The sequence below is a fragment of the Dreissena polymorpha genome, chromosome 16 (genome assembly GCF_020536995.1).
Source record: "Dreissena polymorpha isolate Duluth1 chromosome 16, UMN_Dpol_1.0, whole genome shotgun sequence".
Classification (NCBI taxonomy): Eukaryota; Metazoa; Mollusca; class Bivalvia; order Myida; family Dreissenidae; genus Dreissena; species Dreissena polymorpha.
Window position 1 is genome coordinate 40,631,363 of NC_068370.1, and position 63,748 is coordinate 40,695,110.

The 63,748-nt window shown below is 37.1% G+C and overlaps 4 protein-coding genes and 1 long non-coding RNA gene across 6 annotated transcripts; 2 read left to right on the forward strand and 3 right to left on the reverse strand.

Moving 5' to 3' along the window:
* The first annotated feature begins 1,888 nt into the window (after positions 1-1,888).
* LOC127861475 (uncharacterized) lies at positions 1,889-5,990 on the forward strand. Its single transcript, XR_008040237.1, has 2 exons — positions 1,889-2,318; positions 3,145-5,990. It is a non-coding gene; the product is annotated as an uncharacterized LOC127861475 (long non-coding RNA).
* A 1,297-nt stretch (positions 5,991-7,287) lies between these two features.
* On the reverse strand, positions 7,288-15,602 carry LOC127861473 (2-(3-amino-3-carboxypropyl)histidine synthase subunit 2-like). Its single transcript, XM_052399973.1, has 7 exons — positions 15,317-15,602; positions 14,808-14,962; positions 13,709-13,827; positions 11,836-12,056; positions 10,514-11,158; positions 8,621-8,797; positions 7,288-7,733 (listed from the first exon to the last, which is right to left on the reverse strand). The coding sequence occupies exons 2-7, from the start codon at positions 14,958-14,960 to the stop codon at positions 7,606-7,608; spliced, it is 1,443 nt and encodes a 480-aa protein (XP_052255933.1). The 5' UTR covers positions 14,961-14,962; positions 15,317-15,602; the 3' UTR covers positions 7,288-7,605.
* LOC127861471 (dnaJ homolog subfamily C member 21-like) lies at positions 15,449-39,521 on the forward strand. Of its 2 annotated transcripts, XM_052399971.1 has the most exons (17): positions 15,449-15,602; positions 17,229-17,353; positions 17,707-17,835; positions 22,492-22,586; positions 22,878-23,000; positions 23,957-24,130; positions 26,524-26,574; positions 28,731-28,810; positions 29,594-29,709; positions 30,127-30,205; positions 31,475-31,645; positions 33,254-33,305; positions 35,044-35,126; positions 36,090-36,159; positions 38,148-38,459; positions 38,840-38,882; positions 39,280-39,521. In XM_052399971.1, exons 2-16 carry the CDS (start codon positions 17,242-17,244, stop codon positions 38,876-38,878), a joined length of 1,686 nt encoding a protein of 561 aa, XP_052255931.1. In that variant the 5' UTR covers positions 15,449-15,602; positions 17,229-17,241; the 3' UTR covers positions 38,879-38,882; positions 39,280-39,521. The 2 variants fall into 2 exon arrangements, with proteins under 2 accessions (XP_052255931.1, XP_052255930.1); XM_052399970.1 differs by lacking the exon at positions 38,840-38,882.
* A 672-nt stretch (positions 39,522-40,193) lies between these two features.
* On the reverse strand, positions 40,194-42,043 carry LOC127861472 (lysosomal acid glucosylceramidase-like). The gene has a single exon (XM_052399972.1). It carries the CDS (start codon positions 41,937-41,939, stop codon positions 40,323-40,325), a length of 1,617 nt encoding a protein of 538 aa, XP_052255932.1. The 5' UTR covers positions 41,940-42,043; the 3' UTR covers positions 40,194-40,322.
* A 255-nt stretch (positions 42,044-42,298) lies between these two features.
* LOC127861474 (phosphatidylinositol 3-kinase regulatory subunit gamma-like) lies at positions 42,299-53,168 on the reverse strand. Its single transcript, XM_052399974.1, has 8 exons — positions 53,013-53,168; positions 50,262-50,419; positions 48,354-48,528; positions 47,768-47,893; positions 47,443-47,558; positions 46,439-46,615; positions 45,081-45,299; positions 42,299-44,547 (listed from the first exon to the last, which is right to left on the reverse strand). Exons 1-8 carry the CDS (start codon positions 53,016-53,018, stop codon positions 44,355-44,357), a joined length of 1,170 nt encoding a protein of 389 aa, XP_052255934.1. The 5' UTR covers positions 53,019-53,168; the 3' UTR covers positions 42,299-44,354.
* Positions 53,169-63,748: the final 10,580 nt, after the last annotated feature.

Sequence of the window (63,748 nt, forward strand, 5' to 3'; positions counted from 1 at the left end):
TTAAAGAGTGGATATCGAACCCATCGCGACAACGTGCCTTGTATGTACGGGCGATATGTGAGCCGAGATGTCCACAACGTTTCGCTGTATTTATTAGTCCCATGACAAATATTGATATAGCACATGTTACGGCACTGTGTCTGTACGTGTGTGGAAATTTATCTGAACGTAAGTACTGTCATAAACATCGTCGAGACGGCATTGTACAGCTATTGAATAAGCGACTGAGGTATACTTGGATATATCTTTGTATAACGTATATCACTTGAGGCTTCTAAAAAGTAAAAAAGTTGGTCTAATAATTTTAATAACAGACGATAGTGCAAACTTTACTATGATGAATTATTCAAAATATAAGCTCAAATTTCTGCATAAAACTCTTGTTTCGTTTAAAGTAATTGTATTACATGTTTTATTTTCTGTACCTTTCACGTTTCCTTTAAAACTTGCGCGAACAGAATCAGATATTTTTGTAGCAGGTTACAAATATTAATAATATTAAGTTTAAACTACATATATTCGTACATATGTATTTTTTTAATATAAGACCCAGAGTAAATGAAAATTCATAAGAATATTTCATTTGCGCCTTCTACCGCCACAATTGTTTTTAAATCATCCACGGGCACCTGTCAGTCACCCAAGGGAGCGTTACGGGCTTTCTGGAGCATTTTTTGGCTTCCTTCTGTATAAAAACTTCACTGGAGTTCATATATTTCCAAAATATCAAATGACGCCATGTTTATAAATGTTTATGGTATACATCACCCAAAAAGCGAGTATTGACTGGAAACTACGGAATCCGGATAATGTCATCTAAAATCTCGCCCTCTTTCATCAAGGACGACACCCGAAACTATACACGATATTTTGCGCGACAGTCGCGGCGACGCACGATATTTTGCGCGACAGTCGCGGCGACGAACGATATTTTGCGCGATACACGAAGCTACGAGCGAGAATGTTCCACGAAATATCGCCCTTGTGTAGGTAGCCCACAAGGCGATATATCGTGTTAAATATCGCGTGTCGCTTCGTGTATCGCGCAAAATATCGTGCGTCGCCGCGACTCGCGACTGTCGCGCAAAATATCGTGTATCGCTTCGTGTGTCGTGTTCAAAGGGCGACGCACGACAGTCGACAGGCGATATTATTACAGCGATATTTGAACAGTACAAATATCGCGTGTCGCTTCGTGTTTCGCGCAAAGTATCGAGTATCGCTGCATGTGTCGTGCGTCGCGGTTGGAAATAAAACCGCGATACACGAGATTCGGATAATATGGGCGATATTTGAATAATAAAATAATGTGTATCGCTTCGTGTGTCGCGCAAAATATCGTGCGTCGCTTTGTATTTCGTGCGTCGCCCTTTGAACGCGAGACACGACACACGAAGCGATACACGAAATTTTGCGCGACAGTCGCGGCGACGCACAATATTTTGCGCGACAGTCGCGGCGACGCACGATATTTTGCGCGATACACGAAGCGACACGCGATATTTAACACGATATATCGCCTTTTGGTCTACCTACAGAAGGGCGATATTTCGTGGTACATTCTCGCGCGTCGCTTCGTGTATCGCGCAAAAATATCGTGCGTCGCCGCGACTGTCGCGCAAAATATCGTGCGTCGCCGCGACTGTCCGGCAAAATATCGTGTTTCGCTTCGTGTGTCGTGTGTCGCCCTTGATGAAAGAATGGCGAGATTATAGATGGCTTCATCCGGATTCCGTAGAAAACACCTGCTAAAACCGACTTAAGTAAAATAATAGTGTCTTGGTTTATGACAACAGTCCTCGATCTTTGAATGGCGGTTTACAAAACTATGTTACGATCTCTGCTGCACTGTCGTCACGACTAACCCAAATTTGTTGAGAGATTATCATGTACAATCATGTCCAAAATATGCCACCTTCAGGCAGCTGGGTTGGACATAATACATTGTGCAACCACAACAAACTACCTCTCTGATTTAAGTTAAATGTTGAAGCTGTCAAGTTCAAAAATGTTTTCCACAGATATAACACGTTGAATTTAAGTGTATGATAATACATGTGGTCTCTTTGAAACAGACAGATTTAATTTCGTGATCATTTATACTTCATTCAGACGTTGCTACCCGCTTATCTTTGTCCATTCCGGCGTCCTACATTAGAACTTCCGGTTTTCACGTGATGTTTGTAAACTTTGAGGGCCTATCTGTGACTCATGTACTGTGTTGAAATACTAAGTGCACGTTTAAGTATGCGGTTGATTTTATAATGGATATATTTTCGTAAGGTTGCCAACGTTGGCGCTTTAGACCTTTATAAATTGTAAGTACCGTTTTGTACTGCTACAATCCTTATTCATACATGTAATCATGTTTTAAAGGGGCCTTTTCACAGATTTGGGCATGTTTTGAAGTTTGTCATTAAATGCTTTATATTGATAAATGTAACATTAAATTTTAAAAGCTCCAGTACAAAATCAAAAATAAAATTAAAAAAGGGTAAAAAAAGTAACCCGCAGCAGGGCTCGAACAAGTGACCCCCGGAATCCTAAAGTAAAAACGCATAAGTCAACTGAGCTATCCTGCCAAGCATACTTAAAATGCGTACTTTTTACCTTATATAAGCAATCTTCGTAGTTTCACAAATTTAAACGACAACAGCAGAACTCACCAAATTATTCAATCGTTTTGCGTTGCAACGCTTTATACTTTTTAGGTTTTTAAATCGTCAAAAGATGCATATAATGGCTATATTAGACCATGGCAAATGTTCAGTAATACTGTTTCCTCACAAATATCATAACTAAACCGAAAATTTGCGAATCTGAAACATTTTTTTTTCAATTTTGTCAATTTACCGAACCGTGAAAAGATCCCTTTAATTCAAACATCCCTGTACATGTATATCGAATAAACGTCGCAATGTTCTATATTAATGCTCACAAGTTATGCAAGTTTGAATATATGTCATGTACAAAAATATAGATTTATGCATAATGGGTATGAACAAATGTAAAGTATATAAACACATTTATTTTGACAAATACGTAAAAAAGCTGTACTATAGTTTAAATATTTATTTCAAAGCAATATATTGTTTATGTACATGTATATGTTACATAAATGTATATACATTGCAATTATTTCAGATCTTTACCAACGTTAGTAAAATGGGAGAAGATGGAAGTGGTTCGCCATTGCTTCTGTTGATAATGGCGGTGGTCGCCCACCTGGCTCTTATTGCTATTGTTGTGTACTACGCGTGTTGTAGGAACGGGTGCACGTGCAAAATAACTATTCAAGACCATGCAGAGTCGTCGACGTCACCGGTTGTATCACTTTCAGACGGAGACAATTTGGTGGAAAGAGGACCCGTATCAAACTGGTGGCAGACGACGCTGTTAACTCGCGTGCGCGCGCATCTAACGCGCTCTCGGAATTCAACGGTAGATTCAGACGACGCGGAATCTCATCTGCCGCCGCCGTATGGTGACGTAATGACATTTTCGGCGTTAGTGGATGGCCATGACAACGACGGTGCGGACTTACCGAGCTACAACGAGTGTATAGAACGTGAGGTGAGATGGCAACGTAACCCACACACGGGAACATACGAACGCGAAAAGCCGCCAAAATACGAGGAGGTCGTTAATCATTGACGTCGCATACGTCAGAAGCAGTGCGCAATAATTCTTAATTAAACTAAATTGGGAATAAATACTTGATTGCAAAGATCTATTTATATCATAAATAAACGAATGTTCTATGTTTACCCCGATTCCGTTTGACGAGGTGTGAAACAACATCATTGAAATGATATCATCAGATTACAGATATATACTTGTAGGTAGGCCTACACATTCATCAATGTTGTAAGACACAATATAAAGTCTACGCATGCTACGTATTGCAATTGCTAAGAGATATTGTCACACTGTGCTATTGTATACAAGAACGTCTTTCATATTTGAGCCTTGTTCTGAGAAAAATGGGCTTAATACATGTGCGTAAAGTGTCATCCCAGATTAGCCTAATCAGGGACGACACTTTCCGCCTAAAGTTGATTTTCGGTAAGGAGGGACTACCTTGAAACTAAAAATACCATAAAAGCGGAAAGTGTCGTCCCTGATTAGCCTGTGCGGACTGCACAAGCTAATCTGGGACCACAATTTGCGCACATGCATTAAGCCCAGTTTTCTCAGAACACGACTCATTTAATCAAAAGTTGGTACACTTGATATTGCTTTACATGTAAACATCACCCCCAGGACACCTTAATAGATGTCTCGATGTCCGTCAACTAGAGAAGAACTAAATTGTGGTGTCTACGCAAATCACAATAGCACAATAATGGTAACAAGTTTTATTCAGTGTTGTGTGTATTTATTACAACACGAGGCAATAGAACTACTTAGTCAGTGCATACTAGGGAAAGGGACTCTGGTCATATGGTTTTCTATTGTTGTTACTGATTATTATCAACTAGCCCATGATACATGCATGCTGGAATTAGAGGACCGGTAATATTACCCGCTTATTAATAACCGCATACTGTTAAGCTACCACGTTGATTGTGTTTGTATTGTTATACATATGATATAGTTTAGAATTGATTCGTTCTGCTATGGCATCCGATACAGTTTGTTTTATTTGCAATGTTATACTGTTTATCAAATTTTGACAGTAACAGAGCATTGCCATAGGTGAAGCAAAGACCTATAAAATACATGTATTCTATAGGTCTTTGGGTCAAGTTAGATTGAGGCGGAAACAAACTACGCCTTCCCCACTCCACGAAAAATGTGTTGTTTTTGTCTAAGTTCAATTTTTTCAATATATGTGAATAAGGCTTACTTATAGCCAAAGTCCAATAAAATGTATTCTATAGATCTTTGCCAAGGCACATTTTTTATTTGATGAATTTGTTGAGTCAAATTTTGTAATTTTATTAAGAATGTTTTGTGTAGTTTGTCACTGTGGCTAAATTGCTCCTTTAAAATTATCTGCCGGCATTTATATCTAAAAAACAATTAGAGATACAGGGTAAGTGCAGAGTACAAGCGACATTGCTCTGCCTTCCATATTGTTAGAGTTATTTCCCTTTGTTGATATTTTTTAATTTTTATTTTTAAAATTTTAATTTTGCCCAGGGCATATCTTGAAAACTATGAGTCAACAACATGAAATTTCATAAGTGGATTGATGTCATCAAAGGGTAGTGCAATAGACAAGAACCATAACTCCTGCTTTTATGATTGCACATGCACAGTTATTGCCCTTTGTTAATTTGTATACTTGCATGTTCATCAATTTTGCAAATTATATGAGGTACCAACATTAAACTTAATAGGCAGGAAGCTTGCTTTAAGTGAAATTGTAGTACACAAGAATTGAAAAACGATATCCTTTACTTCCATGATTGCACAGTTGCACATCTACCTTATGTCTTTCAGGCACTACAGTGACAGTTCTAGTTTTCATTGGATGTATAATTGGTCATGCTTGTTTGTGTAACAGTTGTTCAAACACAGACGTTTAGCTGGAATGCCGTTAAGTTTTGATTGTACAGAGACTAATATTTTCATTGAATCGGTACTTTAAAAATTAAATGAACGCATTAAATTCACACAGTGTCCTGTAAATGCTAGAGAGCTATAGCATTTGATGGTTGGAATCAAATCACTTTTGTAACATTCTGAAAAGTAACATTCTGAAAACAATATTGTTAATTGTTGTCTCATGCCAATATACAATATCCACATGTCCTTTGAATACCAAGTAATACACTGTGATATACCAAATATGCTAATATGTGTTTGTGGTAGACTGCCGTTTGAGACATGACATTATCTTTTGCATTGGTGCATCAATCTCATATTATTGTTATCTGTAATTTGATGTAAATTTAAAATGCCTATTATAGTTTTGGTTATTCAGTTCATAAAATGTAGAACACATAGATACAAAGATCTAGATAAAACAGCCAAAAAGTTAAGTAGTGTTGTCATTTATATCAGTTGTTTCTAATGTGCAATAAGTCACATAGAAAAAAGATACAGTTCTTATATCAGCATAAGTATTCCATTGAACAGAAAGGAACACAAAAGATTGTGAGTTTAACAAAAGAGTTTATAACATGTGACATTTTTAACGTAATTCTGTACTATGCATGGTCTACTGCTAACAGGTGAGCCGTGTTCTGAGAAAACTGGGCATAATGCATGTGCGTAGTGTTGTCCCAGATTAGCCTGTGCAGTACGCACAGGCTATTCAGGGACGACACTTTCCACCGAAAATGGATTTTTTATATGAGGATACTTCATTTAAACAAAAAATGTCATAAAAGCAGAAATTGTCACCCCTGATTAGCCTGTGCGGATTGTACAGGCTACTTTGGGTGGACACTTAACGCACATGCATTATGCCCAATTTTCTCCGAACACGAGTCAAGTAATGATTGCGTTATTTGAGCCCCATTCTTGGAACGCTTGACTTAATGCATGTGTGTAAAGTCCATTCCCAGATAGGCTTGGACAGGCTGATCATTCTGTTGAGATTGAGAATCTACTGAGACGATTTAACAAATCTTTTACAATTGTAAAAGGCAACCTTTACTCAAAGGTAATGGGAATAAATGGGCACTTATTAAACAAAAATAAGTATTAACATTGTAAAGGTGAGTTAGTTATACCATTCAACTGAATTCAATGTAACCATTTATTAATTTCAACATTTTGATAATTGTCATGCGTTTTAAGCTGTTCTGTTATCTCAAGTAGAAATTAAAGTATATACAGCTTGTAACTGAAGATTATTGCTATTGAAAATGAATTCAAGAATGCACTTATCAACGAATCATTAATTGTGTAAATCTGCCATCAGTTGCTATTCAGTATTTGAATAATTAGCTTTCCCAATCAAGTAACCCTCATTATGGTGTAACTCTTGTTCAAATAAGGGTCTTCTTTCATTGTCTCTTTTCTTTCGAAAATGACACATGGTTGGCTTATATAGGCATATAGCAGCATCTTCTGATTATTCAAAATATTCAAGACAAGTTTAAATTTGTCGAAAAGAACAGCAGACATGAATCAGATGTACTTAAACTCCAATCTGCGTTGCAATTGGAGATTAAAGATTCATTATAAGAATACAATAATCATTTGCCCCAAGGAAAACATAATGGTAATCTTTTTTTCTGATACTTCACCTACAAGGGCTTTCTAAAAGTTTATTCTAGTTAACTATGAATGTACTAGGTTACATCTTCAAAGAAAAGTTGGAAACAAATATCACTGAATATAGATTTAATTGTATGCACGAGCATAATAATAATATAATAATATAAGTATCATTATAGAAGAATTCTCTAAGAGCACTTTGTCACTATCGACAGTAGCCTGTTGACTGAACGAAATCTGTCCTTGAATAATGACTTCTAATGATTTGTCTTCAATGTAGTCAAACAATACGCCAGGTATTGATGCATATTGGAGAGGTTAGTTTGCAGAATGACAGCAACATGCCAACAACCTTGAGGCAGCCACTCCAGGTACTGTCACCAGAGAACCAACTACACTCCTACTGGGATGATCTCATATGGCAGTAGCCTAGGGGTTGCCGGGCTCTGTTTGGTAACCCATAGCGATGCCCTTCTGACCTTCAACAGCCCTAGTGACCGGGGTTTCTCCAAGCTTCTGCTCAAGACCTTTCCAGGATCGCATACTCAAATATTCACCTGCAACAATCATTAAGTTTGTATTTTTTTCAAACAAGCTGTATTTTTCAGCCTTTCTGCTTATTATGATTGTATGATTAACCACACCATTAATTATTATTTACCATAAAACAACATGTTTGAAATTTTAAGGATAGGGTCATACAATTCAATTAAGGATAACATGCAGAAGTCTGTTAACTTTCAACAGAAGGAAATCACAACACTAAAAGTTAAATATCCTTGTAAATTTAAACAAATAATTTTATGAAAGTCATGGGTGCTAAATATACTAACTTTCTCCAATGAAGACAGTAAAATAATGGGGAATATTACTGGTAAGTAAGTGCAAGTGTGAAGTTAATAATGTAAACCCCAAAAACAGATGAGCACAGAGCTTTCCCCTGTGCTCAATCTTTATCCAATTGTAATACTCTTTATCCTATAACAATTTGTTTGCAAATCATGAGAAACATCGTGAAAATATTGTTTAAAATCCCTTAAAAAAACTACTCTTATCTCAATTGAGCATAGTTTTTGTGTGTGTAAACAATTACATATGATGTCACATTAAAATTACAATAAGAATCAACTAAACATGCAATTTACACTTCAATTTCGCTGTAGTAATAAGATAAAATGAGTCTGGTTTTTGGAAAACTGGGCTTAATGCGGACTTATCAGGGACAACACTTTCCATTTTTATGCGATATTTTATTTAAATGCGCTCTCTTCAAAATGAAAATCCAGTGAAAGTGGAAAGTGTTGTCCCTGATTAGCCTGTGCTTACTGCACAGACTAATCTGGGATGACACTTAACGCACATTCATTAACTTTATGCACATGCATTAAGCCCTGTTTTCCAAGATCAAGGCTCACATGTATATGAAAGTCTCTTTGATTCTGACCTGCTGATTGAGCCTGTGTGGCCACAGTGAGGGTGTCATCTCTCACCATGAGGGCCGACCCCGTCTCCATTGCAACATCCCCAGCGACCCCTGACCTCCTAATCCTTCCTGTTACCAAGGAGACGTCTGTCTCTTCCCCTGTGACTTTGTCGGGAACCGGCATGTGGTGACTTCCACCTGCAGAGTGGTGTACATTAATTAGCAACTTCTGGGAAAACTGGGCTTATAGAGTACGCGTAAAGTGTCATCCCAGAGTAGCCTGTACATAGCCTGCACAGGCTAAGCAGGGACAACACTTTCCAATTTCACTGGATTTTCATTTTGAAGAGAGCGCACTTTCAGCTGTTATTGCATTTTTTTAAAGGAAGTCTCTTCTTAGCTAAAACATAGTTTAAGTGGAAAGTGTCATCCCTGTAGACTGCACAGGCTAATATTGGACAACACTTTCACCACATGGATTCAGCCCAATTTCAAAGAATAAGGCTCCAATTGTTTTCTTTCTCAATAACCTGATAAACGTAAATTAATTTCAATGTCACAGCATATATGACATAGTTGTAGAAGTATATTGCAAGTGGATCTCACCCAATATCAACAAAAAGTGAAGACATAAGAATTCAAATATAAACAAACTGACAAAGTGAAACTTCAGCTTCACCAGCAGGACAGAAATATTGTTATATACACTGCAACGCCGATATATCGCGGTTGGTGGGCTCCAAAGATCGCAAGCGCGATATATCCGGCGCGTGATATAACTCGAGAAATGTCTAACTTAATTGTATTTCTGTTAATTTGTCAGGTTTCCCCAATGTTTTCATTTTATATACAGCCCTGCTACATTTTTGTATAGTAATAATTGCAAACCAATTCTACAATAAACATTTTCATAACTACATATGTACATATGTATAATATATATGTGTCTTGTTCTGAGAAAATTGGGCTTAATGCATGTGCGTAAAGTGTCGTCCCAGATAAGCCTGTGCAGTCCGCACAGGCTAATCAGGGACGACACTTTCCGCTTAAACTAGATTTTCGGTAAAAAGGGACTTCCTTTAACCCTTTCCCACTCAGAGGCAAAGCAAAAATGGCTTTGTGTAAACAGCATATAACCAGAACAGGCTGCGAGTAACTCGCAGTCTGTTCAGGTTTTATGCTGTTTGCTGATCATCAGTATCTAAGGGTTGGAAATGAAGCCTTTAAAACTTGAATATAGTAAGAAAGGTCTTCAATTAAATTGAACTTTCTGGGGAACTACAAATGCGTCAAAATACATATCAAAGTGGTAAAGGGTTAAACGGAAAATACCATTTAAGCGGAAAGTGTCGTCCCTGATTAGCCTGTGCGGACTGCACAGGCTAATCTGGGACGAAACTGTACGCACATGCATTATGACCAGCTTTCACAGAACAAGACACATATACATATGTGTGTGTTCCTTGAATAATGGTAAAAATACAACGGCAAAACAATATCACAAGAAACAAATATACTAAAAAAGACACATTAGTACATGATAAACAAACCAAAATGAATACAAATGTTGTCAATGCCTTGCAAAGGTAAATGCAAAGCAAACAGTATCGTTTTGATAAGAAAATATATTAGCCTCACTCTCCAAAAAAGGGGCTTAAGGCATCTGCGTAAAGAGTCATCCCAGATAAGCCTTTGCAGTCCTGACAAGCTTATCAGGGAAGACACTTTCCGCCTTTATGGTATTTTTCCCTCAAAGGAAGTCTCTTCTAAGCAAAGATCAAGTTCATGTGGGAAGCGTCTTCCCTGATTAGCCCGATTAGCAACTGCACAGGTTTATCTGGGTGACACTTGACACACATGCATTAAGCCGCATTTTCCCAGAGACCCAGAGCGAGGCTCATATGTCAACATTACCTTCAAGAAGCTGGCCAAATGCTGTAGGGTACTCGCCAGTCCACTCTCTGCCTGGAATACAGGCCAACTCCATCTCATATGGGGTAACAACTGGCTTGTAGAAGTCCGATGAGTCCAGAAGCGAATTCTCGGCACAGGCAATCAGCACAAAAACATCTACCTCCATAAAATTAGCCAGTTTTGCCACATTTATTTTCCCAACAATAAACACATAACTTTTCTTTCCTGCATTTTTAATCAGCAGCTTCAACCTGTTTAAGATGTCAAGATAATTTGCAACGCCCAATGTTCCAACTAAAATTCCTACTATATTAGCATCTTTAGCTTTTTCGATCATGAAATATCTCTTCATCAACATTTTATTTACATTTACACTTTCCTTTCGTCCAGTTCTAGTGATAGGATTATAGGAGAAAAACGTACTTGACTGGAAATTGTACATCAAATTAGTCAAAGTAAGGCTTTCTGACCCAATATAAAGAAAGGAATACGACTCTAGCTGCTTGTCTTGGGGAATCTTTATCACTCGACTACATTTCTGAATGATTTGTGAGCCTTTGTCATCCGGCTGGAGTTTATCCTTGTCAATCGCCAGCACAGACAAGCTAATTCCAGTATATTGAGGCAGTTTCTTTACAATGTCATCTGAAAAACACACACAACTTTATTGATTTCAAGAAAAGTCTTGCATGTTTATATAAGCTGTGCTCCGGGAAAATAGGGCTGAAAGTAATTGAGTAAAGTGTTGTAATAGATTAGCCTATGCAGTCCGTTCAGAGTTTACAGTGACGAAACTTTCCGCCTACACTGGACTTTCACTAAGAAGAGACTTCCTTTAAACGAAAAATTCCATAAAAGTTTACACTTTTCTCAAACGCATTAAGCCCAGTTTTCCCAGAACAAGGTTCTTTCCAGAAACAATCAAACCTCAGGACACAGCTCTAGTAATAAAATACAGACTTTTTATAAGACTACAACCCTTTGAAATTGATGGCAGGAACTTCAAATGACCATGATGAAATTGTGTTTACAAATTATTGCAAAATACAAACTGAATGTAACACTAAATAGAATTACACGTAGTCATAAACATTGACACTTCAATATCAAAATCACACTGACATTGATCACTGAACAGGGCATACATGAATAATAAGAATGTTCATTTGACACTTCAATATCAAAATTACTATAAGACATTCATCAATAAACAGGGAGTACATGAATAATAAGAATGTTCATGTTAGTTTATCCATCAAACTGTCATTCTGTGACTTCTTAAGCCCCATTTTCCCAGAATGCAGCCCACTAAGGCTACATACCACAAGCATACTGGAAGACAGAGTCGTACACGAGGATCACGTTCGCGTCTGCAGACGGGAACAGCACTGTGACCTTGTCTGCAAGGTCATCCAGGTCGAGGGGGAGGCGACCGAACACAAACTGCGTGGCTATCCGGGCAGGTACACTGAGGCAGGAGCGTCCGTAGTGCACAAGGCAGTCTGCATTGTAGTGTTGGGCCGCAACTTCATCCACACAGCAACTGGGGAGAGACATTAGACCAGTATCAGGTTTTTAGCTAAACTCAGATGATATTTGAGTTTCGACTCAGCTGAATATTGAGAATGTAATTTACACAAAAAATTTGCTTATCTCAGCCACAGGCACTAGGCATTAGCTTCCATCCCCCCTCCCCCCCTCCAGCTGCTAAACCTCTCCCAACGAAATACTTAAGAAATTGTCCATTTTTTTATAACAATATAAAAACAAAACAAATAGTTAACAAGAGATGTGTTTGTCAGAAACACAATGCCCCCTACTGCGCCACTTTGAAGCCATATATTTGACCTTTGACCTTGAAGGATGACCTTGACCTTTCACCACTCAAAATGTGCAGCTCCATGAAATACACATGCATGCCAAATATCAAGTTGCTATCTTCAATATTGCAAAAGTTATGGGCAATGTTAAAGTTTTCGGACGGACGGACAGACAGACTGACGGACCGGGGGGCATACAAAAAATTATACATATTATACATCAATTTTAAACTGATTTGTTAAACCTTGGCATTAAACAACTCAGAAGACTTCATGCTAAAGGAATAAATCAATGACTGTTTGCACAAGTCTAACATACAGCAGTCATCTAACAGCAAACTTGCAATAACATTTCAAAGAATTGATCAGGCTACCACGAAAATACATAGAAACAAGAGATGTGTTCGTCAGAAACACAATGCCCCCTATTACGCCGCTTTGATTTTTTTTTTAAATTGTTTTTTTTTACCTTTGACCTTGAAGGATGACCTTGACCTTAAACTTCCACCACTCAAAATGTGCAGCTTCATGAGAACGCCGCTTTGAAGGATGACCTTGACCTTGAATTTCACCCACTCAAAATGTGCAGCTTCATGAGAATGCCGCTTTGAAATTTTTTTATTTTGTTTTTTTACCTTTGACCTTGAAGGATGACCTTGACCTTGAACTTCCACCACTCAAAATGTTCAGCTTCATGAGATACACATGCATCCCAAATATCAAGTTGCTGTCTTCAATATTGAAAAAGTTATGGCCAATGTTAAAGTTTTCGGACGGTCAGACACCATATATTTGACATTTGACCTTGAAGGATGACCTTGACCTTCACCTTTCACCACTCAAAATGTTCAGCTCCATGAGATACACATGCATGCCAAATATCAAATTGCTATCTTCAATAGTGAAAAAGTTATGGCCAATGTTAAAGTTTTTGGACGGACGGACAGCCAGACTGACTGACATACTGACTGACGGACAGTTCAACTGCTATATGCCATCCTACCGGGGGCATAAAAAAAGCATAATCAGGTGTGACAGTTAATTACACATCTCACACAATTCTGAATTAAACAAAGTTAACACTTATTAACATAAATATCCCTCAAAATTCAATCTGTTGCATGAAACAGCTTTTAAACTATTCTACAGAATGTTTTCTATTTTAATTCGGAATCAAAGATGTGAAAGCCCCACCTCTGTTATTAACCAATTAGAGCACAAATTTGTTTATAACTATTGTCGCGTCAAATACCTATGGTGCACCGAAAATGAAAACAGTGTATACCTGGTAATAGGCCTTTTGATAACCCCATTAACCCTGACACCAACATAAAAGAACATTCAACAACATACAACAACATTCAACTCGAACCACCTTCCATATGAAGTATCCCCCAGAATGAAGACCCTAGCGTCTTCAGGCACCAGTCTCTCTAACTGCTTGGTAACAGACACAGCATCTCCCATCAATTCATCTGGGAACTGTAAGGCAACCTACAACATATTGCAATATGGTGTTCTAATAGTTATATGTAAATGTATCATGACACCAATTGTGGTTAGAGAAATTGATATTGAACCTTCCGAGTTTAACAATTAAAAAATTGCTACATTGTACCAAATCTCAATTTATTGCTGGAAAAATGTATATCCATTCAATAACCTAAAGCTACATATGTAAATGATAAAAGCTACCATCATTTTCCTTTTAAACGCACAATACAAAACATATCTGGGAGCCTTTATTTAAATCCCTCTTAATTGTAAAATATGGGCAAACATACAGAGAGGTATTAATTTGGCTCAATTGGTTGTTGTTGGTTCAGGTACTACTCAAAAGTATCCCTGGTACATTTCAACATACTTCAATGTATCCGGGGTATGGAAAATACGCTAACATGCAACCCTGCATACTCCAAGGTACTTTGTAGTACATTTTCTGTACCCCGATACTTTGTAGTAATCTTAAGAGAACCCAGGGCTCTTGTAAGTAGAACCTGAGCAGAGTCCGACAATGACCAATCAGGTGTTAATTTGATAAAATCAAAATTTAAATAATACACACACTTTTATTTGCTTGACGAAATTGTCAAAACACAGCATTAGGTTTGACCTTGTCAAGTACTGCTTCATTATAATCCAATTAAGATAAACAAGAAATATCTTTTAAAAAGCTATATGGCCTTGATTGTGGTTGGTGTCGGTGAAAGGTAGAGTTATATCAATAAGATCAAAGAATGCCCTTTTTTTTAAAGTTCTTAGCTGCATCACACGCAAAGCAATTATGGGGTGTTGCGCCAAATGTATTTGGCTTATTTTGCATTATTACATATTGTTGATCATATATCTATAGATACAGCACAGAAATAGAAGAATGGAAATGATATGAAAACATATAAGTCAACCGGCCACATGCTAATCATTCATACATATTAGAGATATTTAAATGTGTCTTAATAGCAAACAACACAAACCCTTTTGAAACCATTTTCCTTGATCCAATGAAGTGTTCTGTTGATTTCATATACAACATCTAACTGGGTATGGTCAGTTGGCAATGCCTGGCTTCCCACTGTTCTGGACAATACACTATCAGCGTTGGAGGAAAACATTGAAACACCTTCCATGTCTGAAAATATTAAATATAAATATAATTTTAGCAGTTAAACAAAAACCTTACTATATGTGTGCCTCAATAAATTTGGAAATATTGTTTTTGCTTTATGTCAATGGCCGGGTTACAATTAGATACATTTGTTCACAATACGTTTATCAGGTTTCTGTTATAAACTTTTATATTTTCGATCGTTTTAGTTTGTTTTAAACGATAAGCAATGCCTCAATCTCAATACTTACTCATCATGGCCATTTACTCCTTAATATGAAGAATAAGTAAATGTTGGTGGCAATTAACCTATGATAAATATTAATTATTGTCGCGATAATACATGTCAAATAAGCATAACAGCATGAAGAAACATACCGTCTGTATGATTAAACAAATTATGGTCCAAACATACGTCACATACAATTTTATCAAAACTGCTATCGATAGATTGTAAATTGTCAATAAACAAAATCAACAACAGAAATCACTCCTGAGTCATTTGACACATGTTCAATGTTGGACTTGTTTCTAGGGGAGAATACTCTGTTACAAAACTTGTCCTCATGTTTATTGACCAAAGCCTTGAAGATTTGTGCAATAACTTTTTTATCGACTTCATGTATTTATACGTATTTTCATATAAATAATAGAAACACATTTGGTATGTACTTTATTTTATCGATAATTTGTTGTGTTAAGAATTAAGAATGTAATGTTCTCATGTATCTACACTCTTTTGAAACTTGTTTTCGCGATTGTATAAAACGTCAATATTGAATCATATTTTTTTCGGCGTAACTGATTAACGTCACTTTTGACCTAAGGTGACGTCACTTTTGACCTAAGGTGACCTTTAGGTTACATTCATAAAAATGCCCGCGGCTACCCACGAATGAATACACTTCATTTAGTCCATTGGCTGATTTGAGAATATCACCAGAACATTGGAAACATGGCCGCGTCTTTCTAACACTGTTTTACTGCGTGTTCAGCATGAAACAATTTTATCTCTTATGAAAAGGCATGATAGATAGAACAGTTTTACACTCAACTCTTCACAGCAATACAATTTATGCGTAGATTCTACACCTTCGTCAGTTCGCAGTTAGTGTGTGTGAATGTCAGAGTTTATATACAGGTCATCACTGGGTCTTCACAAATACCTTATGTTCTGACCGGAGTTTGCGGCCAGTAAAATAATCGTTATATAATAAAGACGCTATAGCGTGAACTATGTGAACTGCAATTTTCTTTAGACCGGAAAGATGTTAAGTGAAGATATCCAGAGATATAATTATGGTATGTAAATACTAGATTCTTAATGTGTTTTCAACAATACCATGATAAATATTATTTTTAATTAATTTAACAAGAATTATTTTACCATTTCGACTAATGTATTTAGCATGAGCGCGATGATTCTCGATACTGTTAATACTCGAATCAAATAGCAATGCCCGACAAACCACTAAAACAGGTTTGTTCGAAGAACGCGCATATAAATATTAAAAATATGTACGGATACTTCGCGTGTGGCTGGTTGGCTCATATTTTTTAATTTCACTTCCATTATTCTTTTGGTTTTCGGTTTTGTATCTATAGGTTTATGACCAGCAATATGTAATAATGTAGAATAAGCCGCAAAAACTCCGCGTAACATCCCGTACTGCGTGTGATGCAGCTAAGAACTGCACAGAAAAATACATTCGCTATCTTTGATCTCATAAACTCCAACCACAATCAACGCCGTATATCTTTTTTAAAGATATTTCTTGTTTATGTTTATATGAAAATATTTTAATCAGTCGGTTACAATATTTTGTGTTCATCTGGTATTGAAGCACACAATGTCTGCCCCAATAATTCACTTTAGTAAAAACTGGCCCCATTCCAAAACTTGTAACTTTCTTTGTGTTATTCTGTGTTTATGATTTCCTTATGGCGCTTCCACGTTGTTATATTCACAAGGCCATGACTGCATGAGTATTACATAGCCTAAAATTTATTTTAAACATGTCAAAAGAAGGCACTGTATGACTGTAAGATTGCCACTTGGGGTTTGGAGGCCATCTTCCTGTGTTCCCTTGGCAACCTTGCAATCTTGAGGCTTCCAGGGTCGCCGTAAGAATGCAGCAAGAAGCCCAGTCTGATGGGATGCGCTACTATTTTACATTTAAGTCGCTTGTTCCATGCAATGAAAAGGCCAAGTTATAGTATGCTTATTAAATGATTTATGTACCAAAGTTGTTAATTGGTATGATGACAATAATCATGCTTGAAAATACAGTGCCAGAACCAAGATGGCTACAACATTCATGAAGTGCCACTATGAGGTGCTGGGGGTTCCTAGAGAGGCATCGTCAGACGACTTGAAAAAGTCATACAGGAAGTTGGCACTCAAATTTCACCCAGGTACTGTAGCAAAAAAAAGTGTTCAACATTGAAGAACATTGGTGCCATTTAAAGTTTTGAACCTCCATTTAGTTGACCCAAGTAAGAACTTTTAATAATTAAGAAAAGCAACCATGTTGCTCATCTTGCATGGTATGAAAACACCAAAACATGTTTTATTAACTACAAAGTGAACTTAATAATGTCTTAACTTTTATTCAGGGAAATTCAGTTAACTGCAACATGTATTTATTTCACTATAAAAGCAATCAAACTGAGCTTATATATGACCATTTTCTTAACTTGTGTTCCACAAAATATAGTTTACTTGGATTTATTTTTCTTTTAAATCGAGTATTTCATTTGATAAAAAGATAAGAACCTAGACAACATAGAAGAATCAACACAGCAGTTCCGCCTGGTCCAGCAAGCATACGAGGTACTCAGTGATCCTCAAGAGCGCGCCTGGTACGATAAACACAGGGAGCAAATACTTAGGGGAGGTAAGCATGGGGATTTAAAACTTTTTGCCTGCATGTAAGATATGTTATTAATGAGAATGAGTTGGCTTTCCCTTTAGCTTGATTTTTGACTGTGAAACCATTTTTATACCTTCATCAGGTCTTCAATACATTATGGTAAAACACCTCGACCCTGTTAAGCTACCCCTAATATAACTTGACTAAATTGACCCAGTTGTAAACAGCCCCTTGTTTAAACTTGATTTAAATCCACCCAATTGAAAGCAGCCACTAGGATAAACTTGATTTAAGTCCGCCAATTTGAAACCACCTCCTAGTTTAGACTTTACTAAACTCGCCCATTTGAAACCCCCTAGAATAAACTTGACTAAACTCCACCGAGTTGCATACACCTCCTGGTAAAAACTTTACTAACCTTCTACCTTATAAAAAACACCACCTAGTATGAACTTTACTATTCTCCACCCATTTGAAAACACCTCCTAGTATAAATTTGACTCACCTGTGCCCATTTGAAAACACCTAGTTTAATCTTTTCTAAACTTCCCCATTTGAAATCACCTCCTAGTATAAACTAAACTAAATTCCACCAAATTATAAACAACCCCTGGTATAAACTGTATTAAATTTCACCAAGACGAAAACACACCTTAGTATAATAAACTGTACTTAACATATACCCAGTTGAAAACAGTCCCTCATATAAACTTTGCTTAACTTCTACCCATTTGAAAACACCCCCTCGTATAAACTTGACTAAACTTTCCCTAATTGAGAACAGCCCCTAGCATAAACTTAACAAATTTTCACCCATTTGAAAACACCCAGTTAACACTTTGCCAAACTTTTCCGTTGAAAAAAAACAACCCTAGTATAAACTTGACACAACTCCACCCAGTCGAAAACACCTCCTAGTATACCGGTAAGCTTTACTAAACTTCTACCCAGTTCAAAACACCTACAGGAGATGAAGGGGGAATTTCCTAAAAGCTGTCGTCCTACAGGACGAGTGAACAAAATCTGATGTTAAAGCATGCATATTCTAATATTCTAATCAGTTAGACTCTTTTTCATTGATTATATTCTTTTCTATTCAGAAAGAACATGTGTAGAACTCAAACTATTTTTTCTTGCACTTAAGTTTTCTGTATAATATGAATTTCATAGCTAAATCCAGTTTGGTCCAGATGTTTGTGCCTTCATAGTACATCACATTCATGCTTGTGTAGTTCGACAAAAAATAACCCCACTTGCCTAACATCAAAAACATTATTCCAGCTGTTAAGAACATTCTTCTTCGTTCCTGTTAGCATATAAACTATTAAGCGCTCAGGCAGCCAAATATAATGACTGTAGCACTGTAGATACAGCGTAAATGACTTGTTTTTAATTAAAAGAACAAGTTTCCACAATTTTTAGCTCTACTGGCCGAAGGCCTGAAGAGCTTATGTCATGGCGTGGTTTCCGTCGTCCGTTCGTGCGTGCGTTTCTTGTTTACGCGATAAAGTCCACAGTTTTCATCTGATTCTTTTCAAACTTGTTCAGTGTCTTTATATTAATGAGGACTCCAAACCTATGGAAAATGGGTTACATCAGAGTAAAAAGTCCAGAATTATCTCCCCTTGAATTTGAGAAAAGTGTGAAATTAGGCTTGTTTACACAATAAAGTCCACAGTTTTCATCCAATTATTTTCCAACTTGCACAGTGTCTTTATCTGAATGATGAGTCAAACCCTAATGAAAATGAGCAATATTGGAGGTATAAGTCCAGAATTATCTCCCCTTGAATTTGAGAAAAAAATTAAAATTCAGTTTTTTTATGTGATAAAGTCCATAATTTTCATCCAATTCTTGGCAAACTTGCACAGTGTCTTTGTATCAATGAGGACTCAAACCCTTTTTATGCCCCCTTTCGAAGAAGAGGGGGTATATTGTTTTGCACATGTCGGTCCATCTGTCCAGATGGTTTGTCTGTCCATCTACCAGATGGTTTCCAGATGATAACTCAAGAACGCTTAGGCCTTGGATCATGAAACTTCATAGGTACATTGATCATGACTGGCAGATGACCCCTATTGGTTTTCAGGTCACTAGGTCAAAGGTCAAGGTCACAGTGACGCGAAACAGTAAAACAGTTTCCGGATGATAACTCAAGAATGCTTAAGCCCAGGGCTCAACATTAACCAAAAAACCAACTTGCCCTGCTGGGCAAGTACTTAGAAAATCTACTTGCCCTGAACGTAAAGCCACTTGCCCAAACATGAAATATAACATTAACTGTAAACCTCATATTTTTTAATAAAGATCAAAATGATACACCACAAAACCTTTTTTATTTTTGCACATTTAACAAAATGATCACAGCAATTAAAGTCTAAATTAAATGCTCTTTGTTCTTTTTTGCACTTGCCTAGGCGGGCAACAAGATTATAAAATCACTTGCCCGGACCCAACTTTTACTTGCCAGGGGAAATAGGACAACCATTAATGTTGAGCCCTGAAGCCTAGGATCATGAAACTTCATAGGTACATTGATCATGACTGGCAGATTACCCCTATTGATTTTCAGGTCACTAGGTCAAAGGTCAAGGTCACAGTGACTCGAAACAGTAAAATGGTTTCCGGATGATAACTCAAGAATGCTTATGCCTAGGATGATGAAACTTCAAAGGAACATTGATCATGACTGGCAGATGACCCCTATTGATTTTCAGGTCACTAGGTCAAAGGTCAAGGTCACAGTGACTCGAAACAGTAAAATGGTTTCCATATGATAACTCAAGAATGCTTATGCCTAGGATCATGAAACTTCATAGGTACATTGATAATGACTGGCAGATGACCACAATTAATTTTCAGGTCACTAGGTCAAAGGTCAAGGTCACAGTGACGTGAAACAGTAAAATGGTTTCCTGATGATAACTCAAGAATAATTAGGCCTAGGATCATGAAACTATATAGGTACATTGATCATGACTGGCAGATGACCCCTATAGATTTTCAGGTCGCTAGGTCAAAGGTCAAGGTCACAGTGACAAAAAACGTATTCACACAATGGCTGCCACTATAACTGACAACCCATATTTCATTCATTGTATGTGTGTGTCCAAAAAATTTAACCTTGGTTAAAGTTCCTTGGTTAAAGTTTGATAACTTTTGAAATATTAAAGATAGCAACTTCATATTTGGCATGCATGTGTATCTCACTGAGCTGCACATTTTAAGAGGTGAAAAGTCAAGGTCAAGGTCATCCTTCAAGGTCAAAGGTCAAATATCTATGTATTTTTCTTTCCTAAAACTTTAACCCAATTATGCCTAGTGGACTCTTACATCAAGCTAAATTGGATCAATTTATCATGACTGGCAGATGACCCCTATTGATTTTCAGGTCACTAGGTCAAATGTCAAGGTCACAGTGACAAAAAACGTATTCACACAATGACTTCCACTACAACTGACAGCCCATATGGGGGGCATGCATGTTTTACAAACAGCCCTTGTTTAAAAAGAGCAATATCGAAGCAATAAGTGCAGAATGACTTCCCCTTGAATATGAGAAAAAATTTAAATCCCACTTGTTTACGCAATTAATTCCACAGTTTTCATCCAATTTTTTCCAAATTTGCACAGTATCTTTATATCAATGAGGACTTGAACCCTATTGAATATGAGCAGTATCGGAGAAATAAGTACACAATAATCTCCCCTTGAATTTGAGAAAATTCTCCTTGTTTGCGCGTACACAGTTTCCATCTTATTCTTTCCAAACTTGCACAGTGTTTATAGCAGTAGAGCGATTCAGGCCCTCATGGGCCTCTTGTTTAAATTCACTACCAATTTTTTATCCAAATGTAAAGATCTCAGACTTTAGTGCCCTTCAAAGTTTTTATGTAGCAATCAAATATTAAAGCCCATGCTTTCCTTCAGGAAGAATGATGTCTAATGATGTTGTACATTAAGTTCAATTTTTGCATGCCTTGCACAATATGATGGAACTCTACTGTAGTGACTTTCCAGATACTGTTAAGTCACATCAGCCCCCTGCAATCTTTATTGCACACATCTTTGAAGAACGAGTGAAAATTGTAAGGCCCACATCCTGCAGGACTAGTGTATTATTGATTTGTTTTTCCCCCTGACCTCCTAGTATAAACTTTGCTAAACTCGGCTCATTTGAAAACACCTCCTAGTATAGACTTTACTTTATTTATACACATTTGAAAACACCTTGTAGTATAAACTTTGCTAAACTTTGCCCAGTTGAAAACAGTCCCTTATATAAACTTGACTAAACTCTGTCACTTTGAAAACACCTCCTAGTAGAAGCTTCACTTAACTGCTACCAATTACAAAAAAAAACTAGTATTAACTTTGCTCTTTTAATTTACTTACTGTTTTATGTCTAAAACACAAAACTTAGGAGCCCCGCTTTGGGAAAATGGGTTTAAATGCTGTGTGTATTGTCTCATATTATCCTGTGCAGACTGCACAGGCTAATCAGGGACAACAATTTCTGCCTTAACAGGATTTTTGCTATTTTATTGCTTTAAAAATAAATACCATAAAAGAAGAAAGTGTCCTCTCTGATAAGCCTGTGCGGACTGCAAATGCATTTAGCCCCATAGTCCCAGATTGAGGCTAAAAACTTTTGGTGTCTAACGCTATATCTATCAACAGGACTAGGCCAGGGTGACAAATATGAAGACAACTGCCTGAACGTCTTCCAATACTTCAACTCTTCCTGCTACCGAGGCTTTGGGGATGACAAAGAGGTATGTACATTGACAAAATGTGAACTTGGTGATCATGTTGTGGGAAAACCAGGCTTTATGCATGTGCGTAAAGTGTTGTTGCAGATTAGCCTGTGCAGTCCGCACAAGCATATCTGTGACGACGCTTTCTGCCTAGGCTCGCTTTTTGTTTAAGTGACTTCTTGTTAACAACAAATTTCATTAAAGCGTTAAGTGTCATCCCGGATAAGCCTGTGTAGACTCTACAGGGTAGTCTGGGACGACACTTTACGCACATGCATTTAACCCCCTTTTCACATTTCTTTTCATCAGGGCTTCTATGCGGTGTATGATGAGGTATTCAAGACTCTGGCAGAGGAAGATAGACAATTCATGGATAAGGAAGAGGAGTTTCATGTGTTCACCTTTGGAAATTCACAGTCCATCTTTGAGGAGGTAAGCAAACATTAGCGTCAAACTGCGTTTGTTTGTTTTTAATTTATCTACTCATTATTTACATGTTGGATAAGGAAACAATAATTGTACATGAACATTTGAAGACTTTGAACAGTTATCTGACTTTAAAACGGAAATGCTTTTCAAATTAATTATACATGATTTATATTTACTAGTAGAAACATAGAAACTGGGCTGAAAGCTTGTGTGTAAAGTTTTGTCAAAGCACACTCTAATCAAGGAAACACTTTCTGCCTACACTGGATTTTGTTTTAAAAGAACAAACAAATGAACAACTGAAAAAAAAATTACCTACCGGTACTTTATTTCTTAAAATGAAGGTTTCAAATAGTATTTTTCTGAGCCGAACAAGTGATGCTATAATACAACCTCTGTTAAACCTGTTTTATAACATGTTTCTTGTAAAACCTATTAAACATGTTGAATAACTGGAAACTTATTAAACCTGTCAAGAAAACCTGTTAAACAAGTTGTAAAACTGTCTAACCTTTACGTAAAACTGGTAGTAACCATGGTAACAGGTGGTAAAGCCATTTAACAACCACTTTTTGACTAGTTTAGTGAGCTTCTCTTACCGAATGTGCGCTAAGTGTCATCCCAGATTAGCCTGTGCAGTCTGCACAGGCTTATCAGGAATGACCCTTTCCGCCAAAACTTTTAGTAACAGTGGTAACATGTGGTGAAGTTGTTCTATGAATACTGGGAGAGCTGTTGGATGGCCTCTCTTAATGCATGTGCACAGTCCGCACAGGCTAATCAGGGACAACACTTTTCCCCAAAAAAAGGATTTTTGTTTAGAAGAGACTTCGTTTCAACAAATAAATTAATAAAAGTGTTGTCCATGATTAGCCCATTCAGACTGCACAGGCTAATCTGGAACCACACTTTACGCAAATTCCCCATTTTCCCAAAACTGTGAGTAATTGTGGTTACAGGTGGTTAAGCCATTCTATGACCACTGGGAGAGCTACTGCACGGCCAAGTCGTATGTATGGAAGGACAAGTACGACACGCGTGAGGCGCCCGACCGACGTGTCAGACGTCTCATGGAGGCAGAGAACAAGAAGCTGAGGGATGCTGCTAAGAAAGAGAGGAACGAGGAAATCAGAGTAGGCTTGCATATCATTATTTACAATATTCAGGATGACTTTGGTTTACCAAAAAAATATACAAAAAATTTATATTGATTTTGGGTTAAAAATAAGTATTCTCAAATATCAGATTTATTGTGGTTTTAAAGTAATCATTCACATAATTTAGAAATAATTTTGTGTAAAAATAATTATTCAAGAAATTTAGAATGTATTTCATCACAAATAGTTTATTAAAAAAAAGACTGGGAGTCACAATAAAGTGTTCATGATAAATGTTAGTTATAAGTGAGTATATATATATATATATATATATATATAATATGTATAGTCATTATATTTAACTAGGTTTTCCGAAGGAAAAAAACTGGTAATTAGATTGGCGAATGTAGGCAGGCGGGCGGGCGGAACAAGCTTGTCCGGGCCATAACTATGTCGTTCGTTGTGAGATTTTAAAATCATTTGGCACATTTGTTCACCATTATTGGATGGTGTGTCGCACAAAAGAATTACGTCAATATCTCCAAGGTCAATGTCAAACTTTGAGTTCAAAGGTCAAAAATGGCCATAAATGAGCTTGTCCGGGCCATAACTATGTCAATAATTGTGAGATTTTATAACCATTTGGCACGTTTGTTCACCAGCATTGGACGGTGTGACGCGCGAAAGAATTACGTCAATATGTCCAAGGTCAAGGTCACAATTTGAGTTGAAAACCTGGTTTTGTGACAATTTTGTCCCTTGTTTGTCTATATTTTTTTATGCAAAAGTACAGTTTGAATGATTAATATCACTGTAAATTTGTTTTAAACACCAGTCTGGAACTACTTCTCCATGATGCCTTAACAGGTGGCAAAATCAATACCGTAATTACTCTATGTTTTCGGACACTCTAAGTTTTCGGACACCCCATTTTTTAGCAAAAATAATGATTTTTCGTGACTCTTAATTTTCGGACGCACGAGTTTTCGTCCATAATTAATGTCTCTAAGTTTTCGGACAGTGTATTTTACAGCGCTATTTTACCAAATTTCGGTCCTGTTTTCGATATCTAATGACACTTCGATCATGGGGTTTTACAACCAGATTAACATCATAAAACATGACAGGTGCATGCCTGAGGGCAACGGACCATTACATTTGCATTATAGGGTAAATACATGTAACCTTGTAAACCGGTATGAATCAATGGTTTCGCCCGATAGCATAAGCGTTATGACAATTACCAGGGGAAGTGCCAATTAACATGAGTGAATCCACATGAGTGAATCCTTTGTCTGTGGTTAAACCACGTGACCTATGTATCGGTCAGCTTAGCAATTAGTGACGTCACAGCAGAACTGTGCTATTATCTACCGCAATGGTACATGTACTTCCCCTTCTCAGTAATATAACTGACAAATACTAAGCGCTTCAAAGTGTGATGCTCCCAACAACAACTATCGGAAATGAACAAACAAAGAATTCATTATTTGCTTTTTTGCGTTAATTACAGGTTCATACTAGCGAGTATCGGTACATCACATGCTCATCTTTGAACTCGTTGGTCAAAGTACAACCTTGTAGTAACGATCTGTCAAATAAATTAAGAATGTAAAATTATTTAAAATGCAATGCAAACACATATAACTGTAATTTATACTATATGGCATGGCATTTTGCAAGCGCGTGCTATTACCCGTAGTCGTTGATAAAATTGACGCTATTTCGGACACTTCAATTTTCAACTCTAAGTTTTCGGACACCTGTATTTTGTGAATATTTTTCATATCTAATTTTCGGACACGAAAAAAATTAATTATTTTTAAGTGTCCGAAAACATAGAGTAATTACGGTAGTCCAAATTGTCCATGTTGTCAAAGAATATTGTATGGACAAGTGAATATTGGACTGAATTTGATATGTAATTGCTTTATTGACACTTCACAAATATCTTTTTCTAAAACGGACAAGTAAGCCAATGAGAATAGCCATTTACCCTGCTATATACAAGCCTCATTCTGTGAAAAGGAGTTTTAATGCATGTGCGTAAAGTGTCGTCCCAGATTAGTCTGTGCAGTCTGCACACGCTAATCAGGGATGACACTTTCCGTTTTATGATATTTTTCGTTTCAAGAATTTCACTTCTTAGCAAAAATGAAGTTAAGCCGAAAAATGTCGTCTCTGATTAGCCTATGCAGACTGCACAGGCTAATCTTGGATGACACTTTAGGCACATTCATTAAACCCCTTTTCACAGAGCATGGCCCATATATAATGGCATGATAAGTTCATGGACAGAATTTGCAGCCTTTGTATGTTGTCAATTGTGTCAATTGCTGTCAAACTAGAGTTTGTATGCTCCTTGTTTAACTTCTGTCATTGCTTCTGTTTATTGCCTCTTTAAGCGATCTATATTTCATTTATTTCAGGCTCTTGCTAAATATGTGAAAAAGAGGGATAAACGAGTACAGGAGTATAAAGTAAGCATCAATAAAATTAGTTGTTGCAATGAGAGAAAACATTTCATTTCCGGAAAATTAAATCATGGAGTTATATCAGTTTTTTGAGGATATGGTATTTTATTTTATGCTTTCTGATGGTTTATAGAGAAATATCAGTGAAATAAAACTGATATTTCATTGTTTCAAACAGTGAAAAATAACAGTGAAAAATATCGATATTTTTCACTGTTTTACTGTGAAATGACGTCATTTTTTCGACAAAATGCCGTCATTATTCCAGCAAAATTCTCCTGTTAAACCCTTTTACAATGTTAATAAACGGTGAAATAAAATAATAAAATAAAAAGAAAATTTGTTGGATTCGATGAAATATTGATTTTAATTCACTTGTGATCATAAAAAATATATTTTTTCACTCGTGGCTGCGCAACTCGTGAAAATATTATTTTATATGATCACTCGTGACGTAGAATCGATATTCCATCGAATCCAACAAATATCCTCTATATGACACAGTGGATGACACATTATCATAGCCAGAACAATGCCCTATTATTCATAAACTAACATTTTACGAACAACCTAGCATAAGGGACACAACTTTATTTAAGGAGATTGGAAGGCTGTAAAATTACATTGTGAATAATTGTTATTTATACTTCAATGCAAAAAGGACAAAGTCAGATTCTGATTCCATGTTAAATAAATATTAGGATGGTAATACAGTATGACTTTAAAAAAAGGTTAAAATATTAGCTTGTATGTATACTAAATTCATACTGACTTACTTTTGTGCGTAGATCAAAGTTGGGAAACAAGTTATATTTTAATTTTGGCTTTAAATACTTTGTCTACTAATACTAGACTTGAACCTTTCTGGCTAGCTGCATTTGAAGAACGACTACAATTGCGAGTATAATCTGTTTGATAACTTACCTGGTGATTGGTCATGAAATTATTTTAATTTTGGCTTTAAATACTTTGTCTACTAATACTAGACTTGAACCTTTCTGGCTAGCTGCATTTGAAGAACGACTACAATTGCGAGTATAACCTGTTTGATAACTTACCTGGTGATTGGTCATGAAATTATTTCTACAAACTCTACCTTTTGATTCAAGTTGGGAAGTTTTCAGTTACTGGCAAAAATATGTGCACTAAGTATTTGTTCAAATCAGCTTACCACAGAACAATTGAAATACTGGTGAAAACTGCAAAAAATGCATAAATCAATAACAAACATTAAACCCTTTCTGCTCAGAAGAAAAGTGAAAGTGTGTTTACATATATGTTAATCGTGGGCTGTTCAGGTTTTTAACCAGGTTTTCCGAAGGAAAAAACTGGTTATTAGATTGGCGAATGCGGGCGGGCTGGCTGGCTGGCGGGCTGGCTGGCGGGCTGGCGGAATAAGCTTGTCCGGGCCATAACTATGTCGTTCATTGTCAGATTTTAAAATCATTTGGCACATTTGTTCACCATCATTGGACGGTGTGTCGCGCGAAATAATTACGTCGATATCTCCAAGGTCAAGGTCACACTTTGAGTTCAAAGGTCAAAAATGGCCATAAATGAGCTTGTCCGAGCCATAACTATGTCGTTCATCGTCAGATTTTAAAATCATTTGGCACATTTGTTCACCATCATTGGACGGTGTGTCGCGCGAAATAATTACGTCGATATCTCCAAGGTCAAGGTCACACTTTGAGTTCAAAGGTCAAAAATGGCCATAAATGAGCTTGTCCTGGCCATAACTATGTCATTCATTGTGAGATTTTAAAATCATTTGGCACATTTGTTCACCATCATGGGACGGTGTGTCCCACGAAAGAATCACGTCAATATCTCCAATGTCAAGGTCGCCACGACTAAAAATAGATTTAAAAAAAAAAAAAAAAATTACAAAGGGGGTTATTTTTTTTTGGTCATTTCAAAAGTTCAGTTTGAGTTTTCTCCCTTTATCAGATTTTTTTTTCACAATGAAAACCTGGTTTTGTGACAATTTTGTCCCTTGTCTTCTTTTTGCTGCTCATAAAGATCTCAGGGCTGAAAATGAAGCCTTTCAAACTTAAATCTAGTAAGAAATGCGTTAAATTTCAATTGATTTTCTACGTTACTACATGCATTAAAGTGTGTATCTTGGTGGTTAAGTGTTAATAATTTTGTGCCACTTGCAGCGCAAACTTGAGGAGCGAGCAGAAGAGATCAAGAGGAAGGCTGTGGAACAGAGGCAGCGCCATCTAGAGGAGGGGAGAAAGTGAGATAGCTCTGGGGTGGCAAATACACACCCAAATACACCCCCCTATACACCCAAATACACCCCCAAATACACCCAAATACACTCAAAACACCCTTACCAAACCCTAACCCTAACCTGCCCAAACTATGAGTATTTGGGTATTTTGAGCGTATTTGGGGGTGTATTTGGGTGTATTTGGGTAAATAGTGTTGCCCTATCTCTGATAGGAGCCATGCTCTGGAAAAACGGGACTTATTACATGTGCCAAAGTGTTGTCACAGATTAGCCTGTGCGGAATCACGGACGACACTTGCCACTTTAACTGGATTTATATTTCCAAGGGACTTCCTATAAATGAAAAATTCCGCAAAAGCAGATGGTGTCGTCCCTGGTTAGCTTGTGGGAACTGCACAGATTAATCTGGGATGACACTTTAAGCACATGTATTAAACCTGATTTTCTCAGTGAGAGGTTCTGTTTTTATCTACATTAACAGTTCTTGTCTTAAAATCTGCTTTACAGCATACTACTTGTGCTACACCAAAAGAAAAGTACAAATAGTACCCTAATTCGGTTGAATCATTCTTTTGTTTTGATGTTTTCCATTTTTACTAGGAAACTTATTTAAAAGATGACCGATATGTGCAAAGTTACTTTAATTTAAATTTCATAAGTTAAATAAATGTTATTTATTGATTTGTTATTCCGATTAAGAGCCCTTTGAATACCAGCTCAAGACAAATGGTATGTGAGAATCTGGTAGTTAAGTTTCGGGAAATTGTAATGAACATCATGTTGCAGGAAGTTGGAGAACTACCAGGAGGCTGCTTGGTCGTCAGCGTCGGCGCTGGAGGATCACTACCAGGACCTGGAGGCCAAGTATGCCCAGCAGTTTGGAGACACCCAGGCTGGCAACGGTATGTGGAGCTGTGGGAAAACAGGGCTTAATGCACGTGGGCAAAGTGTCGTGCCAGTGTAGCCAGTGCAGTCTGCACAAGATAATCAGGGACCAAACTTTCTGCTTTAATGGAATTGATTGTTTTATAAGAGGAATGGTCTAAATGAAAATCCAGTTTTGGCAGAAAGTGCCTTCAATAATTAGCCTGTGCGGACTGAACAGGCTTATCTGGGACAACACTTTATACACATGCAATGGTCCCAGTTTTCCCAGAAAACTTAAAGTCTCTGTTTAGTAGCAGTTATTTTGTGTGTCTAGCAATTGGGAGATCACAGGTTTGATCCTTAGTTTTCTATTTAGTCAACTAAAACAATATAAATGCATCTAGTAATTCATCATATTCATTTTTTCTGATGATATTGTGTTTATTTTGCAGAAGACAATGTTGAAGATGAAGAAGTCTATGATGATCTGTACTGCGTCGCTTGTGACAGAGCCTTCAAGAACGAGAAATCGTATGTTTGAAACTAAACAAATGAGCAGTGCTCTGTGAAAACTGGGCTTCATGCATGTGCCTAAAGTGTTGTCCCAGATTAGCCTGGGACTATCAGGGATGACACTTTCCCTTTAATTGAAAACCAGTTTGGGCGAAAAGTGTCGTGACAGATCAATAGCCTTTGCAGTCCGCACAGGCTTATCAGGGACAACACTTTCCACTTTTATGACTTTTTTCGTTTAAATGAAGTCTCTTCTTAGCAAAAATCCAGTTTAGGCAGAAAGTGTCGTCCCTGATTAGCCTGTGCTGACTGCAAAGGCTAATGATCTGTGACGACACTTTCCGCCCAAACTGGATGTCCATTAAAGGGAATTGTCGTCCCTGATAGTCCCAGGCTATTCTGGATTGATACTCTAAAGCCATGCAATAAACCCTGATGTCCCAGATCAAGGCTCCAATAATGACTTGCAAAGCAAATTGAAAACTTTATTGCTAAAATTTTTTTGCATTACTGATTAGGAATGTAGCTCTGTTTAAATGCTACGTTTATTTTAACAATATGTTGTAATTAGTTTTCTAAACCTGTGATATAAAAACTAAATGGGATTTTAAGTTGCCCAGCAGAAGAACAATTTTGTGTTAATATCTAACATGGCAGTCAATTATCATATACATTTTCCTAAAAGCTTAATAATATCTTACTCGCCCTCTGTTCATTTGGGCTCCATTGTATACCATTTTACGACCTTGATTTGTTCCATTACATTTCCATAACAACAGACACAAGATGAACCATGTTGACTTGAGTTTTAATGCAAACTGTAATATGACTACTGACTTCTTAAGTCTCAAGACAAAAACATGTTGTGTTTCCTATTCACCTGTTTGCAGATATGAGCCTTTCTCTTGAAAAACAGGGCTAAATGAATGAGCGAAAAGTGTTGTTCCAGAAGGGCTAAATGAATGAGCAAAAAGTGTTGTTCCAGAAGGGCTAAATGAATTAGCAAAAAGTGTTGTTCCAGATTAGCCTGTGCAGTCTACACAGGCTTATAAGCAACAACACTTTCCGATGTTATGATATTTTTCGTTAAAAGGATTTGCAAAAATCCCGTCTAGGCTAAAAATGTTGTCCCTGCTTAACCTGTGCGCACTGTACAGGCTTATACAGGCACCTGCATTAAAACCCGTTTTCACAGACTTAGTCTCATATAAGAACCATGTTGACAATTTTGCCTGTGGAGCACCATTGTGTACAGGTACTCAATCTTTATTCCGCTCCCTCTCTCAGATACAAGAACCATGAGAAGTCTAAGAAACACAAGGACCTGGTTGCTATGATACGGGCTCACATGGCGGAGGAAGAAGGGGTCACCCTGGAGGATGGGGACCAGGGGTACATGGAGGAGAGGCTGGGCCCAGAGGGGGAACCAGACATCGAGGAGCCCCCTGGGCAGCAGAGGTTAGTGGTTGTCGTGGGAAGAGTACCTGCAGTGAAATAATATTGACTTTATCAAAACAAGTATCTTCGAAATATTTTTTAAACTTGGTCAAAACATTTGTTTAAATGTTATCTCAGTCAGGTTTGAAACTGAACCACATGTGTTCAAAATCTAAGTTACAAAGTCAAACTAAAGAAAAAGCTTGGGATTACCCTAGAGACCATAGTTATTGTCAAATCTTTGTGAAATTTAGTCAGAACATTTTTTTAAAAATGATTTCTCTGCTAAGTTTGAAACTGAGTCACATGGGATCAAAAACTAGATCACAAAGTCAAATTAAAGAAATACTTTTCATCCCTGCCATAGGCGGAGGGATATTGTTTTGGCGTTGTCTGTCTTTCCCTCTGTCCGTCCGGAGCCATATATTGGAAGTGCTTTGGCGGATTTCATTGAAACTTTGTATGAGTATGTATATGGATAAGAGGATGATGCACGCCAAATGGCATTGTACACCGTCTGTTAATAACGGAGTTATGGCTCTTTGTATCTTGATAAAATGCTTTTTTGAGTGTCAAATATAATACTTTTGTGTCCAGAGGCATATTGGCGGTGGATATCAATTCAACGAATTTACTTGTTAACACATGAACTCAGATATGGGTGTGCAATTTATGAAACTTGCTTTAGGTGAGCTCCTTTGGGATAAAGGCCCTCTAGTTTGTCGATAACTGCCCTTTTTCCACCACATATATCTGTAACATTTTTGTAGACTCTATTCTCTTTAATCATTTTGTGGACTGTGAAGCTGTTACAACTAAAGATCTTAAATGTGAAAGCAAGGAAGGAAGTTTGTCTGAAAAACTATTTGTTTCAGTAATCGTCTTTTGTCAGATTTTCAATCATTAAATACAAACCATCTGTAATGTTGTGGACTTAGAGCCCTTTTGACTGCTGGGTAGGGTTGGATCCTACAACTTATAAATGGAGAATATTTTTACCTTTTTAATCAGAATTATGGCACTTTTTCAATTTTAGCTCAGCGTTTTCGGAGAAAACCCGAGGTATTGTCATAGCCAGCTCTTCATGTTGTCCGCCGTCTGACGTCTGCGTCGTGCTAAAACCTTAACATTTGCTCTAAAATCAAAGTGCTTCCACCTACAACTTTGAAACTTCATATGTAGATGCACCTTGATAAGTTTTCTACACGCCACACCCATTTTTGGGGTCACTAGGTCAAAGGTCAAGGTCACTGTGAGCTAAAAAAAAAAAAAAAAAATTCTGACAAGCTTTCATTTATTCAAAACTGCACCCGTAGCCGAGCTGGCACCCGTTATGGGGTGCTCTTGTTACAAATGCAATATTAACACAACCTCTTACTCTTAGCAATGGCCCATTATCAACAACTTGTCTGTAAGTCATAATCATACATGTTTAACAAAATTCTCTTGTTTGTGGTTGTTACATATCATTTGTCTGTGGCTAAACATTGTCCAGTGGGGCATCTATGTCTGTGATTATTAAAATTTTCGTGTTGATGTTTGGCAATTTATGTTTAAAATTATTTGCAAGTTTGTATTGCTGTTTCCATATGATCAGTATTTTAATGATGATTTATTATTTTGTTGCAGGTTATCAAAGAAGCAGAAAAAGAAGAGGAAACAGCAGAGAAATGCAACCCAGGTAAGTGGCATGAAATGAGCCTCGCCCTTTAAAAACAAGGCTTAATGCAAGTGTGTAAAGTGTCGTCCCAGATTAGCCTGTGCAGTCTGCCCAAATTGGATTTTTGCTAACAAGAGGCTTCATTTAAACGAAAAATGTCATAAAAGTGGAAAGTGTCGTCCGGGATTAGCCTGTGCGGACTGCAAATGCATTATGCTCAGTTTTCTCAGAACACGACTCAAATAAATCATGCCGCATTCTGGGAAAACTGGGCTTAATGCATGTGTGTAATGTGTCATACCAGATTAAACTGTGCAGTCTGTATGTTCTAATCAGGAAAAACACATTAGGCTTTTATTGTATTTTTTGTTTAAAGGCAGTCTCTTCTTTGCAAAAATTCAGTTAAAGCAAGGACTGCACAGGCTTATCAGGGACAACACTTCGCGCACATGAACTAAGCCTGATTTCCCAGAACAAAGCTCCACTATTAGTATTTCATGGAAAACATTAACTATTTCTTTATTTCCATGGAAAATTGCATTTTTTTTACCACATTGTTGTGTTGATAAATAAAGAGGACATCTATTACTTACTTGGTGCCATTTCTTCAAACAAGTATTCTAGAAATTTAAAGGCTTGTAATCAATGTTCTAAATCAATAATTATACCCCCACAAAAGAAGTTTAGGGGGTTAATAGGAGTGAGCTTGTCTGTCGGTTGGTCGGTCAGTTGGTCTGTCTGTCCGTATTAAGTGTCCGCTCTCTAATTCAAGTGGTTTTCTTCCGATCTTCACCAAACTTGGTCAGATGTTGTATCTTGATGATGTCTAGGCCAAGTTCGAACATGGGTCATGGCAGGTCAAAAACTAGGTCACGGGGTAACTTAGTGCGTTTTAAACATTGAACATGGTGTCCGCTCTCTAATTCAAGTAGTTTTCTTCCGATCTTTACCACACTTGGTCAGAAGTTGTATCTAGATGATGTGTAGGTCAAGTTTGAACATGGGCCATGCCGGGTCAAAAGCTAGGTCACAGGGTCACTTAGTGAGTTTTAAACATTGAGCATGGTGTTCGCTGTTTTTTGTGAAGACAACATGCAAAATATTCTGTGTCAATGCGGCATGTGGGGGTATTCGTCACGTCTGTGACAAAGCTTTAGTTGAAAAACAAGTGAGATCTTAGCCTACTTTTCACATGACGTATTCTGATGATGTTGTCTGACATTCATTGAAATATGCTATATTGTCACCCTTTCCTGCTCAGAAGAAAAGTGAAATGGCTAATTAACAACCAGAATAAGACCAGAAAAGCGAGACACATGCTAGCTGTTCTGGTTTTATGCTGTCTGCTTTTCATCAGTATCTTGAGGATGGAAATAAAGCCTTTAAAACTTGAATCTCTTTGAAAGGTCTTTAATTTAATTCGATTTTCAAAGGGACTACAAATGACTTAAAATGCGTATCTGAGTGGTGTAAAGTTAATAGAAAAACAACAGCTGGTTTCGTGCTTTTGAATCAATTTTACCTAGGGAAGTTGCCGAAAATCAGCTTAATATATAAGGACCAATTATCCTGTGTTTATAAAGCTGAACGTTCTTAATAATTGTTTAAAATTTGCCTTTTTTAATTCATTTACTTTATCTAACAGCTTGCATACCTTGTATTATTCAATTTTGATTTAAATTTGAAAAAAAAAGATTGTTTAGGCACATTTATAGTTTTAATTATTGAATATTGTATTTTTTGTTGTTCCTTGTTTTAGGCTGATGAATTGGACAGTGTTTCAAACACATTGGAAAATGTGTCTCTTCAAGATGGTATAGAAAGCGCCAGTAACAAAAAAGTGTATGTATGGGATGATAAGACATCTAACCATTCAATTGGCTTTTTCTTGTTGTGTCATTTGGGAAAACTGGGCTTAATGCATATGTTTTAAGTGGGACGACACTTTCCATCTGAACTGGATTTTCATGTCGAATAGACTTCCATTAAAAGAAAAATTCCATAAAAGTGGAAAGTGTCGTCCATGATTAGCCTGTGAGGACTGCACAAAATGCATGACATTTTGACGTTGTAATATATTGTATTATGCCCTGATGAGCTGTGCGAAACGCATTGGCTATATCAATATTTATTTAAAATCCCAGACACGTGTTTTTACTTTTATTATATAATATTTACAATCTGGATGATAACATTTTACTTATATAACTATATATATGCGTATGTAAGGGGTGTTATAACGTAATATAAATATGATTACATAGTTGGCAAAAGATTGGTCTGTCCACAACGATGTTGTCCACCAAAATAGTCCCTTATTGATTTTTCAAGCAAGTTTCCCTCACTAAAAATCTCTTGTTGACAAATAGGCTTTGCAAAAAGTTGAAATGTGTTTTATTTTATGTTTTTTAGATTTGATATTTTAATAAATGGCCATTTCTCAATCATTTGAGCCTCGCTTTGGGAAAAAGGGGTTTAATGCTTGTGTGTAGTGTTGTGCCAGATTAGCCTGTGCAGTCCGCACTTGCTAATCTGATAAGACACTTTGGGCCTAAAATGGCTTCTCATTAAGAACGGACTACCTTTAAACGAAAAATACCAACAAAGTGGAAAGTGTCCTCCTTAATGAGCCTGTGTGGACAGGATAATCTAGGATAACTGTTATGGCACATGCATTAAGCCCAGTTTTCCCAGAATGAGAATGGTTTAAACAGAAGCAGTAGTTAAAGATAAATGCTATTTAACAACACATTTATCACCTGACTTTTTTATTGTTCTTAGATTAGCATTAAACCCATGTTTCAGTAAATCTAAACGAGATAAGCGAAGAGAAAAGCTTAGCAGAGAGCTTCTTGAAGACTCGGATGAAGACGAGGTAAGATTTGTTAAATCTAGACCATATGACCTTTGCTGTGGGAAACGGGGCTTAATGCATGTACATAACCGTTTGCCCAGATAAGGCTTTGCATTCTGCACAGACTAATCAGGGACATCACTTTATGCTTTTTTGTATTTTTCTGTTTAAAGGAAGTCTCTTCTAAACGAAAATCCTGTCTTAAGGGGAAAGTTGTGTCTCTGATTAGCCAGTGTTGACTGCACAGGCTTATCAGGGTTGACACTTAAAGCACAAGTCAGAAGCAAAGTAAAAATGGCTAAATAAAACTAGCATAAAACCAAAACAGCCTGCAAGTTAAAGGTACCGTCAACCACAAATGACTAAAAAAGAAAAGTTATAAAATACCGTATTTTTTACAATTATTTGTTTATATTGATTTAAATATCACGACTGGTATATTACATTACATGAAAAAAGTTCATATTTCCAGTCTATTCGGTAATAAAATTTCGCGATGTGAAATCGAAAGTACATCGCGAAAATAGGTGACATAACGATATACACACAATAAATAACGCAAGTAGATTGATCATTTTATATATAAAATATATACAATTCACTATGCATGCACAATTTGCATTTCTGGGTTAACCACGTGACGACAATGATCAATCTACTGGTGTTAACTAGTAGTTACCTGGTACTGGTACCCAGTAAAATCTATTACCGAATATACTGAAAATATGAAAACTTAACAACTTTTTTCAAGTAATGTAATATACCAGTCGTGATATTTTAATCAATATAAACTAATAATTGTAAAAAAAAACGGTATTTAAGAATTTTTCTTTTTTCGGCATTCATGGTTGACGGTACCTTTAAGCCTCTTTTCCCCTGAAAGGCTCATATCCATTCAGTTTCATACTTTTATTTAAATAACCAAAGATCAAAATAATGTATTTGTTTGTTGTGTGTCATTTATGTATTTTTGTTATGGTACGATATCAATAACAAAACTAGTATAGTGACAATAAAACAATGAACTGAGAGTTTGAAAATAAATTATTGTCATGTACTCTGTTTACCCCCTATTAACTTTGTCAACAATTTTTTTTTATTATAGATGTCACTTTCTAACATCAGTTTTTCTGCACATTAAATTTACAGTTTTAATTGAAATCTATTAACTGGTGGTTTAATAATTCATTGAATGCTTTATTATACATGTGTATATGTTTAAATCCTTGTAGTTACTAGACAGTGGAGCTGAAATTATTTAACTCTCCTTATGAAGGATGTTGCTTTATGATATTGTTGTCATTTAAAGTTGCGTGTTACAGACTTTATTGATATTGCAGCTTTAACATTCAGACGTTTTATCTAATAAACATGAATAATGTTTCAAACTGTTGCACGTTTCTTGTAAAACCTTGAAATGTTTAAGAATTAAGGGATTGCTTTTGTCTTCTTTATTGGATAATTACCAATGATAAGATTGTACTTTGCCTATAGAAAACTCCATGGGTAAAATGTTAGCTTTGTGTTTCAGTACTATCACAACATAGATGACTTTTTATGCCCCCCTTCGAAGAAGAGGGGGTATATTGTTTTGCACTTGTCGGTCCGTCTGTCGGTCCGTCCACCAAATGGTTTCCGGATAACCACTTTGGCCTAGGATCATGAAACTTCATAGGTACATTGATTATGACTGGCAGATGACCCCCTACTGATTTTCAGGTCACTAGGTCAAAGGTCACAGTCACTCAAAACAGTAAAATGGTTTCTGGATGATAACTCAAGAAAGCTTAGGCCTAGGATCATGAAACTTCATAGGTACATTGATCATGGCTGGCAGATGACCCCTATTGATTTTCAGGTCCAAGGTCAAGGTCACAGTGACCTGAAGCAGTAAAATGGTTCCTAATGTATTCACACAATGGCTGCCACTACAACTGACAGCCCATTTGGGGGGCATGCGTGTTTTAAAAACAGCCCTTGTTATTTACATAACTGATTATCAATTTCAGGATATACCCAATGGTGTATCAGCAGAGGAGACCAAAGAACACTCTGAAGAAACTGATGGTGATTCTGAAAATCAGGCTGTGGATAAAACTAACGTAGACAATAATAGGCTCAACACTGATGTCAGTGATGCAGTAAATGATGGTGATACAGATGACTGTCACAATGTTGAAGACCAGGCTATTGATTCTATGAAAGAAGCAGCTGATATGGACATGCATGCTGATGTTAATGCAGATGATGTTGCTGCAATGAATGAAAGGAAAAGCAAATACAAGAAAAAGAAAAGTGAGCCTGACCCAAATCAGAAAATGGTAGGTTGTCTTAGGTGACATTTGCCCCCAAAAAGGGGTCTTTCTATATGTACTGGTATGTATATACATCATTGTAAATCAGATGCATATAACGTTGTGTTGCAAGGCTCTTTGATGCATCGAGGACAATCAAACCTAAATCAGGATTGATGGAAGACTATATTTCAATTCTGAATGATATGAATAAATAAGTTTTGCTTAATGGTACGCTTTGGTAATAGTACACTTTGTGCAACATTCATACAAACCTCTGAGATGACACTAAGACATCTTGTAAAACATTTTGGGTGTTGAAATTTACTACAAAGGTTTTAAATCATTAGAGTACTGCAACAAACAAATTCCATCAGCTAGCACGCATTTCTCTATTTTATTGATAGGCTGACGGGCTTGGTAAACATACCCAAAAAAGGACATAAGGAGGTTAGTATATGCAAAGAAAAAGCATAAAGATATAAGAAATGAGTATTTAAACTTTTTAGAGGTATGGTAAAACCCAGTAGCCCTACTTATTTGGGGGTGTTTTCATGGTCAAGTGGACATCAGATTTAGAGGGGTTTTACTGTAACTAAACCAATGAACTTGTTTCTGGGAAAAACTGGACTTGATGGATTTTCTGAAAGTGTCGTCCCAGATAAACCTTTCTTTTTGACACTTTCTGCCTAAACTGGATTTTCGCTAAGAAGAGACTTCATTCAAATAAAAATTATCACAAAAAGACTGCACATAGTTCTCTATGGGACAACGCTTTAAGGATACGCATTAAGCCCTGTTTTTCCACAGTGAGGCTCATTAATGTTTATTCATGACATGATAACAGGGTCGCTGTGAGATCTGTGGGTCAGACTTCCCCTCCAGGTCGAAGCTGTTTGACCATATAAAGGCCACCGGTCATGCCAAATTGAAGAATGCCCCACTCACCGAAGATTCTAGTAGTAAACAGAAGAAAGAAAAAAAGAAGAAAGCCTCTAGTAAATGATGCTTAAGTTATATTTATTGTTGGTGAATTTAACGTATATTTGATCTGAATTGTTTGTATATTAAAATGGCCATGAGTTTAAATTGGTGTTAGTTATAAATTAATGTTATCTATTTTATCAATGGTTTTATGATCAAAGAATCTACAAATGTATAGATATGTATACATTTTAAGCTACACATAAGGATATTTTTTGTCCATCGTCAATAAATGTTACTGCATCCACCTGCAGATACCAATCTTAAGTTTGCCTGCTCATTTAACGTCCTGTACAGTAAACCTCACATGTTCTGACAGCATTTCAAATCCGATTGTATTTATCGCAACAGAAATATCTTCCATGCAACATTGCCTGAATACCTGTGGACATCAGTCAAACTATATTTATCAGAGTACATGTACCGCGGCTTTTACCTACGGTAGTTGTGGCCTTCAAAGGCCCCTTTCCCAAAATAGTTCCCCAAATTTCAATCGTACCTTGGATTGTTTTCAGAAGGGGAAAAAACATGCCAAACAAACGTAATTTTGCTCACATTCAGCCATAAAACAGATGAAATTGTTTACTGATTGAAGCAGGCGGGTTCCTTTTACACATGGTATGCTTTTTGCTAATGTACGGTAATGCACGTGGTTATTTCGACAGAAATTCGCGCGGTTTCAACATGAAACGGTGGATGTATGCTCGTAGGTTTAATCTTATCCATACCTATATGTATTGCATCTAGTCAGAGCAACACTTTAAAAGCAAAACTGCGCGGCGAATAAATATATATTTCAGATTATTACGCACATAAGCGATTCATCGCGATTTATTGTTCAGCATTATATTGAACTATATCATATATACTTAATGGTGGATGTCGCACATTTGCATGATCCTGCATCTAAGCATCGGCCGGGTGCATCCAAATAAAAGTGTGTATCGAACTGGCCTCCATTGAGAACTCAAAATAGTACCGACTGTCCCTGAAACCCACGATGTTCCCTTTGCTGCCGAAATTGCCGACGACGACGACGATGTAATTGTCCGGTCGCATAAATCCGACGGAATAAATCCCCGCCGGCACATCTTCGAGAGTGAACATTTCGATGGCGACCGATCCTGCTGTTATGAACTTGCTGAAGTGTCCCATTGTGTAAAACATCGGCTGTTTGTAGAATACAGGTACGCCCCCCTTTGCTTGCTTTGCGTCAACCACTATCGGGCTATCGGCGTAATTGTATACCCAACTCGGCCCACCATCCAAGTCCACGGCTAGATTATAGTGCGTGAACCCCGATCCGCAGTTCTGAAGCGTGTGGAACACGTGCTTGGCAAGGTCCGCGCCTCTTTCCCAGCTGCCCAGTTCCGGTCTGGACCTTATACAGTACTCCGAGCCTAGGAGAATCTTGTCGGGGTGAAGTGAGAACATATCGCACATTGGCGAAGACGCGTTGTTGTAATTTGTCGTGTTGTCGTCACTGACGTTGTCGTGATAACCTTGTACGGCAAATCCGTCCACGAGGTTCAGTGAGATTGCGTCAAACGCGCTTCTCCAGTTGTCAAGTTCGTCCACGTTGTCGTCCATAGTGAACAACTTGATATGGCCGTATCCGTTATCCTCCAGCGACCTCTTTAGGTCGTATTTGATCCAGTCGCTCATGTTCTGAGGGGACCAGCAGACGGATTGGTACTCCGGGATACTGTCGTTACTGCAGCTTCGCGATGGGCCGCTCTGAGTCGTCAAACCCCACATGCGCCCGTGGAACATAAACGACTCGTATTCCCGAAGAAACCGACCTAAATAATCGGCGTACACCTTCGCCATCTTGGGTAGTATTGTTCCGACACCGACCATGTTGTCGTTGGTTTTCATCCAGTCAGGGGACGACCACGGACTTGCGAAGAGCGACAGGTTGCGGCGGCTAGCAACCACCGCTTGATCGATATACGGAAGCTTGTACAAATGATCGTAGGCCGCTATAGTGAATTTGGATAGGTAAATGTCCCCCCGGGTGAAGTCGTACGAATAAATATCAGTTGACATGTCATTGCTAGCGATTGGAATTCGTCCCAGGTTATATTCGATACCAGTGGGCCCGAAATACGACTCAATGAGATTCTTTTGCGCCCCGTCTGGTAAACTAGCAACGTTCATGCCAGCCGCATCCGTAAAAGTACCGCCAAACCCTACGATCGTCTGCGCAGTTCGACGTGGCACAATGAAATACAACACATCCGGACTTTGTTCGCTTTTTCGATACAATTTCTTGTCTGTTTTTGAGATCAATTTAGCTCCATGCTCGCTTTTGTTGAGTCTGCTTCCAGTTTTACTTGTCGAGTAGACGGTCATTATGCCCTCTGGTAGTTTGCTCTCTTCTTCAACGGTATCGCAATAGGTGGCGTTACACACGCAGACGATAGAAGAACTACCAAATGACTGTTTTACACATGGTAACGATGATGTACGTACCATCGGTAGGGCACAAGTCACAAAAATAAGGCTTTTTAAAACGCACATTTTCGCAGTTTTGTGTCGTATTATTTACACCGACATTCACTTTGCTAGTACAATATCTACTACCGGTAAATAGTATCAGATAATGACAATAGTAAAGTGTATGATACCGGCGATTACACACAATCACATTGATATGGTAAATGGATGATGCATTCCGTATTTGAAGTAAATAACCTTTCCCCTATCTAGGTGACTTCTCTTGTATAATCATAGATGTTTTATCGCTGAATGTGAGCATACTGACGTTTGTTTGGCGAGCTTTTCCCATCACTTGACACCACACAACAATCATGTTTTCTATATTGCTGAAAACGATAACAGTTACACACGTTCATACCAATATAGAAATCATGACTGCAACAGATTAATAGTTTATTGACACAATGATATACACACATATTCAGGCCATTTTATCCCATAATTGCGTAGTTTAACAAAACAACATAACACCGATACATTTATATAGTCATATTCATGTGCACGTTAAGGTGTACAACAGATACAATTAAGTCCTGTTACCAGAGCGAAAGGCCCCCGAAATATTGTTTTAATCCAAAAGTGTGATATTGTCCTTAAAAGATGGGATTTTTCCCCCAATTATTTCATAAAGCTTTCTATTATTACATGAAGGTTCATTTGAATACATTAAATACTTAAGGAGCGATGATCCACACAAGAAAGGACTACAAAATAACAAAGGGTTATTAATCCAAAATACGTATTACAAAGTTGTGGTTCTTGTACTCTTCACTTCCTCTAAATGTCTTCTACAAATGTACAGTGCCTTTAAAAAACCTTCAATACTTAGGGAGTTATGCTTCGCCCAAGACAGTGACTAAATAGCATAAATACTCTGTAAATCCTGAAGACTGACTTATGGTTCTTGTACTTCGCACGTAACCTTAACCCATTTATGCCTAGCGTCTAGAAAAAAGGCCTTGGCAAACAGCGTAGACCCAGATGAGACGCCGCATAATGCTGTTTGCTAAAAGGAATTTCTGTAAGAAATATTCTAAATATAAAAATAAATATACAAGACATCCCTAATTTTGGAAATAAATCGATCCAACTTAGAATGATGGGAGAGTCCACTAGGCATAAATGGGTTAAAACCCTCGATCACTTTATGACGTTTCATTTGAATCCCTTCAATATTTCCTCATTTATGCCCGCACAAGAAGCAGGAGGAACAGACGCTGCGATAACTATTTGCTTTCTTCGGTTGTTTAACAAACAAAATGCAACATAGTAATGACACCATTCAAAACTATTGTTTATAAAGTATGCGATAGATCTGAGAGATGGACGTTGATACTCGGACAGGGTAAACTGTATACATATATTATGTTCCGTCATGCAAATCCAGATAAAAGAATAATATATGTATACATACAAGGGGCGATCCACCCGTGAGCACACATATCATGATGTAAAATAATGATATACTAGTAAATGTGAAACTAGTTTTCATGGCGGTATATATTCATTCTAATAAATATGTTTTAGCACATAAAGAATGTAGAAATATTATACTGTCTTAACAAAAACACGACCAGTGTTTATACTGTATATCATGTGTATGTTATTTCTCAATCGTGTAGTCTATTAAAACGAATCGTGATATGGAAAGGTACCAGGTTCGTTCAAAGGTAGTATTCACAACCATACAATGTCGTGGAATTAATAAACAATAGGAACATCCATGACGCGTAATACAAAGTGAACACACATCAGGTAAACCCAGGTGCACAGCTCAAGGCGCCTCTTGTCTATCACGTGATTAAAAAAATGGAACGTTATTCGAGAAAGAAATTGTGGCATTCTGTTGGTTATTGCATTCATAACCTACGATTTTGAGTTTCTATGCTTAGGAGATTTGATAAAAATAATCGTGACGAAAACCGGTTTTGTATCACCACAGTCAAACACCCTACTTACCCTACTGAGCCAAACATTATTTCATTCTACTACAAATTTATAATAATTTTTTTTTGGTAAATATATCTATTAGCACTTTTTTAAACCTATATTCCGCTCTTTTTTGCGAGAAATCATACACCCGTGCTTATCTCTGACGTCAAAAAATGAAACGAACACAAAATGACGTCGACTTCATTCATAAATATTCAGTGAATAAGCACCGTGACGTCAAGTCTATGGATTCATGCAAAAAAATCGAAATCTTTATAGTATATATAAGATTGAAATATTCAAGAGGTTTACAAGTCATCAAAGCGCAGTGTGTTGAGCGTATGTCAGACCGGAGTCAGTTGAACTCCCTCCTTTCTCGATTTGCAGCGAGTCCACAAACTATAATTACGACGCACTTCAGAGACACTACTTTAAAGACATCTTCCTTGCAAATGTACTGAAAACTGATGATTTTCTTTCTCCTTTTCCTTCTTCGATTGCCTTCTATTCGACCTGTCTGACCAGAGTTAAGTCCCCATACGTACTGTCGTGGGAACCAAACGGGATTCGAGCATAGCACGTGACCAAGTCCTGAATGTCATGGAAAATGCACGTCTGCTCGTCGAACCCGAGGCAGCCATCGTCCCGTTTCACCGGGAAATGAACCACAAGTCCTTCGTTTTCCGCGTCTGAGTAGCTGCAAGAGAATACATCAGCAGCCTTAAGTCGTTACATTAACCCATTTATGCCTAGCGTCTAGAAAAAAGGCCTTGGCAAAGAGCGTAGACCCAGATGAGACGCCGCATGATGCGGCGTCTCATCAGGGCCTGCGCTGTTTGCTTAAAGGAATTTCTGTAAGAAATATTCTAAATATAGAAATAACTATACTAGACATCCCTAATTTTGGAAATAAATTGATCCAATTAAGAAGAGTTGGAGAGTCCACTAGGCATAAATGGGTTAACCATTGTCATCTTTAGATAATGTTGACCAGCCAGTGTGGACGTTATTTTTTGTTTATTTCTGGGTTTGTGAAACAATACCGGATGCCTTAAGTGTACGTGTAAGGCCCCCAATATGAAGCATGTTTATGATCGGTATAGGGCCTATTCTTCAACTAAAAGGACACGTGAAAGATGGAAAGCATAGAAAAATATCAATTAGATAAATAACGCACTGTGGAATCTAAATGCATATCTGATAAATTATCCAACTGGTTCATGTATTCACCTGACAGAGATGCTGTATGGTTTATTAGGGTCGTTGTTAGTTCTCACAATAAATGTTCCGTCACTTTCCGTTTTGAGAATTGACTTTGCCACGCTTTTGTCTATGTCATACTCCTCAACCTTCTGTGCGAATTCAGTGACGTCAGACGCCAGCAGATGATCTATAAATAGCATCATGGTGTCCATGCAGTTTTCGTACAGCGAGAACTCGATAATGTCACTGCAATAAAAGTAAAGAATCTCATGCACCAAGAACTTGATAATGACGCTCAGACAAACATCAACAACAAATATAACGAGAGTTCTATTTTGGAAGCGTATACGTACGGAAGCGTATATGATACACCCCAATAATATGGTCATTCCGGATTAGTTTATATCGACTTACTGTGAAATAACATGGTATGTCGTCATAGTTTTGTAGGGTTTTCCCTCTTATTTTACTCGCCATAACGACAATAAGTTAAAGTCTCGACGTAAATGTTTCCGGCTTTTTCCGAAAAAATATTTGGTCGACATGATCTAAGTCGACAAATCAACATAATTTTGGGCGTCATGCTCTTGTGAACATGACTTACCATCATAGTTTTAGTCGACACGATGAGTTTTTTACGCCATGATACCTTTTTCATATCATGCCGTCATAGAATGTTGACATCATCACAGCATCAGGGTGTACCATATACGCTTCCATACATATACGCTTCCTTACTCGATACTATCATTGAAATAATAGTCAACAGCTCGTAAAATGAGAACCCGAAAAGGTCAATTGATGCATTTTAAGGTCAACATCGCGTAAACACGATCTCGTTCATGCCAATGCAATAACAGCTCGTAGCACAAGAATGTGATAATGTCAATACAAAAAGATTGTTTTTATCGTAAAACGAGATGTCGATATTGTCATGCAATAAAAGATCAACATCGTGTTGAACGAGAACTCGATAATACCCATGCAATAACAGATAAAACTCTCGTTACAAGAGAACTCGAACTTGTCCCTGTAATACTAAGTCAATATCTAGCACAGCTATGACTTGAAAAATGTCCTTGGAGTGAACACACAGTATAACATATTGTTATAAAAAACGCACCGATACCTCGTGTCCTATAATGAGATGCAAATAACAGAAATGCTGCGAATTTTATTTAACTAACTTGGGCTCTATATGCCCGATAAATGCCGACGATAACGTTTGGATAAAATTGGACGGAAACACCTACAAAAGCGCATACACTGAACCCCAGTTGAGACAGCTGTCCGAAAAAATGTTCGAATGTAGGCTGAGATTTGCGAAAAAAAGTGTATTATTTTCTACTTTATTTGAATTGTTTGTTCAGTCAAAGACGACTTACTCTTTGATTTTCTGTAGCTCGTTTTCCAGATCTCTAATTCCATCTAGACAACGTGTGGACAGTTTGGACTGTTCGTTCCTTTCTGTCACCAGTGAAGTACGCTCTCTCTCAATTGCCGTCTGCTCTTGTCGCAGACCTTCCAGTCGCTTGGTGAGTGCCGTGCAGTTGTTGTTGATCCTGTCAATGGCATCACTTTAAATCTTACACCTTGAAAGGTAAATGTGCAAGTACTTCAAGTGTCGTCCCAGACCAGCATGTGCAGTCCGCCCCGCACGGGTTAATCAGGGACGACATTTTTACGCGTTTATGGTATTTTTCGTTTAAAGGACGTCTCTTCTTAGCGAAAATCCAGTTTAGGCAAAATGTGTCGCCATGATTTACCTGTGCGGACTTATCTACAACGAAACTTAAGCCCCATTGTACCATAGGGAGGTTCATATTTTCAGTATGTGTGTATGTCTTGAGTGTCATTTCTCTTCCTTTTAAAAAGTACATAGTTATTTTATGTTTTGAATCGGTGTTAATTTAGAAAATTGTGAAAGTTGCAATCCCTGAACAAATCCCTTTAAAACTGTACACTATTGAAAAAGAACATCGCCACGCGCATGTTACATTATAAACTACAGAGATTGACGCATGTATGTTTGGAATTAGTTTACTAGTATTATTTACTTAATTCTTATTCAGGTTGTCACACACTTAACAGTTTCGCACAAGACACACCAGCGTAAGAAATACTAGAGCCTCGTTCTGGAAAAACATGGCTTAATGTATGTTCGCTAAGTGTCGTCCCATATTAGCCTGGCTAATCAGGGACGACACTTTCCGCCTAAACTGGGTTTTTGTGTAGTAGTAATGTGAACGAAAAACGAAAGCAGAAAAGTGTTGTCCCTGCTTAACCTGTTCGGATTGCACAGTCTAATATGGGGCGACACTTAACGCATATGTATTTAGCCCTGTTTACCCAGAACGAGGATCAAATACTAGTACAAGCAAACACCTACTCATCCAGTCTGTCGCTGGACGAGCTCGTGAGTTCATTCGTCTTCTCCAGTTGCTTAGATACGACCTTGATCAGCACGCCGTACGCTTCCGTCGACTTGCTCTTCTCCTCGATTTCCTGTCATATTAAAAAGAGCTTGTAAACAGAATTTACAATACACACGTATATAAGTGCCTGTTTTCAATTTCTTTATTCAACCAAGCTTCATTATAACGTTGTCTTTCAGTATTCACGTTCTCGATACCTCTACATTACAATACATGCGCTTTACACTGCACTTTTTCAATAAAGCTGCATACAGCTACTCTTGATACAGCTACACCTACTTGTTCAAGTCTCTCAATACAGCCTTCCACGTTGTCTAGTTCATCTATCCGCTGACCCAGAAGGCCGTGCGTGTCTCGGAGTCTCTTCAGCAGCTGAACGGGCTTCATTGTCGTGTGTGTCTCGCGCTGTGAAAAAACAACACAACCAACTAAGCCTCTTTCTAGGAAAACTGGACTTAATTAATGTTCGTAAAGGGTCATCATAGATTAGCCTGTGCAGTCCGCACAGGCTTCATAAGGGACGACACTTCCCGCTTATATAAAATGTTTCGTTTGAATATATTCTCTCTTAAACGAAACTCAACTCATCTGGTGCAGTCGCCGACTTAACCTCTCCCCATTCAGAATCAAAGTGAAAATGGCTATATGCAACTACCATAAAACCAGAAAAGCCTGCCAGTAACTCGCAATCTGTTCAGGTTTTATGCTATTTGCTTATCATCAATACCTTTTAGATGTAAAATGAAGATTGTAAACTTGAATCTAGTAAGAAATGTTTTAATTTAATTAGATTTTCCAAGCTACTGCGCACGGTTAACAGTGCGTATCTGAGTGTTAAAGGTTCAAACTGTACGTGTTGTTTTACCAGCTTCGAGAAGTCCGGTTTGGGCAGGGGATTTCTAAGCGTGTCATGGGTCTCCGTCTGGCTCTCCGTGTACGCCTCCAGGGCATCCTCGAACGACTCGAAGCCGAGGGGCTCCGTGAAACCCACCAGCCCGTCCCGACAGTAGATAGGCTGCCAAACGATATCATCCCCGACCCTGTCACGAGGAAATTAGTATTTTACTCGCAGCTAATCGTTACAGGGTTAGGTCAAATAAGTTGTGACTTCAATTGTCATGACATCGGACGATTTTTATAAATTAAAAATTGACCGAAATAATGTCGATTTTGAGATAACATTCAGTTCCGATAACATAGAGATCAGCATCGACAGAGTAAACATTTTGTCCATTCTCACTAAAGCAGACACATTATTTTAAAATTATTATAATTAAATCGTGCTGCTGTTTGTGCCATTTAGCAACGTAACATTGAGCTTGTCATGTTATAAAAGTATTCGTATTGTATCCCGGAAGTGTAACGGGATAACGACGATAAAAACTTATTTTATATAAATATGTAACTGTAATTGTGTAAGCTGATAGGTGAGAACATAGATAACAGCAACTATTTCATGAGATAAGCTCTCAAATACAAAACAAGCAACACGGAAGCTTAAATAAGCACACTCATTAATTTGCTCCTCATATTTAAGTGTTCCAATAGTAGCAATACAAAGGTCTTTCAATCAACCATGAAACACAATAATGAAAATGTCAGTGTAAGCAGGAAGACGCGATTTTGGGTAAGAGTGCACTCTTAAAATATTTTTTAACGCATATACTTAAAATGAAACAATGCTTTTGTGTACTGTACTGAACCAGCAAAATCTTATCTACTGAATTTGTGTTTTTATTTATGCGAACATGTGTATCTCAACAATTATTAATGTATTTGAATGTCATGCTGTGTGGGTTTAATATTGTATTTATTACATCAGCGTAAAAAAGCGATGCGATCAAGACTGATATTTGACTCTTCCTCCTAGCTCTGTTTCTTATAGAATACGATTTGAATGAAATGTAGTTTGCAAGGTTAAATCGGATATGTATAAATATTACTTATGAAACAGAAAAATCCCGTTAAATGTTTCATTAAAACTCTCCAAAATCGTATGTTTTCAAAATAAAATGCAAAATGTACACTGTAGACCTGGTAAGAATGAACAACATACAATACGCCACAAATATGAGCCGCGTTTTGAGAAAACTGGGCATAATGCATGTGCGTAAAGTGTCGTCCCAGATTAGCCTGTGCGGACTGCACATGCTAATCTGGGACGACACTTTACGCTAAAATTCATTTTCGGTAGAAAGGGATTTCCTTTAAACGAAAATTACCATTGAAGCGGAAAGTGTCGTCCCTGATTAGCCTGTGCGGACTTTACAGGCTAATCTTGGACAACACTTTACGCACATGCATCGTGCCCAGTTTTCTCAGAACAAGACACATATGATGAAACAACTTAATTCTTCATTTGTTTTGTTTTAACTTTCTAGCTTATCAAATGAAAATGGCAAAATATAATCAGCGCTACTTAAGAAGCATGATGCACGTAATCGAACATTGTGAAGTGTGATCATTCATAACAATATATGACGACGTTGTTAAAAATCATCAATTTTCGTGTACTTTTAGAAGGTTGGACCTGAAATCATACGTTTTAAGACTAGCTTATTATTGTTTGTTACTGTTAATAAAGAAACTGTGCTTTTGAATGTATAATATAAAACAACCAAAGAAGTTGAACATTAAATACCTGACAACTTAAAAACCAATAAAAGAGGTTGCATTCGGTAACCCATTTAAGAGCTGTCGATAAATATATCAGTAGCTATGCCGATAACAAACAAAGAGCTGCCGGCACTCAATATGAAATTAAAACCCATACTTGACCGCCAGCATGTGGAATTCGATATCGCCCGTGTGGTGCACGAGGTAACTTCCGTCTGGCGCACGTGACAGTTCGCGACGCACGAGCTCCTGGTGAGTCTCGCCCCAGTACCAGGCATATTGACCCAAGTCCACGGGCTCGTCTTCGAAGTCGAGCTGGATAAAGGAGAGGAACAAAAATAAGTCATGAATGGGATGCTATTGTTTTGAATGAGGAACTTGTTGGTTTGGTGATGAAGATGCTTAGATGGATGATGATGATGATGATGATGACGATGATGACGATGATGACGATGATGACGATGGTGATGATAATGATAATGATGATGATGATGATGATGATGATGATGATGATAATAATGATGAATATGACTATGACGATGATGATGATGATGATGATGATGATGATGATGATGATGATGATGATGATAACGACGCTTATGACAATGATGATGATGAAGAAACTGTTGCTTTGATACTGCTTCTGATGATGACAACGACGGCGATGAAAATGATGGTTGTGATAACGATGGTGATATCGAGTATGAATATGATAATTTATATATTGCCTAGTAATGAAATAATGAACACAAATTCATCATGTGTTTCGTGATTGCCTGACTAGAGACTAGTGTTTTAAATGTCAAATTAAGTTCAGATACAGGTTTGATGCATGTCATGTCACTGTTCATTATACCTTGTTTCTGCTCTGGTCAGGGCGACTCAAACTAAGACGACCGTAGTCCTGTTGTCAAAGTCAGCGGCTGTTCATTGGTCGTTTTTGGCTCAGGTACTACACAAAAGTACCCCAGGTACTCTTAAGTTTACTACATTGTACCCCGGGTACGGAAATACGCTTAAAGGCACCTGGTCATACTATGGGGTACTTATTAGATATATTTTTCCGTACCCCGGATACTTAGTAGTAAATTTAGGAGTACTCGGGGTACTTCTTAGTATTACCTGAGCCGACAATGACCAATCGAGCGCCAGAAGCAGTCCCAACAAATTACCTTTTGAATCAACGGCAAATATTCATTGAAATCCAACATGCCGCTGGAATGTTAATTTCTTAACCCAGTTACTACAGTAAACATCATTGGGATAAAAATGCGCAAAAAGAGTAATAAAAATTGTTTATATGAGAAGAATAATCAAACGCAATAAAAAGTGACTGCTTTCGGGGTAAATCCGTAAAATAGTTTCTCAGTAATTTGAGAAATTTACACCAGCGCAATCGCTCGTGAACATATGTATTTTCTCACTTCACTGAGAACATTTGTTTATGTAATTATCCCGTCAAAAAATAAATATCCTTTATTTAGGTAAAACTATTATGACAGACTCCATGTCGTTACTATAATTAGTCCGGCTATTTTCAAAGCTGCATGTCATGTCATGGTAGGTTAAACCCATCATGTATTGTAGGAATTAAACCGTGATTCTCTTGTACGTGGTTGTATTAGTAACCTTACAGCAAATCAAGTTCATTCGGTCATTATTTATGGACGAACAAATTATTACTTGACGCATAGAATATGAGTTTGATATGTCAACAAATGAAAACTGTATTACGTGAAAAGTATGGTAAGTTTATGTCATTCGCTCATGAAAGCAAAGCATTAACTCAGACATGAATGCTTTCATATACACATTTATAGTATAATGTTGCTTAGTGTCCGCTCAATAAAATATCCATGCATGCAGTAATCATTTACCCACGAGCACAAAATATATTAAAAGCCAAAAGATAACAGCGCGATGCAGTGAACTACTGAAATTCCCTTCGATAATATATATTTCCGCGTCCCAAATTAGCCTGTGGAGTCCACAAAGGCTAATCAGGGACAACACTTTCACTTTCGCGTTCTGAGAAAACTGGGCTTAATAAATGTGCGTAACGTGTTATCCCAGATTAGCCTGTGCAGTCCGCACATGCTAATCAGGGACGCACATGCTAATCAGGGACGACACTGTGCGGACTGCACAGGCGAATCTGGGACGACACTTTACGCACATGCATTATGCCCAGTTTTCTCAGAACGCGACTCATATGAACAGTTCGTCCCACATTATGATTATTACTTAAAGGGAACGCTACTTCCAAACAATACCAATGTTACAAAGGCAGAAATAATTTTCAGTAACGACTATCCTTCTCTGCTATGTTTTTTTTACTTTTCTACCGTTTAACATTTAAGAGTGCACATATCCTGTATTAAAACGTCAGTGACTATAACAAATTATGGGCGACTATGCTACGTCACTAATTAACTTTTAAATATAACTTTTATTATTAAAAAAATGTTTTCATGAATCAAATCAGCACATAAGTTCACGCTTTAAAGGGACATGTTCACATGTAGCCAATGTTTTTTAATGAACATGGCATAGTTTCCAAAACGAATAAATGAAAATTATATTAAAACAAGCAAATAAAAAAGCGTGTATTGCCAATATAGCGTTTAAGATATCCCGTAAAATTAAAAGCCATCGTGGTGTCATTATAGAGCTTTAGCTGTTGCTTCAAGGTGCCATGGTCAAATATAATCAGCGCTACATGGGAAAGCAAATTTTCTTATAGCTGTTTCCTTGTTATCATTTAAAAATATTCCAAATAGTACATATGTGGTAGCTAATTCATTTTAAGACATTGTTCAGAATAAAAAATGGGTGAACAAATACTTTTAAATTGAGCAATTTGTGTGAACATACGATATGCAAACAATAAACGTTCAAATATACTTACTGACATGATGTTATTGAATGTATTCCAGCTTATCTACAGATTTCTTTACATCGAGTGTATTATCTATATTGCTCACTTTTACCTACTGATCTACTCGTAGTTATGAAACGCAAAAACATCCACTGGGTTCTCTTTGTTAGACAGATATGTATGTTCACATCAAGTGTACATGGAAAGCTATCAACTTACCGATCTGGTTTATCGCATACCTGCACACTTCACTAGGAAGAGACACCCGATCGTATATATGCCTGGGTTAACACCATATGCTCTTTATTTTTGACATTTTGTTCGCCTTTCGGGTGGCAAGAGGGGGGGGGGTGTTAAACTAAATTAATCTGAAAATAAGGTTGCATAGTATTTGAAATTATTTGAATAATTAAAATAAGGATTAAACACTTCAGAACGTGTGCTCCAAAATACAGCGTGCATGTAATAAATTTGCATATGTAACGAAGTCGGTAAATATAACAACACAACACAAACAACGAATTGTTGCTTAATTGTCAGAACAAAAGTTGTCAAAAATGACGTCACCGGTATTCGATTTCGTGTCGGCTTGATCTTTAAACGGATGCGCTTCCACTGCGCTACGCAAACTTTCATCTTCCGAAGCGAAATTTAATATATAAAGCAGAGTAATTAGCCTATCTCGTTAAGAAATTTCGCAGCGAGTGAAGTCGAGATATAGAGCGTATATTAATACGAAATAGACGTTAGTAACTTTCTTGCTGATATTGCTGCAAAGTCAGCGGCATTTCGAAAAATTAATACAAGTAATAAGGGGTATCAAACGGCGAAAAAAACAGCCTCGGCATGGCGTAGCCATCTAGACTATCACGTGATTACCCCCTCTGTATAGTGAACGTTATCTATCTTTTGCCAATAACAGATTTGTTTTACGAACGAAATTTATTTTATTTTATAAGGACCTTTTTTCAGTAAAATGGTCGTAGAAAAATTCATTAGAAATAGTCATAGAAAAATTCTTAGTAGAAAATCTTAAAATAATGTTTCTGTGTGAACAATTGTAAGAATTAAGAAAATTCAGTTTTTACATCCTATTACATCCGGGCATTTTAACCGCATTTTTTCACTCAACCGACGTGACGTCTTTTCGCTTTACGGTTATTGACAACGTAAACAATTAAATATTGGACCTTATGTTAGCGATACAGATAAAAGGGAGATAGAGATAACAAATAAACATAAACACAATGATTATACATGTATGTTGGACATATGGCAAAAAAACAACAGCACCAACACGCATATGCAAATGAATAATAAAAAATATATAATTCTATTAGCTAATTCTTTATTCACAATTGTTTGAAAAACATTATTTGTTGAAAGTATTATTTTACGAACATAAAATAGTTAATATTGTTTTAATACAAGTTTTCCATTCCACTTCAGCATCTCCGGTCCTGGTTCAACTCCTGTGTACCCGACTGTAAATCGTACGGCCTCAAATGGTAGATATAGAACTCCAGGGCGTCCATTTTTTTCGGCGATACGTAATGAAGGAAATAGCAGAGTCGCTGATGCTATCGCGACCCTTAACACATAATTGAAAGAAAAAAACAATATAATAATATATTTGCTGCACAACTCTTATGCAATTATTATACAATTTCTGACAAAATGGCAAGTAAATGTGATCTGAATTTCACAGCTTCGAGGGGCAAAATTTCCTAGTCACATATATTGATTTAAATATAATAAAATAATGCATATTATTTCAAGGACCATAACTATGTAGTTCATTATGTGATCTTTAAAGTGAGAACGTTGTCGAGGTCATGCAGACAGGAATGCCATTTGTCCATGGTATTTTGAATGATTTACACTAAATGCTTAAACTATCTTCTGAATTGATCATTGCAAATGAACAGTAGTTTTCGTTGTACGATATTACGATAAACTGTTTTTCACATTTAGACATTACAATTCTCTCATTCTGTCGCTTTGTACCAACAAAATTACACAAACAACCAAATGCGCAATTAAGATGCGCAATCTGTTCAACGATCTCTCCTAAACAATTTATTGCCAGAACTAAATACCTCATTTTCAGAAACAATTCTATGCAATTTTCAAGTTGATATACGGTATCGTTACGTTCATTTGATGGTCACAATATTATTTTGCCTGTTATTATCAACAAATACATTTAAGAATAAACGATATCTAACAATTTAATATTTAGAAATTAATTTGATATTAAAAGGACCTTTTCACGTACGTTTTGGTCAATTGTCAAAATTAAAAAAAAAGTTCTTTCAGATTCGCAAATGTTCGTTTTAGTCATGATATTATTTTGTCAGGAAACCGTAATACTTAACATTTACAATGCTATAAAATATCCATTATATCCATCTTTTGACGATTTAAAAACTTGGAAAATTATTAAGCGTTGCAACGCGAAACGATTGAATAATTTGGAGAGTTTTGTTGTTGTCGTCGTTATATTTTGTGAAACAACTAGGATTGCTTAATTAAAGTATTAAAAAACACCATTCAGTGTATGAGCATGTATGGCGGAGCGGTCTATGTGTCAGACTTTTACTCTAGGGGGCAGTGGTTCGAGCCCAAACTTTTTTTTTTACAAAAGCTTTGTAGAGGGTCACCATACGATGCTACTAACCAAATAATACATTTCTGAGTATGGGCGATTCTGATGATTCTTTTACCAAGAATCAACATTACAATCTATTTTAAACTCTGGTGACGATTACACAAGCTTTGAAAGAGGGTGTACCCAGGATAATTTCTGTTAAATCCTTAAACTATGCCTATTTGCATTATACATTATAACAACAATACACGTTGTGTATTTTTTGATAAATACAAAACATAAAACACATAATATCACCTGGTCACATAGATGCTATGAGATATGTTGAGTCACACAAGCGGTGACATACTTTGAAGGATGTATAGTCCTCTTCCGATTGTTCACCTTCTAGTTAATACACTTCATTCTACTCCCAGAACGTGAGCGACATAAGCCTAACACACAAAATGAATATAAGAATGTACTTATATTAAGGAGAAATTTGTTAAACCCATTAATGCCTAGCGTCTAGAAAAACGGCCTTGAAATAAAAAATAAAAGATAGTCGAAAAAAATAGAAACAAGTTTACTTATATAATTAATTTTTTTTTCGACTTACTTTTTTTGTCATGTTATTTTGTATTACTAATGGACAATTTTGAGAGTTTTTGAGAGGGTAGCAGCTAATGCCGAGTGCCTTTGTGTTTCACAATCGTTTTAAAATGGTGTCCAAAGAAAATCGGCTCGTTTGTATTTTGACCGGACAAAACAAAATCGCAGATTTTCAAGAATAACGTACGTATCGTCGTCAGCTTTCATAAACCAATCGGCATCGTCCGTATGGTGCTCGTATAATAAATATGTATTGAAAAGCTTTCATTATTTTGCTGTGAGATGATCGCGCCCTTCCGGCAAGTCGAAGCCGATAGATGGAAACGTCTTGTTGATCACAGAGCTGATGAAGAGAAGCTTGTTACAACGTCTGGCCCACGTGCGTCGCACGGCCGTTGCCTTGGAGTTTAGATTCTGGGGGCTGGTCATGATCAAACACAGAACGCATACCTCCCTCTCCAGGGATCATCATCATCATCATCATCATCATCATCATCATCATCATCATCATCATCATCATCATCATCATCATCATCATCATCATCATCATCATCATCATCATCATCATCAACAACATCATCAACAACAACAACATCATGATCGCAATCACCATCATCATCATCATCATCATCATCATCATCATCATCATCATCATCATCATCATCATCATCATCATCATCATCATCGTCCTCATCATCGTCATCCTCCTCCTCCTCCTCCTCCTCATCATCATCATTATTTGGGAAAAAAAGAAACTGTTGCTAATTGTTATAACGATTAAATGGTGATCTGACTATGACGTTAATAACTTAATATTAATTAACGATTATTGCGAGAGTGGTGGTTATGGTATTGGTGATGATTTAAAAGGTGGTTAGGACGATGTTGGTCTCGTCTATGGTCGTATTAAATTCGTAGAAAACGTTTGGTATTATAGAGAAAAAGCCCCTTAAAAAAGAAGATATCAACGTATTTTTGCGCGTACAGGAAAATGATCTATCCTATTTTCGGATTGATATAAAAAGAAGACCATGGTTATCATAAAATTTCAACGCACGTGATATCATTTGGCTATAGTACTTGATTGTGCGAAGACTGGCAGCAACGTAGAAAATGTCGTTAAAGTGAATCCTGTCCAACTAAAATAAAAGAAAAACTCGATCGTTGTGACTTCGTTTACTCAAGAACTATTTCAGCTGGAAATAAGTATTGATAGGAGCTTGCTTATTCAATATCGGGGAAAAAATGTGCAAACCACAAGACGCACGAACGATATACGGCTTCCCCCTTACAAGGAAACAAACAATAAAAACATACAAGATTAACCCATTTATGCCTAGCGTTTAGAGAAAAGGTCTTGTAAAACAGCGGAGACCCAGATGAGACGCCGGGTCTCATCCGGGTCTATGCTGTTTGTCAAGGCCTTTTTTCTAGACGCTAGGCATAAATGAGTTGAATAACTTGTATGAGTAGATGATCGTAAAGAAGTAATTCAGGCTGTGAAGAGTTTTGGAAAATTATGGCTCTTTTCTTTTTGTCAACAATCTTTTGAATAGTCTGGAAATTTAGTTTTTTCATTTGATATTTACCTGCTATACGGATTTCGAATGAATTTCACAGTAAAATGACGTTTATATGTAGATGATCCTATATCAAGAATGCGATAACAATTAATTAAAGTCTCTATTACGCTCAAAATCAACGAAAATTTCGTGAAGTATTTCGTAAAATCAAGTTTACACCTAAACAATCAGTGTTCCTTATAGCAATAGCCACAATTTCAACGCTAGATGTGGTATGATTACACAGATTTTTGTAGATACAAAATGCTCGTTTTTATTTATTTGTGACCACAATAAATTCCATGCTAATTTCCTGCGAATATATCTATTCTATTCTATACGACACACGAACACTTAAATGGAACCATGTTAAAACCATAATAAAAACGAGCATTTTGTATCCACAAACATCTATTTTACCAGACCATATCTGGTGTTGAAAATTCGGCAATTGCCATAACATAAGGAACAATGATTTTTAATTGTTTAGCTTTTTTTTACGAAATATTGTACGAAATTTTTCGTTGATTATGAGTAGTACCGGGTAATGTTACTTTAAGGCATTTTGTCTTTTGCCAATATATGTTATCAAATTTACCTGTGTTTAATCCCATTTAACTACTGGGTGCATGTTGCTCACAATTATACATCTGAATGAAATCAACGTTTAAAAAGATGCAGATACGAAAAATATTAAAAAAGTACATGTGTCCGAAAATGTAGAAACAAACATTAAGATGTCCGAAAATTATAATTATATTGAAACAAAAGCAATAAATCAATGTACCATAATTGTAATGTGATTTTCTCTTTTTTTCTGCTTTGAAATAAATACAATTTCACAGTTTTACTAACTCTTGCCTGAAATGATATAGAACAAAAAAAAAACCAAATGTTCCGCGGTCGGAGACATATGCCACCCAAAAACAGGGCTTTGAACTAGTGACCCCAATTTCAATAATGGTCACCTTCTGTCCAAGGTGAATGCGCATGTGAAGTATCAAGCCAATCGGTCACTTCCTTGATGAGATATTGATCGGAAACAAGTTTCACACTTATTGTGACAGTGACCATGACCTTTGACATAATGACACCAATTTTGATAGGGTCATATACTGTCCAAGTACAATGTGCATGGGAAGTATCAAGCCAATCGTTCGATTCTTTGACGAGTTATTGACTAGAAACGCTTTTCCCACTTATTGTTCCAGTGATCATGACATTTGACCTAGTGACCCCAATTTCCGTAGAGGGTCACGTACTGTCCAAGGCAAATGCACATGAAAATAATCAAGCCAATCGGTAAATCCGTCGACGCGTTATTGATCGGAAACAATTTCAAATTTAATGTGTAAATAGTGACCTTGACCTTTGACCTAGTTACCCCAATTTCAGAAGGGGTAATATACGGTCCAAGGTCAATGTACATGGGAAGTATCTAGCCAATCTGTGAATCAGTTGACAAGTTATTGATTGAAAACGATTGTACTCTCAATGAGTAACACTGACCTTGAACTTTGATCTAGTGACTCTAATTTCAATAGGGGTAGATTACTGTCCAAGACCATTACGCATGTGAAGTATCAAGCCAATCGGTCAATTGGATGAAAAGTTATTGATCGGAAACTATTTTAACACTTAGTGATAATGACCTTGACCTTGTAACCCCAATTTCAAAAGATGCCATCTACTGTTCAAGGCCAATGAACATGTGAAGCATCAAGCCAATCGGTCAATGTGTTGAAGAGTTATTGATCGGAAACGATTTTGACACTTAGTGTTATAGTGACCTTGACCCTTGATCTAGTGACCTCAATTTCAATAAGGGTCATCTACTGTCCAAGGCCAATGCACATGTAAAGTTTCAAGCCAATCAGTCGATTCGGTGACGAGTTATTGGTCGGAAACCATTTTCACACTTAGTGTGACCTTGACCTTTGATCTAGTGACCCTAATTTCGACAGGGATCATGTCCTGTCTAAGGTCAATGCACACGTGAAGTATCAAGCCAATCGGTACATTCGTTGACGAGTTATTGATCGGAGACGATTTTCACACTTAGTGTGATAGTGACCTCGGTCTTTGACCTAGTTACCCAAATTTCAATAGGGGTCATCTACTGCCCAAGGCCAATGCACATGTGAAGTTTCCAGCCAATCGGTCAATTTGTTGACGAGCTATTGGTCGGAATCTATTTTCACACTAAGTGTGATAGTGACCTTGGCCTTTGACCTCAATTTCGATAGGGATCATCTACTGTCTAAGTCCAATGCACATGTGAAGTATCAAGCAAATCTATCAATTCATTGACGAGTTAGTAGTCGGAAACCACTTAGTGTGATAGTGACCTTGATCTTTGACCTATTGACCCCAAATTCAATAGGGGACATTAATTATGGACAAAAACCCGTATATCCAAAATTTAAGAGTCACGAAAAAAAAAATTGTTAAAAAAGAGGGTTTCCGAAAGCTTAGAGTAATTATGGTATAAGGTATTTTCTCTGTCCAAAATATGGTGTGATGGCATAAGTGTATGTGGCACAGTCTAGTTCTTTCTTCATTCTCGTATTATTAACTGGGTCTCACTGTTTTCAATGTTTAAATATATCCATCTGAGACATGTAATGTAAATCCTCAAACAAATGCTAAAAACTCTGAACAAATATTTAACGTGTGTGAAGTTAGCCTATTTAGCCTATTTAGTACTTAGGTTGAAACCAACATCCTATTTAGCCTGTTTAGCCAATATAACAGCCTCTTCAGCCTGTTGAGCCTATTTAGCCTATTTAGCCTATTTAGTGTATAGGTTGAAACAGACATCCTATTATGCCTATTTAGCCAATTTAACAGCCTCTTCAGCCTGTTTAGCCTATTTTAGCCTATTTAGCCTATTTAGTACATAGGTTGAAACCAACATCCTATTTTGCCTATTTAGCCAATTTGACAGCCTCTTCAGTCTGTTTAGCCTATTTAAGCCTATTTAGCCTATTTAGTAAATAGGTTAAACAGACATCCTATTTTGCCTATTTAGCCAATTTGACAGCCTCTTCAGCCTTTTTGGCATATTTAAGCCTATTTAGCCTATTTAGTAAAAAGGTTGAAACATACATCCTATTAAGCCTATTTAGCCTATTTAACAGCATTTTCAACCTATTTAGCCTATTGAGTACATTACTTGAAACATACATCCTATTTAGCCTTTTTAGCCAATTTAACAGCCTCTTCAGCCTTTTTAGCCTATTAAGTAAAAAGGTTGAAATATACGTCCTATTAAGCTTATTTAGCCTATTTAACAGCATTGTCATTCTATTTAGCATATTTAGTACATACGTTGAAACATACTTCCTATTTAGCCTATTTAGCATATAAAACAGCCTATTTAGAAAGTTTAGTACATAGATTGAAACATACATAGTATTTAGCCTATTTTGCCTATTTAACAGCATTTAACACATGCCTATTTAGCCTATTAAACATCCTTTTTTCAGCCTATTAAGCATATTTAGAACATAGGTCAAAACAAACATCCTATTTGGCCTATTTAGCCAATTTTACAGCCTCTTCAGCCTGTTAAGCCTATTTTAGACTTTTTAGCCTATTTAGTAAAAAGGTTGAAACATACATCCTATTTAGCCTATTTAGCCTATTTAACAGCATTTTCAGCCTGTTTAGTGCATTACTTGAAACATACATCATATTTAGCATAATTAGCCAATTTAACAGTCTCTTCAGCCCTTTTTAGCCTATTTAGTAAAAAGGTTGAAACATTTAGCCTATTCAAAAGCATTTTTAGCCTATTTAGCCTATTTAGTACATTAGTTAAAACAAACATCCTATTTAGCCTACTCAGCATATTTAACAGCCTATTTAGAAAGTTTAATACAAAGGTTGAAACATACATTGTATTAAGCCTATTTAGCCTTTAACAGCCTTTTCAGCCTATTTAGCACATGCCTATTTAGCCGATTTAACAGCCTTTTCAGCCTATTTAGCATATTTAGAACATTGTTGAAACAAGCATCCTATTTAGTCTATAAAGCAAATTTAACAGCCTCTACAGCCTTTTTAGCCTATTTTAGACTTTTAAGCCTATTTAGTAAAAAGGTTGAAACATACATCATATTTAGCCTTTTTAGCCTATTTAACAGCTTTTTCAGCCTATTAAGCCCATTTAGTACATGAGTTGGAACATAAATCCAATTTAGCATATTGAGCCAATTTAACAGCCTCTCCAGTGTTTTTAGCCTATTTTAGCCTATTATAGCCTATTTAGTAAATAGGTTGAAACATACATCCTATTTAGCCTATTTAGCCAATTTAACAGCATTTTTAGCATATTTAGCCTATTAAGTATATAAGTTGAAACATACATCCTTTTAGCCTATTTAGCATATTTTACAGCCTTTTCAGCCTATTTAGCCTTTTTAGAAAGTTTAGTACATAGCTTGAACCATACATCCTCCTTAGCCTATTTAGCCTATTTTTACTGCATTTTCAACCTATTTAGCCTATTTAGCCTATTTACTACATAGTTAACAGCATTTTCAGCCTATTTAGCCTATTAAGCCTATTTAGTACATAGGTTGAAACATACATCCTTTTTCGCCTATTTAGCCTATTTAGCAGCCTTTCAGCCTATTTAGAAAGTTAAAAACTTCGGTTGAAACATACATCATATTTAGCCTGTTTCGCCTATTTAACAGCCTTTTTAGCCTATTTTGCCATTTAGTACATAGATTTAAACATACATCCTATTTAGAGTTTTTAGCCTATTTAACAGCCTGTTCAGCCTATTTAGCATATTTAAAACGATAAGTACGTAGGTTGAAACAAACATCCTAGTAAGCCTATCTTACAACCTTTTCAGGCTATTTAGCCCATTTAGCAAGTTTTATACATTTCTATTTAGCCTATTTAAAAGCCTTTTTAGCCTACATGTATTCAACCCAGATAGCAAGTTTGGTACATTCCTATTTAGCCTATTTAATAGCCTTTTCAGCCTATTTAGCAAGATAAGTAAGTAGGCGGAAATATACATGCTATCGAGCCAGCAAGCCTATTAAGCATCCATTTGAACCCTTTTGCCTATTTAATAAAAATATTAAATAGGCAAAAATATACGTGCTATTTAGCCCTTTTAGCAAGTATATCAAATGAAACCTGAAACAAACATCTCGTTGAGCATATTTAGTAGCATATTCAATCTTTTTAGCCTACTTAGCAAGTTTATTAAATAGGATGGGACATTTTTCAGTGAGTGAGTATGCACCTTAAGGGCCCCTTTCGGACAAACACGGATTATCCACCGAAAGTGACATAGTGCACGCTGACCAGCCGTCGACTGCCTGTCGGGCTGACCTAGTTTCGGCCGGGACTTTTAAATAGGATCGGCCCCGTGCATGTAGCCTATTTAGCATTCATCTCGTATGCGTCATTTCCCAGTGAGTGGGTATGTCCCTTTTAGGGCCCCTTTCGGACGAACAAGAGTTATCCCCCGGAAGTGACCTAGTGCACGCTGACCAGCCGTCGACTGCCCATCGGGCTGACCTAGTTTCGGCCAGAACTTTTAATTAGGATCGGCCCCGTGCATGCAGCTTATTTAGCCTTCATCTCGTATGCGTCATTTCCCAGTGAGCGGGTATGCCTCTTTAAGGGACCCTTTCGGACGAACAAGAGTTATCCCCCGGAAGAGACCTAGTGCACGCTGACCAGCCGTCGACTGCCTGTCGGGCTGACCTAGTTTCGGCCGGGACTTTTAATTAGGATCGGAGCCAGGTGCAACCTATTTAGCGTTTTACGCGACATTTTTGCCTGTGAGAAATGCATGTTTAGTGTAACCATTATTCATCCATACGCCCCATACGCGCATGCGGGGCGTTTTGGCTCCCGGATTCTTGTTTACTATTATTTATTCGCGCATGAAAGCTGGCTCTCGGATTTTTTTACTGTTATTTTTGCGTTGCTATTGTCGAGTTCTTGACAAAAATAAGTGTAGTTCATGA

What these genes read in the sequence shown, in the direction of transcription:
- LOC127861474 (XM_052399974.1), bottom strand. An exon ending in GTATTGAGAGACTTGAACAA is followed by an intron (nt 47,559 to 47,767) that starts GTAGGTGTAGCT and finishes TTAATATGACAG; the next exon opens with GAAATCGAGGAGAAGAGCAA. An exon ending in GAGCTACAGAAAATCAAAGA is followed by an intron (nt 45,300 to 46,438) that starts GTAAGTCGTCTT and finishes CTTTTATTGCAG; the next exon opens with TGACATTATCGAGTTCTCGC.
- LOC127861473 (XM_052399973.1), bottom strand. Translation starts at nt 14,960, where the DNA reads ATGGAAGGTGTTTCAATGTTTTCCTCCAACGCTGATAGTGTATTGTCC. An exon ending in AGGAAAATGGTTTCAAAAGG is followed by an intron (nt 13,828 to 14,807) that starts GTTTGTGTTGTT and finishes AATATGTTGTAG; the next exon opens with GTTGCCTTACAGTTCCCAGA. An exon ending in CACACAGGCTCAATCAGCAG is followed by an intron (nt 7,734 to 8,620) that starts GTCAGAATCAAA and finishes TGATTGTTGCAG; the next exon opens with GTGAATATTTGAGTATGCGA.
- LOC127861471 (XM_052399970.1), top strand. Translation starts at nt 17,242, where the DNA reads ATGGCTACAACATTCATGAAGTGCCACTATGAGGTGCTGGGGGTTCCT. An exon ending in GGCACTCAAATTTCACCCAG is followed by an intron (nt 17,354 to 17,706) that starts GTACTGTAGCAA and finishes TTTGATAAAAAG; the next exon opens with ATAAGAACCTAGACAACATA. An exon ending in GCCTTCAAGAACGAGAAATC is followed by an intron (nt 30,206 to 31,474) that starts GTATGTTTGAAA and finishes TCCCTCTCTCAG; the next exon opens with ATACAAGAACCATGAGAAGT.
- LOC127861472 (XM_052399972.1), bottom strand. Translation starts at nt 41,939, where the DNA reads ATGTGCGTTTTAAAAAGCCTTATTTTTGTGACTTGTGCCCTACCGATG.